General features: G+C 39.0%; 1 protein-coding gene across 1 annotated transcript; it reads left to right on the top strand.

The window, feature by feature from the left end:
• The first annotated feature begins 13,245 nt into the window (after positions 1 to 13,245).
• GLIPR1L2 (GLIPR1 like 2) lies at positions 13,246 to 56,993 on the top strand. Its single transcript, XM_075553226.1, has 6 exons — positions 13,246 to 13,602; positions 21,275 to 21,520; positions 24,706 to 24,809; positions 34,459 to 34,544; positions 56,332 to 56,358; positions 56,441 to 56,993. Exons 1-6 carry the CDS (start codon positions 13,246 to 13,248, stop codon positions 56,824 to 56,826), a joined length of 1,206 nt encoding a protein of 401 aa, XP_075409341.1. The 3' UTR covers positions 56,827 to 56,993.
• The last annotated feature ends 5,217 nt before the right edge of the window (positions 56,994 to 62,210 follow it).

Genomic DNA, 62,210 nt, shown 5'->3' with positions numbered 1-62,210 from the left:
TGGATCCACAAGACTTTGCACTCACTGGCCTGTGATCTCCCTGCATTGGGCATCATTGCATGTGCTGCATGAGTCTGAAGAGGAATTTATAGATTGCTATTTGTCCTATGGACTTGATCTGGACTGGGCTGGGATGTTTTCTCAATACTCAGTTGCTCTTGCATATAAAGTTCTTTCTTATACATATATGCATGTCTATGAATTTGTTTCTCTAGCCTACCCAGACTAGCACCCGGATCTTCCTGCATTTGGCATCACTGCCTGTGCTGCGAGAGTCTGAATAGGAGTGTATAGAGTAGCATTGGACATATGGGCTAATATCGGGCGTATGGACTGAGCTGGGATGTTTTCTTTATGATATAAAGCTCTCGCACAGATATAAGTGTCAATGAATGTTTGATATAAAGCTCTCACACATATATGCGTGTCAAAGAATTTGTTTCTCTAGTCAACCCAGTCTAAAACAGGTACACTGAATGAAGGCCCCAAAGATACTCCCGCATTCAAGTATTGAAATCCACTGCCTTCCAGTTAACTTCAACTCATAGTGCCCTACAGCTTATGAGGTTGTAAATGTTTAGGGGAGCAAATCGCCTCATTTTACACTCACAAAATGGCTGTTGAGTTTGAACTGCAAACCACGGGGTTAGCAGTTCAACACTTACTGGACATCCTGTGAATATGTTGTTACATGGTAAGAGGGGCTTTGGGGGGTGATTAAAGTAAGGCTCCAGAGATGGTGTGATAAGAAGACCTAAGGTTGGAAGCAGAGATCAAAGAGTGGATTCCCAGGCAGCTGGATTTGAAGATAAGGCATCTAGAAAGCTGGAAGAAGCACACACACACACAAAAAAAAAACGAACAAAATCTCCCCTGGACCTTGCAGAGAAGCCAGCCGTAGTCTGAGCTCTGACAGACTCATTTTTGGATTTATGATTCCCAAATAAGTTCTGCTTATTTGCAGTAGGCTCTGGATGGAGTAAATGGCTGCGTGGCCGGTGAAGTACGCCCCCGCTAATGGAAACGTCTGCCGTTCCAGTCTACGGCAACAAGGGAATGCATCTATGTCATTTTAACACGTTAAATTGGTAATAATGTGTTATATCGGCACTATAAAACGAACACAATGAAATAAATATACGTGGGGCTGGCAGAGGAAATTCCCAACAAAGGTTCCAGCTCCACCAGGCCCGCGTCAGTAGGTTGCCTAGCAACGAGCGCCTCCGGGCTAGAAACTGCTTTTGCCCTCTTAAGCTTCCAGGAAGGTAAAAACCAGGTCGTCCTCCCGAGTCCTTCAGTCTTCCCCAGAAGCTATGTCCCTCCGTCTACAGGCGAGCCCGGGGTGCTGCTCCAGACGCGGTACTCACGGGCAAACGGAAAGTGATGAACGCACTCAGGGCGCACCTGGGCGGTAGCTTACCGACACAACGCCGTGGTGCCTGGAAAACCTGGAAGGGATTTGAAGCGGAGTCACTCAGCCGAGCTTCTCCGGCGCGGGGACAAGCACAAAGCCCGGCCTGGAGTACAGGAGGGTGAGGGGATCCTTTGTGTCAGTGAATATATGTTTCAGTTTCATATATTTTTGAAGCGTGTCCACTGTGTGCTCAACACCAAGACTGATTGTCTTGATATGACATCGGAGAATGTGCTGTTTCCTCTGTGCACGAGCAGCTTGCAGTTACTTAAAAAGAAGACTTGTATACTCTGTGCATGGAGTCAATTCTGACTCAGGGGGACACTCTTATGGCAGGGCAGAACTGCCCCCTGTGGCTTTCTGAGATAGTACCTCTGCCGGAGTAGAAAGTCTCATCTTTCTCCCGAGGAGAGGCTGGCGGTTTCAAACTACCAACCTTGTGGCTAGCAGCCCAGTGCACAACCACTGTGTAAAATATACTATACAATGTTCACATAAACAATTGCATCTATAAATTACATATGCAACTTATTCAGAAAGATATGTGTGTGTATACAGACGTACACTTGCAGAGGCAAGGAATTGATTCTGACGAATAGCAACCCACCATGCTCAGTAAACCTGTCCGATACGGTTTTCTAGGTCTTTCTCTGGGGGTTCAAACCACCAGCATGGGCTACCTGCTAAGCCTCGGGACATCGCTACCAGGACTCCTTACATAGCGGGAATCAGTAAAGCTCGATTTTATTCTTTGTTGACCACAAATTTATTTATTTTTCTCTGTATATGTTGTCTTGAGCTTCAGCTCCTCGTCTATAAAAGGAAAAATCCAGCTTGAATTATTTCGAAGAATCGTTTCATCCACTCAAATATGTCATGGGCGGGGGGGGGGGGGGGGGGGCGTTGCTGGGAGCTAGTCTGGGTCTCATTTCAACTCCCAGTAATCCGGTGTCAATGGGATAGAACTATCCCAGAGTTTCCTTGGCTACTGTCCTTAGGGAAGCACATAACCAGGTCGTTCTCCTTCACAGGTAAGGGTCAGAAACCAAACTTATAACTGGAAGTTTCTGAAGCCCAATCCATTTCTCTTCCACAGGATTGTGCTGTTTTTCTCATCTGCGCTATTTTCACAGTTATCTTCTCAGAAAACTGTGTGTATATCTAAGTTTGCAGGTTGGATACAGGTTTGAACTAAATATAAAAAGACATTTTATAGCATAAAAATAGAGAAATCAGCTACAATGTAATTACTCCCTCTACTTCATCCCTATGTTCCACAATATCATTCCCATTACCCCCAAACAATAGGAGAGATATATATATTTATATATATAAATAAACTGTAACTAAATATATATAAATAAACTGGAAAATGGAAAAGCAAGAACTTAATTTCAGCATTGAGAAAGTTGCCAATGACCTTCAAAAACTCTAGCACATAATTAACCTTGACCTTTCCACAGAAAGACAGTCAAGAAAGGAACGCTAGCAAATGTCCTTGTCTATCCCGGGCACTTAGACACAGCACACCTAAAGTGTACAATAACTCTGATTATAGCTCTCTATAAATTCAAGAACATTTTGTGAAAACATCTGTTATATGAGCTACAGTCTGGGATTATGGGTTGGCTAAATAAAATGTACCTTTTTGCCATTTTCAAAACAATTCATTATTCTATGAATGTTCTGTTTTTTTTACAATTAGTTTTTCTATGAACAAAAATTAAACTAAATTGGCCATATGTTAACCTTTATTCTTTCCCAGAATGGTAATTGTTTGTATTTGAAGCTCAAATTTTATTTTAAATTTTCATTTAGCTGTTCTTTTAGTCATTTGCATATTCAGCACATGCCCCTGGACTCCTACTCTGTGCTAATAGACTCAGTATTAGTAAAGTGTATAAGTCTTTTTGGCTTTCCCTTTTAATTATTGATTTAAAATATGCTCCCTGTGAGTTGGCAATGACTCGATGGCTGTGAATTTGGAGTTTGGTTTAAGTAAAAAACAATTATTGAGCCCCTGCTGTATAAATCAAATATGGTTTCTGCACCAAGAATCTTATAACTGTGTACCATATTGCCAAAAGTGGGAAGCGTGCTGATTTCTTCAGTCTTTGTTTCAGCCTATCATCTCAGCAGCTGTTCAAGGTCCCAGAGGTACAAGACTGAGACAAACAATGATGCTGTCTTAGGGACAATGACAATGGAAAAGCAGCAGATGCTAAGGAAATGAATACTATCAGGTTGTAAAAAGCACAAGGACAAGCTAAAGGCACCGACATGAAAGGTGTGGGATATAGAGTCACCAGGAAAGGCTGACTGTGGGCGACAGTGAAAAGAATTGTAGCCTAAGAAGGGCTAAGTGCAAAGGACTGGAGGAGAGAGGTTCCTTGGTTGTTGGTTCTGCCTGGGGCAGAGAAGAATGATAGGGAGAGGTCATGCAGCTGACCACAAAGAAGGCTGTAGTGCCTGTTGGCAGTATCTTATTGTTTTAATAGTCATTGAATTGGTTCTGACTTCGATTAATTTATGTCCAACAGAACAAAAAGGTTCTTGATCTTCAACGATCCTTAGGATCACTGATACACTTGAGCCTAGGGCTTCAAACTTGATATTGAATGAATGGAAATCATGGGAGGGCTTGGAGAGGAGGAGAAGTTAATAATTAAAAAGGAATAATCTGGATGCTCCATGGAAAACAGATTATAATGAGGAAAAATAGATCCAGAGAAACTGCGGAGGAAGGGCGACCTTAATTCCGGTTAGAATTGTTGTTGGCTCTGATCGGGTGTTTACTCTGCAAAGTGCACCAGCAAGTGCATGCAATCCTCACAGCGGGCAAGGTGTGTCACCTGCATATCACAGACTGTTAATAAGTCTTCCTCCAATGCTGCTGTCGCATTCTTCTCCATCTAATCCAGCTTTTCTAATTATTTACTCAGCAAACAGATTGGATAAATATGGTGAGAAGATACAACCCTGACGTACACCTTTCCTGATTTTAACCAGGCAGTATTCCCTTGTTCTGTTCACAGAAATACATCTTGATCAATGTACAAATTCTGCATGAGCATAATATAGTGTTTTGAAATTCCCATTAGTCTCAAGGCTCTCCGTATTTTGTTATGATCCACAGAGTCAAAAATGTCTTGGTCTAATCAATAAGCACGAGTAAACATCTTTCTGGTATTTGCTGCTTTCAGCCAAGATCCATCTGACATCAGTAATGATATCCCTTGTTCCACATTCTCTGCTGAATCCAGTCTGAATCCAGTCTGAACCTCTGGCAGCTCTCTGTCAGTATACTGCTTCCACCATTATTGAATCATCTTCAGCAAAATTATACTTGCATATAATATTAATGATAATGCTCCGTAATTTGTGCATTCTAATGGGTCATCTTTTTATTGGTATTAATATGGATATCTTCCTTTCAGCTGCTTTACAAATTTCGTGGCATACACAAGTAAATGCTTCTGTGCTTCATCAGCTTGTTGAAACATTTCGATTGGTATTCCAACAATTCCTGATGCCTTGTTTCCAGCTAATGCTTCCAATGCAGCTTGAATTTTTTCCCTTTAACTTCATTGCTTCCCACTTAGATGCTACCTCCTGAAAGTGTGGGATATTGACTAATTATTTTTGGTACAGTGACTGTGTATTGTTACCATGTCCTGTTGCTACCTAAACTGTGCAATATTTTGCCCAATACAATCTTTCATTATTACAACCTAAAACGTTTTTTCTTTAGTTCCTCCATTTAAAAATATGCCGAGGGTGTTCTTTTCTGGTTTTCTAATTTGAAGTCTTTGCACAATTAATTATAAATAGCATTTTGTCTCCTTGAGATATCTTTTGAAATTTTCTGTTCAGCTCTTTGATTTCATCATTTCTTCCTATTGCATTAAATACTCTATGATTAAGAGCAAATTTCAAAGTATCTTCTGACTTGATTTTTTTCTTTCTTCTTGTCTTTTTAATCACTGTTTATTTTCTTCATGTAAAATGTTCTTGATGTCATCCCACAGCTCATCAGATCTTCTGTCATTAATTTTTGATGCATCAAATCTGTTCTTGGCATGTTAAAATCCAGGTAGGATATATTCCATTCACGAAATTATGATTGGCTCTATTCAATTCTTCCTCAGTCTTATATTGCATGCCTTTTAAACTAAGGGGCTCATTGTCTGTCACTATTTCTAACGTGTTCAGCTTCTACTTATTAGGTCCTCCATATATGACAATGCGGTGATGCTATCTATAAGGGTTTCGGTGGCATTAATTCCTCTGAAGGACACCCTGCTTCTTCTTTGGAGTCTGTTCTTAGTGTGGAAGCTCTGCTGAAACCTGTTTGCTTTAGGTGACCTTACTGGTATTTGAAACACCAGTAAGAAGGCTACTTATAAGCATTGGGGACAATTTATAAGCCACATCAGTATGGCAAATTGACAGACAAGGTGTAGTTCAGTATAGGTTGTATAATATAAAATAATACAGTCAAGAGTCCCTGGGTGGTATAAATGGCTAACATCTTCAGCTGATAAATGAAAAATTGAAGAATCAAGTTCCCTGGATATACATTGGAATAAAGAACTGGTTATCTACTTCCAAATGATCAGCCATTGAAAACCCACATAGTACAATTATACTATCACACATATGTGGTCATCATGCACCAGAATCAGCTCAAGGGCAGCTTGTTCTTTCTGGATTTTGGCATCTCAATATTCCAACTTCCTCTCTGGAGCTTTTTTTAAAGGCCAAAAGCTCTACTGGTTTCTCAATTTCCCAACAATCAGTCTCAGCTTAGACAAAATCTGGATTTTCATCCATTTAATTGAGCTCAGAATTGGCAAGCAGGCACAGGAAAAAAAATGTGTTTCCTAACTTGTTCCTTCTCTCGAAATTACTTGAGAATTATTGAGTTGTTTTTGACCCTTTATCTCTTGCAAATTATTGAAAATATACACTTATTATTTCCACATATGACTTTGTAGGAATTTTGTTGTAATTACATTGAATTTATAAATTTCAGATAAGTGACATGTACTATAAATTATTTAAATTATATTTTACTTGGTTTTGCTGATTTATAGAAATATAATTCTTTTTTGAATAACAGTCTTTGAGTAAGAATCTTTCCTAACTCTTTTATTGTTTCTATAAGTTAGCTGATACTCTTGGATTTTCTTATGGTATTAATCATATTTTCTGTAGAGGGAAAGTTACATTAGTTCATCCTTCTAATCTTTATATCTACTACTTACTTTCAATATTAATAATTATTCATCATTTGGCACACTGCTGATCATAAGTTATGAGAGGATGGTCTTTAAACAATATTTCAAACAATATTTACTTTAAGTTTTTAATGGGCCATCTTTGCTAGATTATGGAAATTTTTGCTTTCCCTTATTTTTTAAGAGTTCTTATTTTAAATGAATGTTTAATTTTACAAGCTTCTTTTTCTGCATCTCTGAAAATTTTCCTAATTTTCCCTATGATTTCATACTGTTGTGAATTACACCAAGATCTTTTAAACGAAGCACAGCCACAACGTAAAATTTCAAGACATGTCTAGAGCTCAGTCATGGCTCAGGACTATAATTAATAATAAGAAAATATAATTAAGAGGAAGCAGAACATTTTGTTCTGTTGCATGTACAGCCACTATGAGTCAACTCAACTGGATAACTCCTAATACAACAAGAAGGATGCAGCGCTAAGGAGAAGTCCCATGCCGAGCTACAGGAAAATTGATTAAGAACAGAAGCTCAGGAGACATAGGACCTTCCTCCACATAGCAAACCTTCCCCTAATGCCAGCACCCAGAACTCACACTGTCAACTTCCTAAAGAGAGCTCAGGTGTTATGGCTACCAGATACAAGCACGGTAAGATCTCCTGAGCTAATACTGGAGAAATCCCAGTAGAAGGGATTCCTCAGCTCCCTGGAGCCTAGAGAAACAGCATAAATACTAAGTATACCAAACTTCCTTTTTCTCCATTAATAGGAGTTCACTAACAAGAGCTGGCTGTTTCTGTTCCTGTCTTATATTCACCATTGAACAGCAGTCCAAGTTACTTCAGAGCACACCCCTGCCCCTACTCAGGCCGGTTCCATCCCAGGTCTCATTTCAAGTCACCCAGGCAAACCCTCACCTGACTGGACCCTGGAAGCCCTACACGTGTAGAAAACAGCACGGATAGCTGGCACAGACATTGTCACTACCCAGCCAACACCATCTGTCATTTACAGTCTTGGCCCCTTTACTTGCTCGAGCCTTGGTGACCTCAGTGTAGTGTATGCTGGCACATACAAATCTCACTAAAGAAATAGGTATCCATATCCAAACTGTGGATTGTTTCTTTAATCTTTGGTTTTTATATCCTTCTTTTATTTTATTTTAATCTATATTCCTGACTGCATTCCTCTTTATGACCACTCACCCACCCACTCCAGAGTGGCAACATATCCTAGGTGCACACAGGCAAACTACACTCACCAAACACAGTTTTGTTTGGTTTTTTTTGTGTGTGTGGTAGTTACATAATCTTGTGTAAACTGGAGAGTATTGAGAGTGAAGGGGTGGAGTTAGCCTGTCAATCAAGTTGCAGCTTGATGACCTCATTTGGAGGTGTGATCAAGATGAATGGCTCTATGAGCCAGGCCTCTTCCGCCTTCTCCTTGGAAGAGGGCCACACACTCTCTCTGCCTTCACCTTCTAGCTGTTGAATCACTAGGAAAGTTGCTGGAGCTACGTGGGGACCTGCGCCAGCCCTGTGACTCAGTCACCACCATTGGATCTACACAACTTTGCACCCACCTGCATCCTGCAACACTCCATGTGGCTGCATGAATCTGAGGAGGGACTTATGGACTAGTATCAGACTAATTAACTCATATTGGGCTTATGAACTTGATCTGGACTTGGGGGGGATGCTTTCTTGATATACAATTACTTCCTGACAGTGCTTTACAACTGATTTTAGTAGCAATTGCACAACACTACTTGATGTCATGGTACTACAGAATGGTATGATGTCTGGATTAGCTTCTAATAAGATGGGTGGAAGGAAAAAAGGCAACTATATACATGGGCTTCTCCTGATAAAGTGCACAGACATCCAATTGACTACATCTGTGCAAAGAGACAATGGACAAACCCAATATTAGGAGGCAAAACCAGTCCAGGGACTGTCTGTAGGACAGACTACCAATTGCTCCTATGCAAGTTCAGGGGGAAGCTAAAGAAAATTAAACCAAGTCCAGGAGAGCCAAAATATGACCTTGAGTCATTGCTACCTGAATTTCAAGAACAGATTTGTTGCATTGAACACCAATGACAGAAGACCTTATAAGCTATGGGAAGACATCAAGAAGAAAGTAACAGGAAAGAAAAAAAAAAGATTAGTGTGGATGTAAGGAGAATGAAATTTGCTTTTAATCATAGAGTACTTAAGGCACTTGGAAGAAATGATGAAGTCAAAGAGCTGAATAGAAAAATTAAAAGGGCATCTTAAAAAGGCAAAGTAAAATATTATAATAAAATGTACAAAGTCCTAGAGTTAGGAAACCAAAATGAAGAAACTAAAAGTGGAAGAAATCAAGAAATAAATTCAAGCTCAATTGCTAAACTGAATTGCAATTGGCAAAATATTCAGCGATTCAGAAAGTATTAAAAGATGAAAATAGTACACAGTGTCACTGTATCTAAAAGAACTTGTTGATATTTCATCATTTCAGAAGGCAACATGTGAGGAAGAATCGATGATACTGAAGGAAGAGTATCAATCTCACTGAAACCATTAGCCAAAACAATTCTCCAGGAACTGATGAAATACCAACTGAAATGTTTCAGCAAGCTGATTAAGTGCTACAAGTACTTAACTCATCTCTGCCAGGAAATTTGCCAGAGAGCTCCTTGGCCAGCTTACTGGAAGAGATCCATATTTCTACACATTCCACAGAAATGCTTAAATTATAGAACATCATTACGTCATTACATAATTGCACGTCAACTTCAAGTGTAGGGGTGGAGCCTAGCCTGTCAATCAGGTCTCAGCACAATGGTGTCTCCTTGTGGCCGTGACCTCCTCATAAGGAGGGTCCTGAAAACCTTCCCCTACCCCTACCTTTACCTTCTGTTGATGCTACATGCACATCTGCACGAGACCTGGAGATGTGTCAACCACCATTGGATCCACAAGACTTTGCACCCACCAGTGATGTTCCTGCATTCTGCATCATGGCATGTGGTTGTATGAATCTGAAAAGAGACTTATAGATTAGTAGCAGACTTATGGTCTACTATAGGACTTATGGACTTGATCAGGACAGAGCTGAGATGTTTTCTTGATAATTACTTCTTTATATAAAGCTCTCCTTTACACATATACGAGTGTCTCTAGATTTGTTTCTCTAATCAACCAGGCCTAACACAATTATCATTGCTATCACATGCAAGGAGACTTTTGCTGATGATAATCCAAAAGCAGTTGCAACAGTACATTGACAGGGAGCTGTCAGGAGTTCAGACTAGATTCAGACAAGGACATGGAACAAAGAATATCATTGCTGATGTCAGATGGATGCTGGCTGAAAGCAGAGAATACCAGTAAGGTGTTTACTTGTGTTTCATTGACTATGCTAAAATCACAACAGGCTATGTGAATCACAACAGGCTATGGATAGCATTGAGAAGAATGGGAATTCCGGGACATTTCATTGTGCTCATGTGGAACTTATATGAGGATCAAGAAGCAGTTATGCTAACAGAGCAAGGGAAGACTGCACAACTTAAAAGCAGAACTGTGTGTGCCAGAGTTGTATCCAGTTGTGGGATTCAGCTGGTTTGCGCTGATTTGGCAGAACCGATAACTGATTTTTGTTGAGTTCTACAAACCAGATGTTAAAATGGCACTAGTGATCAGGGTTCTCTCTAAGGCGCGTGGCTGCCGAGTGGAAATTGTCCAATGTTGAAATAAAAATTTTATATTCCCTCCTCTTCTTCATCTTCTAAGCAAGGACAGTGGGAATTTGTCATATATATTTTGGACCTATCAAGAGAGACCAGTCTCTGCAGAAGGACATCATGGAGTGGCAGCAAAAGAGAGGAAGAAGCTCAGTGAGATGGCTTGGCACAGTTGCTGCAATAATGGACCAAGCATGGGAACAATGTGACAATGGAGCAGGACTGGGGCAGTGTTCATTCTGTCATACGTGGGGTTGCTATGGGTCAGAACCGATTTGATGGCACCTGACAGCAATTGACAGGGGGCTAGCATAAAGATTTTAAGTACTGTGAGATTAAGTTGTGAGGAGGAGCATTTATGAAGCTAATTGCTTAATTTTTAAATTTAGAGGAAGCAGTGAATTCTTCCAATTTTATAATATTTTGCTCTAATTTAACTGGCTAAAGGCATGATATACCTGAAAGCTTGTATCAAAATATGTCAGTGTTAATTCAATTTCCTCTCCTTGAAAGTAAATTGAACTCTTAATTGTTCTGTTTTGATAGATTTTCAGAAAGTAATCCAAAGGGAGAGACGCTACTGCAGATAGCATGGAATCCATTATTACAGGCTTTCATTCTTCTAAGAATACTTTATGGGATTAATCATTTAATTTACATTTTAATAACAAAGAAATTCTCAGACATAATTATGAAGGATTAATTTTTGGCCAAATATAACCCATCAGCTTAATTCTCTACCAAATCTGCTTTCTGTTCTAATGCCTAAATTCAATATATTTTTTAAATTCCAAAGGTATTTTGTAGTGTGGAAGGTTAAGCAGTAGTTTTAAGGCTATTTTAAGACTTTCAGTTAGAGAGTTTTATGTAACATAAAAGGAGCTCTGGTCGTTATGTGGGTCACTCCTTGGGCTTCTAACCACAAGGTCAGTCATTCAAACCCACGAGCTGCTGGGGGCCTGGGGGAAGGGCCAGGAAATGGAATTGTCTGTTCCTGTAGCGATTTTAATTTGCTGAAAGTCTATATGAGGTCACTATGGGTCAGAGTCAACTAGATGGCTGTGGTTTGGCCTTTTAGCCTTTGAAAAATAAATATAAGCCAAGAAATTTAAAATCATATTCTTCTGGGTATTTTTAAAATGTGCTCTGAATAAAAGTACATGATGCAGATCATATATTTTAAAATATAAGCAAAACTATCTGTAGTAATTATAACAGCTTGTCTACACACCAAAGAATTTCGGCATTGCTATTGCCTCTAAAGGAAAAAGTACATTACAGCAGATTCTCAATTCCATTTTATAAATAACTTATGAATTTTTTAGTTCTGTGGATTAAATTATGTAGATTTCTTTCAACTAAACTAAGTCAACCTCTATATACAAAATGCAAAAATGATCCCAAGTTGAGTAAAGACCTAAATATGAGAAGCAAAATTATAAAAATTTTAGAATACAGTTTCACAATCTTGAATTTAGCCCTCATTTTGTAATCGTGACACCACAAACACATATAAAAAAACAAAACAGAAAAATAAATAAATTGGTTTTCATTAAAACTTTTTACCATAAATCTAAACAGCAAGAAAATGAAAAAACACCAGACTGGAGGAAAGTATTTGGAAATTATAAGCTGAAATCCATTCGGGGGCAGTGTTTGGCTTAGTTTTTTAAGGGTTTAATAATTCCTAATATATAAAGAATTACAAGTCTAGAGCAAACAGACAACCCAAAGAAAAAGTGAGCAAAGATCTTCAATGAACTTTCCGCCAAAGAAGAGCTACAAATGGAGTTAAGCACCTGGAGAGCAGGTCCACATAGTCAATCGGTGATAGGTGACTTCCAGACAAGTCTAACTCACAGCTCGTCTGTGCAACAGAAGGAAATCATGGCCAGCCCGTCACCGTACTAACAAACGTTCCTCTGTTTGAGCTCAGTGTTGTAGTCACGTGTTAAAATAGCTGCTTGAGGTTTTCCTCTTTTCTGTGGACCCTCTACTTGACCAATCATGCTGTCCTTCTTCAGGAACTGCTTCCTCCTAAAAACATATTCAAAGTTCCTGAGATAAAGTTTCGCCATCCTCGCTTTTAATCTAAGGAGCATTCTGAGTATATTTCTTCCACGACAGGTTTGGCCATTCTTCTGGCAATGCATGCTATAATCGATATCCTCGGTCAACACGACAATCCAAATGGATCCATTCTTCTGCAGGTTTCTTTAATCCTAGACTAGTTTTCCCATGTCTGTGATGGGATGAAAACACCGCGGCTTGGGCTTGGTGCCCTTCGTTTTCAGTGGCATCTTCGCTGTCTTCTTTAAAGAAGTCTTACTGCACAGTTGCCCGGTGCAACACACCATTTGATTTCTTGCTTCCTGTTTTCATGTGTGTTGAGCAGTAAAACGAAATCCGAGGCAAGTTCAAAACTTTCTATCACAACGAGAATATTCTTCTGCCTGCTTAAAAATAAAGGGCACGCCCTTTACCAGCCTCCCAGTTTACCAGACTGGGATGGGTGGAATTAATTGAACGCTCATGAGCATTGAAGACTGCTCATCTTCCTTTACATATTTAGCCCTATAACGCCTGAATTTTTAATTTCAGGAAAACTTTTTTTGTTTTTATTCTTTCCTTTCATAGTTATCAATATATATATTAATATATACATTTAATTAAATGTTACGAAAACGTCGCACTCGGCGTTATAGGGCTAGTTAGAAGGTTCCTAAACAAGTTAGCACTTACTGATAGGTTATCAAAGTATGTCATATCACTTGGTATCAGAAATTAAAGTTGAATAATAGTTATCTATAGTAGCTCAGTAAAAGCCCTAAGCCCATTTAACTCAATTTTGCAGACGATGGCTAGTGACTTTGAACGGAGTCCTGCAGTTAGGCTTCTGCCAACTACTTCCGGGAGAGGTGCGGGCGCGGCGCGTTGGCGGTCACCTGGGCGTTCCGGCGCAGGCGCACTGGGCAGGCTGCGGCCGGTGGACCATGGCGTCCTGCACCTGCTGGAGCACTCGCCTGCTCGCCGTGCCACCATGAATGCTTTGAATTTGTGGCTCTATGAATTCTGGCTGCTGATACTGAGTTCTGGTTTGAATGCGAGTTTTTTGCCAGAGGAAGAAGACGTGGATTTTATTAACGAGTACGTGAACCTTCATAATGAACTCCGAGGCAGCGCCGTCCCGCAAGGGTCTAACTTGCGTTTCATGGTGAGCCCCAAACGAACGACCACCTCTGTTTCTCTGCTCCCTCATCCTCAGACTGCTTAGGACGCTGCTCTGAGGCTTAATGGTCATGGAAAATCACTGTTTTCGTTGGTTAAACAGAAGAATATACATAGTTTCTAAACTAAAAATACAAATCATTCTGATACATAATGAATTACAATGAGTTTGCCCCCAACAGGCATTGAGAAACTCACCTCTGATGAAAACTAAGGGTGTCCCAGGAAACTGAGTAGTCAAGAAAATAATGTCTTAATGCAATATTTAGAAAATGAAAGTGATCTATAAAAATATCAGTGATAAACAAAGTACCATTTTTTAAAAAATAGGATCCTTAAACCTAGATTAGGGTAAACCAAGTGAAGAATTAACTTGCAAAAACAAGTATTAAATCTGGATCTATTTTTAATACTTTTCATCATGGATTTTAAAAATATTTGACTTCATAATATATTTCATTAAATATTATTTCTCCATTATCACTGGAATTTTTTGTACTCGCCCAATAAAAATTTGCTGCTCAGCATGGGGGATTACAAAAACATCTTCTCCTAAGGGTGGAGAGGAATCTACCTAGCCCTAGTCCTAATTTTGCATCGATTTAGAGTAGCATAATTGCCTCCTTTCTCATTTTCTCTACTTAGTTCCATTTCACATTTTAGCAACTGTTCTCCAGTCTCATAGTTTTCATTAAAAATGAGTGTTAAATATATACACTAAACAACTATTTTCTTACCAAGGTATATGGTCCTGCAAGAAGTGTCTCTGTAGACATATGGATGTCCTTCTTCAAGGATTGTTCTAACAATATGTCCAAAGTATATAAGACAAATTCTTACCATCCTTGCCTCTAAGAAGCACTCAATCCTTACTTCTTCCAAGACAGATTTGTTTGTCCTTTCTTGACAGTCCTGTACTGTCAATATTCTTCTCCCACACCACTCCGTCTTGAATCTTCCTTATTCAGTGTCCAACTTTAACATGCATATGAGACAATAGAAAATACCATGGATTGGGTCAGACACACCTTAGACCTCAAGGTAACATCCTTTTCTTCAATACTCTAAAGAGCTCTTATATTATGTAATACAACTCTTCTTTTGATATCTTGACTGCTGCTTCCATAAGCATTGATTGTGGATCCAAGCAAGACAAAATCCTTGGCAATGTCAGCCTTTCCCCATTGATCATGATGTTACCTATTGATCCAGTTGTGAAGATTTGGGTCTTCTTTAGGTTGAGGAAGGATGCAATCCTTGATCTTCATCAGCAAGTGCTTCAATTCCTCCTTGCTTTCAAGCAAGCAAGTTTATTTCACCTTCATATTGAGTGTTGTTGATAAGCCTTATTCCAATCCCGATGCCACATTCTTTTCATATAAGCCAGCTGAGTATACAGATTGAATAAGTATGCTAAGAAGATATAGCCCTATCAGACCTTTTTGCTGATTTTAAACCATGCAGGATTCCCCTGCTTTATTAACACAAACGCCTCTTGATCCATGTACAAGTTCCTCATAAGCACAATCAGATGTTCTGGAAGTCCTGTTCTCCAGGTTATCCATAATGTGTTATGGTCCACATAGTCAAATACTCAGGCATAGTAAAGAAAGCACAAGTAAACATCTTTCTGGAATTCTATGCTTTGATCCAAGATCCACCTGACGTCAGCAGTGGCATTCCTGTGTCCTAGCCTCTTCTGAATCTGGCCTGAACTTCTGGCAATTCCGTCATTGTACTCTGAGACATTGCCAGATATTGAAGGCCTAATCAACGGGAGCACAGCTTTGTTGGAAATAGTGCCAGAGGATGGGCCTCTTGGGTTGGTTGGCACTCACAATGTGACTGAGGAGAAGTTGATTTCTCAGAGTAGAGTCAATCACGGTGACATGAGTGGCGTAAGGTGTGTGGGAGAAGGACCTTCAGGGTCTTCATTTGCTGGTGGGAAATGAATCAAGGTAAGGAGACACAGCTGCAAAAATCTACGAATGATCAGAACTTGGAATGTGGGAAGTATGAATCTAGGAAAATCGGAAGTCATCCAAAAAGAATGAGAAGTGTAAATCCTAGGTATTAGTGAGCTGAAATGGACTGGTATTGGCCCTTTAAAATCAGAAGATCATATGATTTACTATCCAGGGAATCGTATAATCAAGAGGAGTGGTGTGACATTCATTGTCAAAGAAGACATTGCAAAGTCAATCACGAAGTACACTGCTCTCTCTGATAGGATTATATATATTTGCCTTCAAGGAAATTCAGTCCATACAACTATTATTCAAATTTACGTACCAATCACAAAAACTAGTGATGAAGAAATTGAAGAAGTTTACTAAAATCTTCAGTCAGAAATTGATTAAACATGCAATCAAAATGTGTGGATAAATATCGGTGATTGGAATGTAATGGTGGGAAACAAAGTAGAAGGAACAGACCTTGTAAAATATGGTATTGGTGATAAAACAAAGCTAGAGATCCCATGGTAGGATTTTTCAAGAACTACAAGTGTTTCTTTTTTCAACAACACTAAGAGTGACCAAACGCACGGACTTCTCCATGGAAGTCAAATTGACTATCTCTGAGGCACGAGAAGATGGAGAAGCTCAATATCAAGCCTAAAGCCAGGGGCTGACTGTGGAGCAAACCACCAACTGCTCATGTATAACTTCAGGTTAAAGCAGGAGAAGATAAAAACAAGTCCATGAAAGCCAAAATATGACCTTGAGATTCCACCTGAAGATTGAGGACATCTCAAAAGAGCAGATTTGGTGCTCACGAGGAACTCGTCCGTGGATCAACAAGCAGTTGTGTGAACAGAACAAAGGGAAGCTGCACAGTTTGAAGTCAAGAAAGGTGAGTCTGAGGTTCGCCTTCTCACCATACTTATTCAGTCTGTGTGCTGAGAAAGCATCAGAGAAGCTGGATTACATGAAGAAGAATGTGGCATCAGGATTGGAGGAAGGCTTATTAACAAACTACGATATGCAGATGCCACAGCCTTGCTGAAAGTGAGGAAGCATTGTAGCCTTTGCTGATGAACATAAAGGTTTGCAGCCCCCAGTATGTAATGTTTATACTGACCAAAATCCTTCTGTTGCATAAGGCTTGGTCTTTTCAGTTAAATAAGTTTTGTAAGACACAAAGAAATGCTTTTCATTGACAGTAACAAAATTCGCAAAACATTGTTTTTCTTTATTTGAAGAATTTAAAATTCATTTAAAATATTCCTTTGGTGTATTACAATGCGCTTTATGTTTGATATTAAAATGTTGTTTTATGTTGGCAGGTTTCATGTCCCCCACAGCCAAATATTCATTCAAAATTAAGCAAAGGGGATTTTCCACTCCATTTTCTTGAATAGAAGTAAATCCATATTGCAGGAATGGTGTGACATATTTTCTTTTTTTGTCAATTTAAGTGTACTACAACCTTGTAGTGAAGACTGCCACGTTGTATTCAGTATTTTGATCTCTTCATGTGTAAATATAGCCAGTTATCCATTACCAAAAAGAATTTGTCCTAACATAACTACTAATAATAATGACTTAAATGAATACTACCATTAGTTTATGAAATTATATTAGTTTGTTTTTCTTTTTAAAAAATTGATGTTTACACGTACATATAGCAGTGATGGTGGAGAAATACTAGTAAAGAAGGTTTGTCTCCAAAAAAAAGAAGGTTTGTCTTTATTTTCTATAATTAAATACTATATTTCTGTAAAAGGAGATAACAAAATTTTAAATCAGGTACTTTAACACAATACAAACCAAAGTCAGAAAACTTTCATACTTACATGCTGACCAAAAATGGTAGGAAAATATTATTCTCTGCTGTTATTAAATGCTGTCAAGTGGGTTGCAGCTCAGAGTGAACACTGCCCAGTCCTGCACCATTCTCACAGTTTTTCTTTCTTTCTGTTTTTTTTAAAATCGATTGCCACAATTTTTCTTACATTGGAACCCATTGCTGCAGCCACCCTCTCAATCCATCTTATGTGGAATCTTCCTCTTTTTCCCTGTCTCTACTAATCCCGATGTCCATTTCTGGGGACTTGTCTCTCCAGAGAACATATCCAATGTCCATAGACGAAGTCTCGCCATCCTTCCTTCTAAGGAGCATTCTGGCTGTTCTTCTGAGACAGATTTGTCTGTTATTTTGCAGCGTGTCTCCTTTCAGTGTTCGTCACCTGCACCATCATCACATGCAGCAATTCTTCCTCGGGCCTTCTTAGTCGATGTCCAATTCCCACACGCATATGAGATGACTAACTATTAGGGATTTGCTTAGACACACCTCAGTCCTCTAAGTAACATCCTTGTTTTCTGAATATTTTAAAGAGATATTTACCCAGTGTAATGTACCATTTGCTCTCTTGATGGTTGCTTCCCTGAACGTTCTGTTGTGTATTCTATCATGATGACATCCTCAACAAATTCAATCCTGTTCTTCGTTTTGCATGATGTTACCGATTGATCCAGTTGTGGGGATTTGGGTTTTCTTTACATTGAATTGTAGTCCACACTAAAGGTTTTCATCCTCGATCTTCATCAGCAAGTGCTTCAAGTCCTTCTCACTTTCAGCAAGCCAGGTGGGGTCATCTGCATACGGCAGCTTGTTAATGAGCCTTCCTCCAATCCGGATGCCACATTGTTCTTCCTAGAATCCTGCTTCTCTGCTCATCTGTTCAGCATACAGATTGAATAAGTATGGTGAGAGGAGACAACCCTGATACACACCTTGCCTGAGTTTAAATTATGCAGTATTCCCTTGTTGTATTAGGACAACTGCCTCTTGATCCTTGTACAGGTTCTACATGAACACAGGGAAGTGATCTGGAATTCCCTTTCTCTCAAGGCTATCATAGTCTGTGATGGTCCACACGGTAGAATGTTTCTGCATAAACAATAAAACAAGTGAACATCTTTCTGATATTCTCTGTTTTCAGCCAGCATCCACCTGCCATCAGCAATGATATCCGTTGCCCCACCGCTTCCTCTGAAACTGCTCTGAATCTGTGGCAGTTCCTGTCAGTGTACTGCTGCAACCATTGTTGGATGATCTTCAGCAAAATTTTACTCGCATGACATTGGTCCCAAATTTGCACATTCTGTTGGGTCACCTTCCTTTGGAGTGGACACAAATATCTCTTCCAGTTGGTTGGCCAAGAATTTCTTGACATATATCAGTGTTTCCTAAAGTGGGCAATTCAGCCCCTGTGGGATACTGAAATGATTCAGAGCTGCTTCAGAAATAGAAGCCTACATTTTATCCTGGATTATGGGCTACAGTACAAAAAATTTTAATTGCCAGACAGTTAAATAATTTAAACAATTTAATTTATCAAACAAGTAAATTCAATTGTGGCAGTCATTTTTCCATTTTTTCTGAAAAGTGGGCCATAAACCAAGTACATTGAAGAACCCATGACAGATGAATGAGTGCTTCATTTTTCTTGAACCCCAAAATACTTTAATTGGTATTTCACCAATTTTCTCTTGCTGTCAAACTTTCTCCTTTAGTACCATCAGTTCCTAAAGTGGTTAACTCCCAACCAATTATTTTGTTACCATGACTTTATGTATTCTTTACATTTTAATGCTTTCTAGCTCATTCAATATTTTGCATATAGAATCCTTCAAGATTTCAACTTGAGGCCTGGAAATTTTTTATTTCAATTTGATAAATGCAAAGCACTGTCTTCCCCTTTGGTTCTCTAATGTGTACATTTTATTATAATCCTACATCTTCTTGTGCTGCTCTCTGAAAATTTCCATTCAGTTCTTCTAAGACACCATTTCATATATATATGTCCTTTAAGTTCAAAAGCAAGGTTCAGAGTCTTTTCTGAGATTTACTTTGGTCTTTTCTTCCTCCCTTCCTCAAATTTCTCATTATTTAATTTACTGCTACTTGAAATTCTAGCCTTTGTCTTCTAATATGATTCCATCCAAGGTTGAAAAAAGAAATTTGGAACTATCATACTTTCTTTTCATATCGTCCTGGGGATACAATAAGGTAAAATGCATATAAACTTGAAGTTGAGAGTTAGATTTTCTTTGTTTAAATCCAGATTCCACAGCTTACTGACTGTGACACCTTAAGTGAAGCTGTAATATGCTCTCTGTAAGTCAGAAACAGCAACAAGAATACAGACACACACCACATGGCTATTGCCAGTGTCAAATGAGATACTATTGTAAAATGCTTAGACTACTGGCTAGTACATGGAAAATACTTGGTATATAAATCATATGCAAAGTAAGTAAATAGAAGGATGATCATCAGAGACTTGTTGGCAAAATGTGAAATGAGCTAAAGGCCACGACAATGTAATAACTAGGTTTGTTACTGGCTGTCAATATTTTGGAGTACTTGCAAAGTTTATTTAAAAAAACAACAACTTAGGTCAATCTAGTAATGATATGGAAGCGACAGGTCAATAATATGGGGTAAGCACATGACTGCAATAAGTAAAAACACCACAGGAAGTCAACAGAACAATCACACGCACATTTGATTGTGTGTGTGTGTGTAAAGAAATAGAGAAATTTATCCATAGGTAATCTTTAAAAATATTAACTACTTTTCTGAAAGGAAAAGTATTATAAATAATATCTGATTTCTTTAAATAATTTTAATATTTATGTATGATTGTTTAAAAGACTAAGGAATCTTAGTAATACTTTTCAAATTAATTCAATATTTATTGTAACATCTACTTAGTAAAGAGCCCTGGTGTAGTGGATTAGAAGGTGGCTGGGGAGCACAAAGTCAGCAGTTTGAAACCACAGCCCCTCCCAGGGAGAAAGGTGAGACTTTCTGCTCCCAGAAAGACAGTGGCCTCAGAAACCCTCGGGTTTGTACCCTATCCTGTAGCCTCTGGTCAGAATCAAGTTGAAGGCAGTGAAGGAGTGAGTGAATGACGTACTTAATAAGAGTCTCTGCAGGCTTAGTAAGTGTGCATATTGGTCTGACAACTGTTTTGCAGATTTGTCTATGTGTATTTTATTTTTCCCATGACAATGAACTCAATGAGCTGCCACATGATGACGAAAGTATAGTGTTGTGAATATGTCTAGAAAACTAACCAGGGAACAGCATCTCTGATATTTTCTCACATTTCTAGGAATTTTTATATGTGTCCATTTTATAGCATTTATCAAAATCTATCATGTGTTTATAATGTGTATAATTTCACAAGTTTATCTCTTTACCATAAGCTCCTTAAGCATAAAATATATGCCTGATTTCTCATTATAGTCCTCAGAATATAATATTTTACATATAATTGGTGTTAAATGATTCTTGCATTAATAATATTTTAAATTATTGTATGATGACATAAAAATTCACTGGATTGAAACAGGTATTATGAATTCTGGGTAGATTAATTATGAGTTATGCATTTTATAATTAGTCATATCATCTAACTTTTATATATTTAATTATATTTTCATGGTTCTGTCTCAGAAAAATGATTTTTTATGATCATTTCCAAAATTTTCCCCAGAATAATTCTACAAATAAAATCCGTAAGTACAAAATTAAAATTTAATTTTTCTGAAATCTATGAAACCTCAAAGAAAATAACTTAGAGCATGAAAATCATTATTATTATTATTTTGTTCTCTTTGCTTTTTGAATTTTTTTTTCAGACATGGGATGTTGCACTGTCACGGACTGCTAGAGCATGGGGGAAAAAATGCTTATTTAAGACTAACAGTTATTTAGACGAACTAAATATGGTGCATCCTAAATATAATGGTATCGGTGAAAATATCTGGGTTGGCCCTGAAAATGAATTTACTGCAAGCATTGCTATCAGAAATTGGCATGCAGAAAAAGACAATTATGATTATGAAAATGGGAATTGTACTTCTGAATGCTCTCATTATTTGCAGGTATCTATTTTTTATATTTTTGTTAATTCAATAGATTCTCTAATTGCTTACATTTTGAATATAATAAATTAATTGGTAAAACATTTAATTCTAATAGAATCAAATATAATCACTCTTAGACTTCAAAATGCCTAGAATTCCATTTATCATATGAACCATGTTAGTAAAACATTATTTTAAGGATTGTAAGCAAAATCTTCATACTTGAAACGCTGGTGGTTCCCTGAGTAAAACACTGACCTCTTAACCAAAGGGCTACAATTTAAACCCACAGCCATTGCTGGGTTGCGACATGGAAGCAAGGCTGCTTTCATAAAGCTGGATGAGCCCTAGAAGCCCAGTGAGGCCTCTCCCCGGGTCCCTATCAGAGCCACTGGGAGGCTGAATTGACTCAGGCAGGGGGATATTTTAAAATTCCCTTTCCCAAAGATGAAAGTCACTTTTCTAGAAAATAATTCACTCTGGAAAATAGAGCAAAAGCCTACCAAATAAAATTATTTTTAAAATTTTTGACTTTAAAAATAAAATTAGTTTTTTTCTTAGATTAATATGTGTACTCTTATTTAGCTGATCTACTGATTAAGTATATGTCTGCTTCATGCTCTACCAATTCACCCTCCAGAAATATTGGGCCACTTGTCCCTTCCTACACAGTCCTTTATTATTTCATATATCACATTATTTACTAATCATCTGTTTGTATATGTGATGCTACATTAGGAAGGAATCTTGTCATCTTAACCATATGTTCTGAACTCAGCATGACACTTTCAGGTCTTCAATAAATATTTGTAGCTAAAATGAAGAAATTATTGTATGAACTTACAAGTTTATTTATAAGGTTTCCATGTTTTCAAGCATAACGTGCATATTATGATTTATCCAGAACTTAAAATCTTGGAATTTGTATACGTTGAATTCATTTCTTTTCTCTTTAAATGACTCATACTTCAATTTGAACAAGGAATCTTGTTCCGGTCTTTCCTCTTCTGAAAAGTTGTCACGTCACGGTCTTCCACAGCTGTATCCATATCTGAGCTCCTCAGAATGACCTCAAAGCTCTCAGTAAAATGAAAAGCATCTACTCTTACCAGCCTCCATTGCATGTTTTACTCCTTACTTCTGCTCAGTTTCAGCAACCTAGATGTTCCTATTTCAGAACAAATTTCCATTTTATAAAAATGTACTTCAAATAAAAGATTCGAACAGATCTCTGTCATCAGTGGACAGCCACAGACAATTTCCCTCGGTAGCACCCTTGTCTTAGTCTCATTGGAATGCCATCCCTGCCCCTCCAGAAAAATTCAGCCAAAGGAGTGGCTTCCAAGGACATCTGTTGAGCTAGTGAAACTCAGGGAATCAAGGCCAGCTCAAAAGGATCGATCAACTGTTTTCTGGGATCCCAAAGGGATATAATCTTGATAGATTTTCCTGAAGGAAGTACAAATAATTTTTTAAAAATTGAAAACTTCACAGTGAGAAAAAGGCCAAGAGAGGTGCATAGAGGATTATTTTTTCAACACAACCATGTACCTTCTCATTTTTTGAAGGTTACAACAGTCGTCCTAAACAATTTCCTTGAGAAACCTTAGACCATTCACCCTACAGACCTGATCACGCCCCTTCAGAATTCTTATGCTTCCCAAATTGCAAAGGACATTGAAAAAGAACATTAGAGTCCTCCAAGGATGCCACATTGTCATTTTGATATGCTGTAAGTTGAAAAAGCACAGAATTACTCAGGGGAGGGTTAGAGAGATGGAAATAGAAACTTCAGAAGTATATAGGCCTACATAGAGAAGATATCAAGAAAGAATAACATTTAAATATTTAATGAAAGTTTCTATGATTTTATAACCATACTTTTTGACTTACCCTTGTATTTGACCATTTGACTCCACGTCGACTCTGGCAGGCAGTCTATTCTTTTATCTAGTACTCGATTTCTTTCAAACCCACTGTAAAAACCCCGAGGACTAAGTATTGAAGAAGAAAATAGAAAAGGCTTCTTTCTCTTTCCAGGGATTAATTTAAAAAAAAAGATTTTGGAAAGTATTAGAATGATCAAAAGCATCCAGAGAGTTTCTGGAATGTCATTAATTATTCCCATATTTCATTCCATTCAAGACCTGTATTTTTTCTTTTCTAACTCTGTTCTACCATTAAAAAAAATAACAAAGCCAGACTCTCTTTATATTTTACAATGAAATATTTCAACAAAATTAGTGAGAAATGCTAGTAACATTCACTTGCTTGCTATGCTTGTATCTGTAAGGCTTAATAGAGTCTGCTGGGAACCAAGGTTGCTCCATGTTTGCCCTTGAGCCCACCCTGTAAAGTCCTTCCCCAAGGCAGACCCTGTAAAAAGTTCTGCATAAACAGGAAAGAATGTGCCTTTGGCAGAAACCAGTGAACCAAGGACAGTGACGACCAAGAAGGAATCAATGAGCCATGACAACCAAAAATGTCTATCTGGATCTTTTGTGACCCCCATGGATCAAGAAGACTTCAACCTGCATTTTCCACCCCAGGGGGGCGAGCCCAGTCCGCATTCAGTAGAGCATATAAAGGCACTCGGCCCAGAGCTCGGGATGGGTGCATGTTACAGTCTCAACCAGGCGGATGCACTGTTCTGCGTCAGTCCATCTGTACCCAGGCGAGAAATAAACTTTGATCAACTTTGCTGCTTGCAACCCACCTGGCCTTGTGACTGAATTGAGTCTCTTCTCTTGACCTTCCAGTATCTTCTTTTCCTTCTGTTTTCACTCTTACTTTTTCTCACTTCGCTGCTGAGCTTCTATTTTTCCAACGCTTTGTCTGCCCTCCCTTTTCCCTTTGCCTCCTAGAACTTTCAGATTCCCCCAGAGGCTGCAAGGGACTCCGCAGCTCTATCTTCTCTGGGCTTGAAGCATTCTTCCAGACCAGCGTTTCTCAGCCTGTCTCCTAGGAACAGCGCTGTTAGACTCTATTAGTGATACTGCGAATGGAGCTTTAGGAATGCTGATCTAAGTCCATTGCCATTCGCTACCTTTGTCTAAATGAAGAACAGTCCATATTCCTTGAATTCTTTGCTTAACGTTTATGTGCGAATGGAATCTAGTATTTGTACCATTTGTAGTAAGGCTGTTTGGTTAATACTGTATTGTTTAGAATGATATATTATGGGTTTTTTATTTTAATTTTAGCTTGTTTGGAATAACTCTTACAAAGTTGGTTGTGCTGTCACTCCTTGTTCCAGAATTGGACATATTAAACACGCAGCGATTTTCATATGCAACTATGCTCCAGGGTAAGTTCATTTTAATTAACAAAATAATATTTAAAAATTGAAAAGTTCCAAGGCTTTTCTAACATCCACCATGTTTTTCTTGTATTTATGAACAATAATAGAATTAAATATTAATCAAATACATTATTAATCAAATATTAAAGAATTCCTAATAACTTTAAAAAATTCTATAGTATAATAAGCTGCAGCTTAGACATATTGATATTAGTTATGGAGCAGCCCAGTAATATTTTCTCTAGATAAATCTTAAACAGTGCTATTTAACAACAGCTAGCCAAATTAGCATAAGTGTTATGTAATTGGCCAAATTAGTCTATTTTCATATTTATAAGTTTTTTGTAACGAAGAAGTCATTGATCTTGTAAACTATATTTTACAATCTCCAACTTTGCTTTTATCACCAAGGCCGTATGTTCCAATTCCTGATCCTTTCCATTTCCAGCTTTAGCATTCTAATCATCAGCAAGCATCAATGCATAGACTTTTGCATATACGATCAATTTCAGATTGGAGACATTTGTAGAATGCTCCAGTTTCTACTCTGCTAGCTCTAGTCTAATTTACATTTGAATAATAGTTGCATTAACCAGACTTCCTGATATGGGAATCCATATTATGCTATCACAGACTGCATTGTTCTTTTTCTTTTTCAATCATTTTATTAGGGGCTCATCAACTCTTATCACAATCCATACGTACATCAATTGTGTAAAGCACTTTTGTACATTCATTGCCCTCATCATTTTCAAAACATTTGCTCTCCACCTAAGGCCCTGGCATCAGCTCCTCATTTAGCATTGTTCTTTAAGATGTTGCTGTCGGGTACTGTTGAAACGCTCTGACTCAGGTCCTGCACCACAATCATCCTCGTTGTCATGTTCAAGTGTACCCTTGCAGCCAATTCATCTCATCAATGGCCTTCCTCTTTTTCCCTTCTCCTCTACCAAATATATGTTCTTGAAGATAGGTCTTGATATTTTCTTTCTAATGATGAATGTGACATCCTTCCTTTTGAATTTCTCATTCCCAGAATAGTAAACCATATAATTTTCTGACTCAAAATGGCCAATATCAATTTCAGCTCACTAAGCCCTAAGATATGGATCTTTATGCTTTCTTTTAAATTTTGAATAACTTCCAATTTTCCTAAATTTATATATTGTGTATTCCATGTTCTAATTATTAATGGGTATTTCTTCTAATTTTCAATCATCCCCCATCAGCAAATGAAAGTCTCTATAGTTGTACTCATTTGCCACATAAAGTTTGATTTCACTTCGAAGAGGAAGCTTTTGCTCAGTCGTATTTTGAGAGCCTCCTAACCTAAGGGACTCATCTTCCCACACTATATCTGGCAGGGTTCCAGTGCTAGCTTATAGTTTTCAGGGGCTAATCCCATACACATACCATTCCTTCTTCCCAAATTTTTCTTAGTCTACAAACTTTCCTGAAGCCTATTCACCATGGGTAGCTCTGCTGGTGTTTGAAATATTGGTGGCCTCTACTATGGACCTAAACAGGTGGGATACACAAGAATCCAATGGACACATCTGTAGGGAAGAGACAGTCGAGAAGCTCAATGTCATCAGGCAACACAAGGTGAAGGGTAACTGTGGAACATATCAGCTGTGATATGTGTGTTAGATCAGAATTCTTGCTGGTTTGGCAGTTAAGCCCTAGTAGTCCTCCATGAGGTGACCTAACATATTGTGATCAACTCTATAATGGGATCTACTGTAAGCAGCCCATAAGTTGTTAGAAGATTGGGGTAGAATGCAACCCCCTTACTGAGGTCACAACCCTGATGCAATTGAAAGGACTCTGGGAGACATCAGACCTGCTACCTGACCTGCCAACCTGCAGGTTATTTGCCTCTCCAGTCATAAGCCTTCCCTGCTGTCCTTGGATTCATCTCTACTTGCGGTCATCAGCTGGTGGGCTACCTGCTCATCTTTAGGTAATCAGCTCACAAAACCATGTAAGTCAGAGCCTCCAGTTTAACATCTGATACATGGACTTGGAAATTCCCAAGGTTGGCCCAATTCTACAACTTTGTGATCCATTTTCTTTTCTTTTTAAAATTTTATTTATTTATATTTAATGATTTTATTGGGGGCTTGTACAACTCTAATCACAATCCATACATACATCCATTGTGTCAAGCACATTTGTACATTTGTTGCCATCATCATTTTCAAAACATCTGCTTTTGGCTTGAGCCCTTGGTATCAGCTCTTTATTTTAACCCACCCTCCTCACTCCCCACTCCCTCATGAACCCTTGATAATTTATAAATTATTATTATTTTGGAATATCTTACACTATCTGACATCTCCATTCCCCCACTTATCTGTTGTCCATTCCCCAGGGAAGAGGTTATATGTAGATTCTTGTAATCGGTTCCCCCTTTCTACCCCACCCTCCTTCCACCCTCCCAGTATCACAACTCTCAACACTGGTCCTGAAGAGATCATCTGTCCTGGATTCCCTGTGTTTCCAGTTCCTTTGTATAAATTTTTCTCTAGCTAATAGATAGATAGTTAGATAGATAGATAGATAGATAGATAGATAGATAGATAGATAGGGCTAGAGAGGAGAGAGATCACTGTTTTTCTTTTCCAGAGAACCCAACTTAACACACTGTCAATAGCTCATATGTAAGTTTATTTCAGTGAATGGTGACAAAAAAGCTATTTTAGTAATAATTTTTTCTTAGACATGTTATGCATTCAAACAAAAGAATCCAATAAAATCAGGGTCCTATTGCAGAAGTAATTTCTTTTAGAAAAAGTAATACAAGACTAGTCTCAAGATGACAGATGTTAGAGTTTTCCAAATGCCCCTGTTTTCAAAGATTCGCTACTGTTCCCTTAATCCTGATACTAACCACCACCTCCCCTTATATTCCCTCACATCCCAGGGATCTGTAACTCCCTGCAGTGGCCACACAGAACTGAGAACATGAAGTAAGATGGCTCATGCAGTTGTGGTGCTAGTAAAGGCAAAAGATCCAAAGTCCCGACACACTCATCCATAATCCTGTAGTTGCTGGTGACATCTGGTGATAGGGTGCACACAGTATCAAGAACCAGAGGTCAAGGAGAGAGAAAGGCAAACCAGATCCAAGGAAGGGCCAACGAAGGACTCAAATCATCTTACTTTCTCCAATGTTCTTTGAGTCTAAAAAACAAAAAGGAATCTGAAGATACAAGATCATGGTTGCGTGGTGAATGGACTAAGGTTTCCACACAAGTTCTTATGGGACAGCCCGTACTGTCTTCCAAAAATGGGTGCATGTATTATCGTACTGGAGACCATTCCTCAGTACAACTTTGTGACTTTTCACCAATGCATTTTTCAATTTTCTTAAAATTCATGAATCCCAGGATCATCTTCCAGGAAATCTACCCAAATTACTTCTAATTCTAGGATAAAGTCACCTAGATTTCTGATCTGATCTCACTGTCTAGAATTTAACTGACCCGGAAGATCTTTGATGCCATGGTTTTGATTGGACCTTTGCAGGCACCCTAACGAAACTAAGAAGCGTGTTTCTTAGAGAATTTGTCTACAGCTGTTCACAGCCCACAGAGATGTTGGGGGAAGAGGTGTATACACAGATATGTAAATATCAGTGTGTGCATCTATGTACATATGTGTTTGTGTATGAATTGTTTAATAAAAAACCAATTTGCTCTGTAAACTATCACCCAATTCACCATAAGAAGGATGAAAAAGGTGATCGGGTTCGGGACACTGTACACTGTACACTGGCCTCAGTAGCATAATAAAGACAATTCTACTCCCACCAGGAGCTCTAGATCCGTTGTAAATTGCTGGAGTCCGTTCCAGCTCATAGAGACTCCATGTGTGTCCAGCAGAATTGTTCCACAGGGTTTTCAAGGTTGTGACCTTCTGAAAATATATTGCCACGTCTGTCTTTTGAGGGGTGAAAACATTTAGTTGGGAATAAATCCGTGCATCTATGAACTGGAACTCTATTAAAAATACTTTTCAATTTAATTTTGCATATTAGCTTTGTTCAGTTTGCTATATTTTTTTCATACAGCTGTATCAGAAATTCCACCGATAGGTAGCTCTCAAGAATGGAAATTTATTTTCTCAAAGTTTAGGCGGTTCCACAGCTATCAGGGTCTGAGTCCTGCCAGCTCCTTCCTGACTGGAGTCCTGTACAGTCTTTGGTTGCTTGGTTATCTTCATGTCGCATGAATCTTACCTAGTTGGTGCATGCTGGTCTCTCTCTATTCTACTCTCTTTTTAACTCAAAGTGTATTAGATCTAGGACACACTCAACACTGATCATTACCTCATTAACATAATCAAGAAAATCTGGTTCCTAACCAGGGACTGCACCCACATAGCTGGTGGTGGTGGTATGTATCATAGAATCATTCTGAATCATAACCACCCTGCATGACAATGTAGAGATGCCTCAGGATTTCCCACACTGTGATTTTCACAGGAGCAAATACATCTTTTCCCTATGGAGCTGCCGGTGGGTTCAAACCATGGACCTTACTTTGGCAGCTGAGCTCTTCACTCCTGTACCACCAGGCTTCTTTCCTCAAAGATGTAAGGGGTTGGAATTAAAAACACTTGGGGGGGATAGGACACAATCAATAATGAACATGAAGGCCACTTTTATTGACTATACCTTGTAGTTTGCATTTTAATTGAATCTAGTCATATATATGTATAGAAACATATATGGTTGTATAAAATTTCGGAAATGGAAGAACACTTAGAAGTTTTCTAATCAAGTTGTCGATATGAAATTTAATGTTGCTCCTTTCTGCTGGATCTTTAAAATCTATTTTGTGAAAATTAGGCAAGTGGGTAGGAAATTGGACTCTGAGTAAATGTGGACATTTAAAATAGTTTTTCTAAAATATTTTATCCAGATTTTACCAGCGGAGGACTGGTAATGTACTCATATTACTTTGCTAGTATGGGAAGGGAAATTTCCCTAAAGGCATTTGTTTTCTGGAAAGTTTTCTTGAACTATAGCTTTAAATATTTTTGCTGTTCTGATTTGGAAAATAAATTTACTATAAATACTATTTTGGACAATTGTTTAATTTTATCTCTAAGCTTTGTTAATTTATCTTAATGATTGTAATCCTTCTCAATCCTGTCTTCTATGACACTTACCATTTTTCCCTTAATATGATTCTCATTGTTCTGATGGCTTTACTCTCAGTTCTTTTAAAATCTCAGCGGTTTACATTTGATCTCTTTTGTGACTGAGGTGTTTGCTCCTTGAAGATGGAGTTCTCATGAAATTGTTTCTTTACTTTATCCCAATTTGGGGGTAATAATTCTTCATCTGTCATTTTATATGCTTACTTCTTTCCTTATTTCTTCTTGCAGTATTTTAAAATTTATTTTTCTGTGAGATTTCTTCATTTTGCTTTTGTTTTAATCTTTAAATAACATTAATCTTCCTAGATCAGCTAGTTGTATGATGTTCAAATCCAAGAAGAGCAAAGACAATAAATCTATGGTGACAGATTACTTTCTCTTATGTTACAGTATTATGTGTATGAAGTATTTCTGATGCCCTAAAGCTCATCTGGCAACAAAGATCATAAGTTTTGTGTCTTTGATGGACTGTTTCCCTGCTCCTCGGACTTCCCTGAGTGATTCCTTATTCAGCCTCCTCCTTCTGGTCCATTCAGGACCAAATTAATTCTTTAATGCCTTCACAGTTATCTTGAATCCTCAAGCATAATTATTGTTTAAATATATACATACATTGGTTTAAGTCAGTAAGGTATGTCATCTATTTTGGAGACGTCATCTGATAACCTTTTCTAGAATCTGCAGCATGGACTGTATTTTAGTCACTCTGTTTCATATTCCTGTTGGGTCTTTCCTGCAAGTGGCAACACTCCCTTGTTTGTTGTGGTCAGGAGTTCTGCATGTCCACAGAATCATCCAAGCTGGGGTTTGTGCTTGTTTTCCTTTTTTTAATGTAAAATATCGTATGATTATCTTTTTAAAAAACATTTTATTGGGGGCTCGTACAGCTCTTATCACAATCTGTACATACATCCATTGTGTCAAACACATTAGTACATTTGTTGCCATCGTCATTTTCAAAACATTTTCTTACTACTTGAGCCCTTGATATCACCTCCTCATTTTTCCCCTCCCTCCCTTTCCTCCCTCACTCGCTCATGAACCCTTGATCATTTATAAATTATTACTGTTTTCCCATGTCTTTCACTATCCCCCTGTACCCCCTTATCTGTTGTCCATCCCTCTGGGTGGGGGTTATAGATAGGCTTCTGTTTTTCTTTGCATTGGGGGGATTTCTAAAAGGAAAAGGGAGAAAGTGCTGATTTTAGTTTGTTGGATTACCAAAACCTAAAATTTAATTAAATCCCACTTTGGTTTGCGGACTTTTCAGATGTGTCCTTAATTGTTATGTATTTGGTATTTTACTATATTTAAAAATAATAATAATTGGGTAAATTAAAATGATCAATTTTAGGGAATAATATAATAATGTCTTGAATTTTAAAGGTTTTTAATAAAATTTTATATAATTGATTTCATAAAATGTTTCATGGATATTCAAATTTTATCATTTGAATTCAATTTGTGTATTTTATGTTGTAACTATTTTTCACTTACATTACTTTTTAATCATTTACACAGTCACACTAGAATCGTCCACTGTACTTTGATTTTGAAGACTTTTACTTAATACATTTTGAAGACTTTTACTTGCTCACTTCCTTTCTGGCTAATGCCTAGTTATGCTTAAGTTAACAGGTTAATAAGTCCTTTATGTGCTTCCTCTACTATTTTGTGAATCTTTAATCTTTACTCTGTGGTTCAGCAGTAGGATGGCCTGGCAACCTACTTCAATAAATATTCAGCCCAGAAAACCTATAGAGTTCATTTCTAGTCTAAAATACATGGAGTTGCCATGAGTCTGAAACACCTCAAAGGCAGCAGGTTGTTTCTTCCTTTCTTCCTCTTCCTCTTTTTTAATTAGTGAATAATAAGAATATTAGTAATATATAATTGAAAGTCAAGGAATGGCTCCAAACACATACATAAAATGGACTCAAGACAGTTATGATAAAGTTGGCCTTTAAATTATGGCTATTAAGTGATGGATTCTGGAGAGCAGATTCACTGTATAGAAATAAGACTATATTCGTTACTCACTAATTTTAGCAAAATAAATTTCAAATAGAATTCCCAGGCTAATGGTAGAGAAAAGTAGACAAATTTGAGATATTTCCAGGATATATAAATTAGATCTCTGGATCATTCAGTTAAGTAATGGGAGCAAAGACATGAACTAGGACAGAGAATGAATAAAGAAACTCTGGAACCTACCCACAGCGGAATACTGTGCATCTCTAACAACAAAACACCCCATGACATGGATGGACCTAGAAACCAGTATGCTAAGTGAAGTTTGCCAGTCACAACAGGACAGATACTGTAGAGTCCACAACAATAAGGATAAACACCCAGAAAAAGACACGCAATCTTCTAATCCAGTCCCTCAAAAAATGTAGTGTTCCTACCTAGTTCCCATAAGCCTTCCATCGCCCCCTTATTTGAAAAATCTTCAAAAGTACTTCAGGGGAGGTGGTCTCATTCTAGATGGGATCCGTTTCTCATGTGTGGGGACCGGGAGAACGCCCAGCAGCTCCTCCCACAGAGCACTCATCCCAAGTCAGCAGACCTCCTACGAGAGCAATTAGTGAGCTTTACTGTGAACTCAGATTAAGAGGAGGGGCACACATCTGTATCAGAGAAGGTGATTATGCACTTATGCTTGCGGATAAACTAGGTAGGACAACCTACCACTGGGGAAAATACTTAACATTATTTATATAAACCCCAAGGGGAGTATACACCTGATATGATGTTCCTAATGGGATGATTTTGACCTAGTTTATATCTAGCCATTGGTGACCCAGCCATCGTGCTATAGAAAACTGGGCCATTAGACTCTCCTTTTGAAATACACACACCCTTCATAACTCATACCAGAAGGACCCGAATTGGCAACCCCACTAAGTGAACTGGATTTTACCTGAAACTCACTTGCAGATTTAAGTAACTGAAATAGTCCATTGAACTTAAAGCTGAAATGCCCAAGTGGGTGAAGAAGCAGATGACCACGATTTCAAGGTTAGGGAATTGGTGGGCTTCGGATTTTGATTTAGTTCTGATCTCTTGCTTTGAGAGTGCCTGACAAATTGTGAGCTGGATCAGCATATATTTGTTGTTTTCATACTGTGCTTATTTGGGACATGCGCTAGTCTAGTAGGCATGCTGAGCATTACTGAATGTTTGGCCATATCTCCCCCCACTCAAGATTTGTGTAATTAGTCACCTGTCACTTAAGTTTTGGATCTGTATACATGAATAATTCATGAATGTGGTCCAAAAAGATGTCCTGTAGATGGATAATTTCCTTTTAACAGTGTTTTATATGCTTTACCACTGAAAAAATTAATGATACTACTAATGGAGATTATCTTATGCTCCATGAGAATGGTTTATAATGTACTCCAACAAAATTATATTGATATCTCTAAATTAAACCAGGGTCGTTCTGGCTTCCTCCACTTGGTTTTGACGCTGTCTTCTGTCCCTTCCATCGATAAAAAAATGTGTCTTACCTGCAGTTTACTTTCTTTGAGGCTGGAGTCATGTATGTGGAAGTTTGTCTCTACCTCTCCCTTGTGTTACAGTTTCTGTAAAATTCCTACTTCACCACCTCTTCTCCCTTTGTAATCCTGTCTGCCTAACACATCAATTTTGTAAAATCGTGTTTTCGTTCGTTTACTTGTTTATACTTTGTCTCCTATCGATACCTCACAATAATCGATGCAACTTGGTATTTTCAACCATAGACATTTCAGGGTTTTGTAAACTCTTCAGATAATCAAGATCTCATTTCATTTTTAATTGTTTTATTAGGGGCTCATACAACTCTTACCACAATCTATATATACATCCATTGTGTGAAGCACATTTTTGCATTCATTTCCCTCATCATTCTCAAAACATTTACTCTCCACCCAGGCTCCTGGCATCAGCTTCTCATTTCCCCCTCTCTCCCCACTCCTCCCTCCTTCATGAACCCTTGATAATTTATAAAGTATTATTTTGTCATATCTTGCCCTGTCTGACATCTCCCTTCACCCACTTTTCTGTTATATGTCCCCCAGGGAGGAGGTCACAAGCAGATCCTTGAAATAGGTTGCCCCTTTCCAACCCACCCTCCCTCCACCCTCCCAGTATCGCCATCAAGATTCCATTTCTACAGAGCTTTTTAGTATATTTATACCTACTAGAAATTATTTATAAAACATTTATGACATTACTCTATTAAAGAGTACATTTTGCACACACGCAAAAAGAGTAAATTTTGCTATAAACGGAGATGAAAGATGTTAAATCCACTCTTGTTGAAGCGGTGCAGCCTGTTTTCTGAAAGGAGAGGCATGCATCTCCAACTTAAGTACTTCTCTGGGTTCATGGTCTTCATTAAATCACTTTATGGATCTAGGTAAAAATAACTGTGTTGTTTATATCATATGTAAAGTTGATCATTTTTCCTCCTTAAATGTGTTTTGCTGTTTTGCAGAGGAACTCTGAGGAGAAGGCCTTATAAAAAGGGATTATTTTGCTCTGAATGTGGCAGCGCTGACACCTGCACAGATTACTTATGCAGTAAGATCATGAAAAACTTAAATGTGGAAAAGGAAAAAAAATAACATCGTACATAGGACAAAAAAGTGAAGTTGTTAAACATTAGACTTTTATTGCCGTGATAATACTGCTCCTTTGGTCAACATGATTATTATATCATATTATCAATCCAGGTTTGAAACAGAATCGTCTTTAGGGTTTTTTGAAACTCCACATTCTCTTCTACCTTTGCTTCCCCTATTCTTTTTTTTAACTAAAAATTATTTTTATTAATCGGGATTAATACCTTGCACAGTTCAGTCACATCCAGCAGAATTGTACATTTGCTCCCACAGTCAGTTTGCAAATGTTCTATCGGTGTCAGAAAGAGTGAGAACAGTTCTACTCTGCAAAAGGTAGCACAGTCAACACTCGAAGATGAGGGCTGTCTGGGAAGGACTCATCCAAAGACGGGGATTACCAAAAATACCTTCAAAAAAGAGAAGCAGCAAACTAGCAAATGTTAAAAAGTCTTCCCTTTTAGTTTTCTACCCCAGAAAAACTTCAAATCACCAAAATACTCGGCAAGAGGAAAATGTTTGATTTAATTTTCTTTTTGTTTTGTCCAGTGGAAGTACAAGCAATCCCAAAGTATGTCTACAAGAGACAGTGCTTAGGAGAGTGTGCTAAAGGGTACAGTCAAGCAGTAAAGGGGCCTTATTGTGCCTTTGCTCGTCCGGCATGTTAGAGTCTCTGCTGCGTTTCTCTCCGTGTGTCACAAACTGTGGTGCAAAGTCCTGGTCTCGAAACCACTGCTCTGGTTCTTCCTCGTCCACAAAAATGTAGTCCTAAAATCATTACCTGGCTCAGAACTGCCACACAGGGGAACGCAGGTATTGTATGTTGAAAAGAGAGGGATCAGAAGGCATCCACACAGGATGCAGAGGAAGATACCATAAACAGGGCGAGCACAATGTCCACGTGTGTTGCAGCGTCAGAACCCTTGTGGAGTGGGGTTTGTGTCTAACATGAAGTCAGGCTTCAGGTATCAGCCCTGGAACAGGAGCTATATGCAGGTGGGCGGGGGCGGGGGCATGGCATCTGACTTCAAGCAAGTTGAGGAAATCATCAGCATGGAGTGGGAGGAGAAATTCCAATTTAACTAGCCATCCTACAATCTTTATTCACCAAATCAAGAAACTCTAATAGCCTGCCATAGAGTGCCAGGACCTCTGCCAGGTGTGGAGGATGCCCATGATGGGGAAGGGTTGAGGCAGTGAATGATAGGAGAGTGGTAGCAAAATGGGGGATTGATCAAATAAGTAAAAAGATTAAGGATAATGGAAGCCAGTTTTCCCACAGATGAACAGCAAATAGAGTTATAATTAGGTTAAGATGGAAAATTATCATGCACTTATTGACACTGGATTGGAAGTAGGAGTATTCATGTGAATGTATAGATTTCAGTCAATATACACAGGTATAGAAATGAACAGCTGTGCACATGTGTGTTCTGCAAGGGCCTTGGAGCCGCCCCATCTCCCAAAAGGAGTGAGCACAACTAAGACCCAGATCTTGGTTCCTAACTTTTGTTCTCCACTAAGAGGAATCAGGACTCACTGGACAAAAGCCTGATTCCAGAGCAAGGAAACGATAAACTGAATCTGGGATCTCTTTTTTTGTATGTAGAAACAAAGAAATGTTCAGACAGTCATGTGATACTGTGCACAGAAAAAGACACAGGAGCTCTCTTAGAAGACCTTCACTGGCTAAATTTGGACACTCTGAGCATCAAAATAATACCAATAGTATTAGATTAAAATAGGAAACTTAATTTATGCTCATAAAAATTACTAAAGGAATGAATTGGAAAGAGTCTGAGGACCAGTGTAGTCACCTACATGCAAAATAACTCTCCATGAGCATACTAATGAATGACTCAGGGAAAAGGAGTACTTTCATGTTGGAGTAGTCTGCCAGATGATATTTTAAGCAAGTAAGCAAAGTGAACATCATCAGAAATGGAACAGATCAAAACCATGAGCTACCTGAGAGTATGCAATGAGAAGACAGTCTTACTTCTGTGGCATCTCTACCAAAGATATGTAAGGTAATCCAAACAGAGCATAACACCAATCCAAGGTGAAGACTTGTTTTAAAGAATGAGAATTTGTCTATAAATTAATTGTCCTACTATCTTAAAAAAATCATAATCATGAAAGTCAAAAAGAGAATGAGCTATCGTAGGTTGAAGGAAATTAAGAGACATGAAAACAATGAATTATATGATTCAGAACTGACTCCATTTACAATATAAGTTGTTATTATGAGTACAATTGGCATAAATGGAATAGAGTCTGAGGATAAATGAGAGAGATAAATTAATGTTAATTTCCTGATTTTGTGGTTGTATTGTGGGCATTGAGGAGCCCTCATAGATCAGGGGTTTGAGTGTCTGGTTGGCAGTTAGAAATTTGTATGATATATTTGGGAAATGCCAATAAAACTGTTAAGAAATAAAAATAAATAAATAAATAAATAAATAATAAAGTATTTGACTCAGCTGCCACCTGTTGTAGTTTTGGAAGGAGATTATATAAGTAATGATGTAGAGTAATTTATGATTTAGATAAATGTGGGAAACAATGTTTATAACATTTGTTGAATGAATCTAACGTATCTGTAAGAAAACAACTGGTCAATTTGAAGGTAACTAAATTTCCGTAAATGGACAAATGGATTAAAAATCTCTGGTACATACAAAAAAAAAAGAAATATACTAGTCACTCCATGGGGGCGGGGATAATTTAACAGTCTATTTCTGTAAATATTTACAACCTTGGGATAACTATGGGCCAGTTCTGCTCTGTCTTGGGGACTCACTGTAGGGTTTCTATGAGTTGGAATCCATTGGTTTTGTTATCACGGCTATTGTAGGAGAATGCCCTTGTTTGACAGGCACACAACCTAAATACTCCGTGATGAAGAGACAACTGGTTGGCAACTGTCAAAGAGTTCAAACTCAGTCTTTTCTATGTGCAATAGTTTTGTATGCTGTTGATTATTTCTAACATATTAAATTTATTAGGAACATATGTCAGAGAAATATGTGTAAAACAATTTGATTAATATTAAATACAATATTAGAAAGTCTTGAAGACTAATTTGATAGAATGGCAAGATAAAAAGAGAGACTAAGATAACTCCAGGTTTGGGGATAGATTGACCAATGGTACAATTTCATAAGGTGAATTCAGTTTTGAACATTAATACTTTTATTTTATTTTTTCATTTCAATTATGTATTGGGTAAAGGTTTAGTAAGCAAACCAGTGTCTCATTCAACAATTCATATACATTTTGTTTTGTGCTCACTAATTGCACTCCCTAATATTATAATAAAATGTGCAAAGATTTACAAATGGAAAACCAAAGGGAAGAACACACTCAGCATATCTCAAATGGAAAGAACTCAAGAATAAATTCATGCCTCAAGTTTCAATCTTAAAAGATCCTATGAGCAAAATATCAAATGATGCAGCAAATATCAAAAGACGATGGAAAGAACACACAGTTACTGTACCAAAAAGATCTGGTTGGTATTCTACCATTTCAGGAGGTAACATATGAGCAAGAACCACTGGCACTGAAGGAAAAAGCTGCACTGAAAACATTAGTGAAAAACAAGGCTTCAGGAATTGATGGAATGCCAATTGAAACGTTTCACAAGGTGGTAATGCACTGGAAGGACTCACTTTTTTATGCACAGAAATTTGGAGGACAAATACTTGGTCAACTGATTAGAAGAGATCCATATTGGTACCCATTTCAAAGAAAGGTGACCCAACGGAATGCTCCAGTTATAGAACAATATCATTGATATCACATATAAGTAAAATTTTGCTGAATATCATCCAAGAAATTTTGCAGCAGTACATTGAAAGGGAGCTGCCAGAAATTCAGGCCGGATTCAGAAGAGGCAGGGAACAAAGAATTCATAGCTGATGTGAGATGAATCTTGGCTGAAAGCAGGGACTATGTTTACTTTTGTTTTATTGACTATACCAAGGCATTCTGCTGTGTGGATAACAAACTATGGATAGTTCTAGAACACCTAATTTTGCTTGTGTGAAATTTATACATGGATCAAGAGGCAGTTGTTTAGTGAAATGAGAATACTGCATGGTTGAAAATCAAGAAAGGTGTGTGACAGAGGTGTAGCTTCTCACCATAATTATTCAATCTGCATACTGAGTGAATCATCAGAGAAGCTGCCTTATATGAAGAATTCAGTCTGTGGCATCAGGGTTGTAGGAAGGCTTATTAACAATCTGTGATATGCAGATGACAACCTCTCTTGCTGAAAGTGAGGAGGACTTGAAGTCCTTGCTGACGAAGATCAAGGATTGCAGCCTTCAGTATGGATGACAACTCAATGTAAATTAGATCAAGGTCCTCAAAATTGAACCAATAGATGTTGTTTTTAGGTTCCATTGAGTTGGCTCTGTCCCACGGTGACCCCATGCACGACAGAACAAAACACTGCACAGTCCTGTGTCGTCCTCACAATTGTTCCTGTGCTTGAGCCCATTGATGCAGCCACTGTCCGTCTATCTCATTGAGGGCCTTCCTCTTGTACGCTGCCCTTCCACTTTACCAAACATGCTGTCCTTCTTCAGGGACTGGTGTCTCCTGACAGCATGTCCAAAGTATGTAACATGAAGTCTCGTCATCCTTGTCTCTCAGGAGTACTCTGGCCTTTCTTCATCCAATACAGATCGGTTTGTCCTTTTAGAAATCCATTGCGCTTTAAGTATTCTTCTTTAGCACAACAATTCAAATGCATCTATTCTTCTACAATCTTCCTTATTCAGTGTCCAACTTTCACATGCACATGATGCAATGGCGAATACCATGACTTGAATCAGGCACACCTTCGTCCCCAAAGAAGCACCCTGGCTCTTCAACAGTCTAAACGAGGTCTTGCACAACAGATTTACCCAGTGCAATATGTCTTTTGATCGCTTGACTACTGACTGTGGCCTTAAGAATTGATTGTGGACCCAAATAAGGCAAAACTCTTGACAACTTCAATCTTTTCTCCTTTTATCACGATGGTTTCTATTGGTCCAGTTGTGAACTCTTTGATCTTTCTTACATTGAACTGTAATCTATGCTGAAGGCTATAATTCTTGATAAATATATAAGTAATATCATTATAATTGGAAAAAATGTTGAAATTGTCAAGGGTTTTATCTTGCTTGGATCCACAATCAGTGCTGATGTAAGCAGCAGCCAAGAGAGCAAAAAACAAGTTACATTAGTGAAATCTGCTGCACAAGACCTCTTTTGAGGATTGACGAGCAAGGATGTTACTTTGGGGACTAAGGTGCACCTGATCCCAAACCTGGTATTTTCAGTTTCCTCGTATGCCTGTGAAAGTTGGGCAGTGAATAAGAAGACTGAAAGAGGACTGATGTACTTGAATTGTGGTGCTGGAGAAGAACACTGAAAGTACCATCGACTACAAACAGGACAAACTAGCCTGTCTTAGAAAAAGTGTGGCCAGACGGCTCTTTAAGGTGAGAATAGTCTCTAGGATAATGGGACTTCCTCTGATGTACTTTGGACACGTTGTCAGGCAAGACCAGTCCCTGGATAAGGACATCATGTTTGGTAAAGTAGAGAGGCAGGCAAAGGAAAAAGAGACAGATCTTCAAGGAGATGGACTGACACAGTGGCTGGAACCAAGGGCTCAAGCATAGGAACAATGGTGTGGATGGTGCAGGACTGGGTGGCATTTTGTTCTGTTGTGCACAAGGTTGTTATGGGTCAGAGCTGACTGGATGACACCTAACCAGAACCACAGAATTTCCTGTTTCCATTTCTCCTCTTTTCCTAACCCTTTGTGCCTTCTGAAGTTTATCCTTGAGAAAATGCTGCCCTTTTGATCACAAATAATTCATTATTCTAAGGTGCATGTGGTACTCTCAGGGATGCTTTTCCTTGGATCTTGCTTCTCCATAGAGGTAGACTCACATGACAGAAGTGGAAGTAAGCTTTTATGAATGAAAGCAAAGTCTTTGATAGTACATGCTCACAGATAAGAACAGACCTTCTCTGGAGAGCATGGAGAGACACACGGAGACGCAAGAAATTGGGCGGAGCGCGGAGGGTGGAACCGAAAACGACCGTGTAAGGATGTGCCTACACTTTAGATACCCTCCCTTCTTGGCTGCTCTCCTCCCACATCGACTTTGAGGGCCTGATTGTGTGTGTTGGTGAACCTAGTGGATGTAAAGAGTGCATAGGACAAGTAATTTAACTGTCATGCATGCCCAAGCTTTGAGAAGGCACACATTAAGATTGCGTGTGGCTTAGTGGTCCTTACTATGCACGTCTAAGTTTTAAGTGGGTATAACTGGCCCTTGCTCTGCATGTATTTTCTCATAGACGTTCAGCATGTGCCTGATCTCAGGAAGGACCTTTTTATTTATGCGTTCAGCTTGCTATTCCTTGCTGATTGGTGGAATCAATCCTTTCCCCTTAGCTTCTTGCCTATTACATGTACTTCCCTAATGTTATTGTTCACCTAATAGGTCTGTTTATTGCTAAACATTGAGCTCTGGGGCTGAGTTCTGTGACTGTGGGTTTTGGGGGGTGGTGGGAGTGGGAGAGTCCACTCTGTATCTCACCAGTCAGCCCGGTATGTTTTTATAATTGTAGTTTTAATCACTTTTTTTCTCCCATTATATCCAGAATCTTCTGATATGGTCTCTTACCTAGTTGTTGGTAGTGGTCAAGGCTGAGATTTCTGTGGTCCATTACTGCATTGAATTAATTGTGTCCATTTTCTTCGCTCTATTTTGCTCCTGGAAGGGAGAAACCAATTGTCGCACCTTCAATCACCATTCACAAGCTTGTAAGACTCCATTCACTACTCATCAAAGTAGGATGCAGAGCACTGTCTTTGTGGACTAAGTTATTTAGATGCAAAGGGGGAAAGTATTTAGCAAAAGAGTAATCAAGTGAGCAATAGAGAGCAGAAAGGTTTCATTGAGAACTAATCTGAGGAAGTGGAAATCACTGAGTTATGGACGTTTCAGAATAATGGCAGCGTTAGCAACCAGATTTCCAAAGACTGAAAGTTAATGGACAATGAGAAAATTTAGGAATATATTAATCCACAAAAAAGAGCTTCTAACTCCTCACTAAATACCAATATAAAGAAATTATTACTTAACACAAATGTATTAAGTAGTCCCAAGGATCCCTGGTAATATAGTGGATTACTTGTTGGACTACTAACTAATAAGATAGCAGTTCAAAACCACCAGCTGCTCCTTGGAAGAAAGATGAAGCTTTCTATGATTTACAGTCTCTACTTGCCCTCATGAGGAGAGCACTGAAGAAAGGAGCGCTATAGCAACATGTGAAGAAGAAATCAAATGATGTCTGGCTATCAGAAAGAATGGTGTCTGGGGTCTTAAAGTCTAAACAGCAAGCAGCCATCTGAGTGAGATGTCAGTTAAGACCACCCGGATTGATCAGAGGAGGGAATGGTACTAGAGCTTAGATTATGAACACACAGTTTTCAGAAGGCTATGAATGACAAAGAAAGTAAAAAATATATTTGCAGGGTGAATCCATTAAGCCTTGGGCTGTGAATAGCCCGCTATCAGAATGCATTAGAGAGTGGGTTATTCCAGATGGAGTTATGTTAAAATTTAACACCTTATCATTGATTTCCATTTTAATTCATTTTAATTTGTTCTCGTTTTTAATATTTTCTGATTTCTTTTCTATTTGGTTTTTCAAATTATTTTATTGGAGGTTCATAAAACTCTTATCACAATCCATACATCCATCCATTGTGTCAAGCACATTTGTACATATGTTGCCATCATCATTCTCAAAACATTTGCTTTCTACTTGAGCCCTTGGTATCAGCTCCTCACTTTTCTCCTCCCTCCCCATCCCCCCCCCATGAACCCTTGATAAATTTATGAATTATTATTATTTTGTCATATCTTATACCACCCGACGTCTCCCTTCACCCACTTCGCTGTCCATCCCCCAGGGAGGAAGTTATATGTAGACCTTGTAATCAGCTCCCCCTTTCTCCCTCACCTTCCCTCCCACCTCCTGGTATTGCCACTCTCACCACTGGTCCTGAGGGGTTCATCTGTCCTGGATTCCATGTGTCCAGTTCCTATCTGTACCAGTGTACATCCTCTGGTCCAGCTAGATTTGTAAGATAGAATTGGGATCATGATAGTGGCGGTGGGGGGGGGGCATTCAAGAACTAGAGGAAAATTGCATGTTTCATCATTGCTCCACTGCAAAGGGATGTCCAATTTCCCACAGATGGGAACTGGGCCCCCACTCTGTGCTCCTCATTCACAATGCTATGATTTATTTGTTTGTTTGTTTGTTTGCCTGTCTTTGATGCCTGATACCTGATCCCTTCCATGCCTTGTGATCTCACAGGCTGGTGTGCCTCTTCCATGTGGGCTTTGTTGTTTCTCAATTAGATGGCCCATTGTTTATCTTTCAGCCTATAAGACCCCAGATTCTATATCTTTTGATAGCTGGGCACCATCAACTTTTTTCACTGCATTTGCTTATGTACCCGTTTTGTCTTCAGTGATCACATCAGGGTAGGCTGGTGTCCTTGGTCCATGTGGGCTTTGTTGCATCTCAGATAAATGGCTACCTGTTTACCTGCAAGCCTTTAAGACCCCAGATGTGCTATCTTTTGATAGCCGGGCACCATCAGCTTTCTTCACCACATTTGCTTATGCACCCTCTTTGTCCTCAGCGATCGAGTTGGGACAGGCTGGTGTGCTTCTTCCATGTGAGTTTTGTTGTCTCTCAGCTAGATGGCTGCTTGTTTATCTGCAGGCCTTTAAAACCTTGGATGCTATATCTTTTGAAAGCCAGTCACCATCAGCTTTCTTCACCACATTTGCTTGTGCACCCATTGTCTTCGGTGATTGTGCCAGGAAGGTGAGCATCTCAGACTGCTAAATTGCTAGAACAAAGTGTTCTTGTGTTGAGGGAGTACTTGAGTAGGGGCCCACGGTCCATCTGTTTCCTTAATACTAAACCTATAAATATATGTACATAGATCTATTCTGCTTTCTTTTCAATCAAGGTTTTTCTCAGTTTAGTTTTGTTGTTGACTTTATTTTCTTTTTGTTATGTATGGTTTTTCTATATATGGAATCAGGATAGGTAAACCTTTAAAGACAGTAACTGGATTAATAGTTTCTTAGGGAGGTTGGGGAAAATGATGAGCTAGTAACAATGAGTATATAATAGATTAAAATGCTCTATCAGTGATTGTGGTGACAATTGTGCTTTTTAATGTGGTTGAACTATTGAATTATGATATATGAATTCTATGTCAGTAAAACCATGTAAAAACACACACAAATAAACAAACAAAATTTACAGTCTCAGAATCCCACAGGAGCAGTTCTAGGCTGTCCTATAGTGTCACTATGAGTTGGAATCAACTCTATGGCAGTAGGTTTATTACCAACGTAGCACCATGAAATGGGAATAAAATGAAACATACTTCCTGCCCTCTTTTAATATTTTCCTAGGCATTTAAAATAAGCTACCAGAGATGTAAAATAAGCAAAGCATATGACTATTAAATGTTTAAGTTTATTTAAATACTTCAAAATATTTAAAGTTCATATATATTAGTGTTGTTTGGTAATATTGAGAAGGTTCTGACTTATAGCAACTCTACATAAAATAAAACACCATTCTGTCCGTGATATATGAGCCCATTGCTTTAATTGAGCCTATTGTTGCAGCTGTTGGGCTGGTCTATCTCATTCAGGGTCTTCCCTTTTGCTCTGAACATCTACTTTAACAAGCATGATGTCCTTCTCAGGAAACTGGTTCCTCTGACAATACGCCCAGTAAGATAGATGAAGTCTCCTCATCTTCACGTTTCATGTAGCACTCTGGCTGTTATTTCTCCAAAAAAGAATCTTGTTGTTCTGACAGCCTATGGCATGGTATAGCCAATATTCTTGACACTATAATCCATATGCATCAATTATTTTCCAGTCTTTTATATTCATTGTCCAGCTTTCACATGCATATGAACCAACTCAAAAATACTATGGCTTGGGCTCCACACCCTTCAGTTGGCAAGGTGAGATTTGTACTTGTGAAACACCTTGAAGAGGTGTTTTGCAACGGTTTTGCACAATATAGTACAGCAATTGATTTCTACACTGCTGCTTCCATGGAAATTAATTGTTGATCCAAGTGAAATGAAATCCTTGACAATTTCTATATATTCTGTTTATCATAATGCTGCTTACTTTTCCAGTGGAGAGGACTTTTGTTTTCTTGATATTAAAGTGTAATACCAAAGACTTTCATCTTTATCAGTCAGTTCTTTGCCTTCACTTTTACTAAGCACGGTGTATCGTTTGCATATTGCAGGTTGTTAATGAGTCTTCCCCAAATCCTTATATTACATTGTTCTTCATATAGTTTAGTTTCTAAGATTATTTCCTCAGCATACAGATTGAACAAGTATAGAAAATAGATACAGCCCTGACACATATCTTTCTTCTATTTTAAGCCATGAAATATTCCTTGTTTTTTTCTAATGGCTCTTGGGCTTTGTACAGGTTCTACACAAACATTTTGAAATGTTCTGGATGTTATCCATGACTTTTATGGTCTATATAGTCAAATTCCTTTTCCTAATAAAGCACAGATAAACATCTTTCTGGTGTTCTCTACTTTCAGCCAAGGTCCATTTATATTAGCAAAGATATTCCTTTTGCCATGTCGTCTTCTGAGACAGATTGACTTCCTTGTTGCTCCCTCTCAGGGCACTTCTACAACCATTTAAAAAAATATTTCCAGCAAAATTTTACTTGCTTTTTCTATCAATGATATTACTTGATGTGGTCTTTACATAATTTCATATCAACTCAATATTTAGAGTGAAAGGGTGGTGTGTAGCCTGTCAATCAGGTCACAGCCTGATGCCTCCTTGTGGGTGTGGCTTTCTTAGAAGACTCTGGAACTTCGTCTCCTCCTCCCTGGAGGTAGGACACACTCTCTCTCTGCTTCACATTCCTGTTGATAAGCCACATGGAGCCACGTTCTTAGCAGCCAGAGTCCTGGAAACACATCCACTGCCACTGGATCCACAAGACGTTTCACCTCCCAGCCTGTGATCTTTCTGCATTCAGCATAATTGCAACTGCTGCATGACTGTGTAGAGGAATTTGTAGACTAGTAAAGGACATATGGGCTAATAGCTGACATATGGACTTGATCTTGAGCTTGGATGTTTTCTTAATATACTATTACTCTTTGATATAAACTGCTCACACATATATGAATGTCAATCAATTTGTTTCTCTAGTGAACCCAGTCCAACCACTTGCTAATAACCACATTCCATTCAATCATTTTTCTTTAAAATAGGCAACATATGGATCCTTTCCTATCAGTTATTTAGATAGCTGTCTTCCAAATTTCTTGGCATAGACTACTGAATAATTCCAGAATTGAATCTGTTTCCTGAAACATCTTCATTAGTACTCTTTCCACTCCTGGAGCATCATTTTTCCCCAGTGCCTTCAGTACCACTTAGATTTCTCTCAGTGACATCAGTTCTGGATCATAGGCAACCTCCTGAAATTGAGTGAATGTTGATCAATTATTTTTGGTAAAGTGACTCTTTGTATTACTGCCAACTTCTTTTGATGCATTCTGTAATTTCTCAATATTTTACCCATAACACTCAAACCCACCACCATGGAGTTGATTTAACTCATTGAACTCCATGGACAGGGTAGAACTGCCCATGTCAGTGTCTGAGGCAAAGTCTTTATAGGAGTAGAATGTCTCCTCGCTCTCCTGAGTATTGACTGGTCACTTCAAATTCCTGGTCTTGTCATTAGCAGCTGCTGCATCACCCACTGTACCCACAGAATCCTTCGATATTGAAGCTTGAGGCATGAATATTTTCTGAGTCCAGGTCTTTGCGCATTTCATTCTTTTATTTGTCTTTTCCCGTGACCCCCTGAAATCTTCTGTCCGGCTCTTTTACTTCGTAGTTCTTTCTCTTTACTCTAAAAACAAGCTTCAACATCTTTCTCTTCTGACATCCGCTTTGGTCTCTTTTTACTCTGGCATTTTAATGATTTTTAATTTTTTTCTTTCCATTGTTGCCATCCCACAACTCTTTTGGTTTTCAATCGTTAGCATTAACCGTGCCAAATCTATTCATGAGATGGTTTGTAAACTCCACGTGACATATTTAAGGCCATACTTTGGCACTTGCATGCTCGTTTTAACTTTCTACAGTTTGAACTTGAAACTGAATATTGAACTTGAGCAACTGATGGACTCTTTTCCAGGTGACATTTTCTTGTTGATGATCCTGAGTTACTCTGTTGGCTCTTTCAACAAATGTAGTCAATTTGATTCCCAGCAACTGTTGAAAAACGCATACATGTATATATACTCCATTTCCCCGCTCACATTTGTTCAACCTCCATGTTTATCCAATCAGCTGCTCATAGAGTACATTTATCACCAGACTATGTATATAACAGTATTTGCCTATGTTGCCTTTAGCTCTTACCAGGCTCCCCTTCCTTCTTCATTTTTTTTGCCAATCTCCCTCTTCTTGGACATTGCCTTTCCCTTCACCCAAGTGAACACTCGTTTCCCTTTATTAACTTTCCCTACACTGCTTTCCATCCCCATCAATGGTCACCACCAAAATTGTGTGTGTGTGTTTGTGTGAAAATCTTTTCTTGACTATTTCAAATAGTGATCTTGCACATTTATCCTTTTGTGACCGACTAATTTTACTCAGTATAATGTCCTCCAGGTTTATCCATGCTCTTAGATGTTAAGTACCCGACCTTCCATAGATGGGCATTTAGATAATATCCAACATTTTACAAATAGTAGTGCCTCTGGATTGTTTCCAACTAACAAGATACTGACTAGAATAACACTTGAACATGTATGCCATGCACACACTCCTGAAATTACATGCGGTTGTTAAGTGTTGTTGACACTGTTCTGTCTCATAGCAATTGTATGTGCAGCAGAACAAAACCTTGCCCGGCCCTTCACCATCCTCACAGTCATTGCTGTAGTTGTGCAGTTAGGAAGCCACTGTGTCAATCCATTTTTTCATAAGTATTCCCCTCTTTTGCAGATCTTGTAGGTTACTACGCATAGTGTCTCTCACTAGGAACCTGCCCATTCTGGTGACGTGCTCGAAGTACATAAAATGAAGTCTTCCATGCTCGTCTCTAAGGTTGATTTGTTCATTCTTCTGAAAGCAATGCTGTTGTTAGGGGCTGCTGAGTCAGTTCCAACAATAGAGCAAAACTCTTCCGGGGCCTGGGCCATCCTCACGATTACTCTTGTGTTTAAGGCCATTGTCACAGCCACTGTGTCCATCCGTCTTGCCATGGGCCTTCCTCTTTTTTGCTGCCACTCTAGTTTGCCAAGTATGATGTCCTTTCCAGAGTCTGGTGTCTCCTGACAACATGTCCAAAATACATGAGAAGAAGTCTAGCCATCCTTGCCTCTCAGGAGCATTCTGACTATGCTTCTGCCGAGACAAATTTGTTTCTTCTTCTGGCAGCCCAAGTAATTGATTTTGCAAAATTCTGTCGTGTGATGTCCGGCTTCATTTCTATCACAAAGACCATGTTTTGCAGCCCTGCTCCTTCCTCTTTGTTAATAACTTTTGAATTCCAATAGCCGATAATTGTCAGTGCATCTTGATTGCACGTGTGATCAATTACAGACTGAAGACATTGGTAGAACTCTTTGATTTATCATTAACTTTCATGATTGGTGCATACATTTGAATAAGAGGTGTACTGATCATCTGATGTGCTGAACCCCACACTAAGTATATGCCATACTTGGTTGACAGTCTTGCTTTGAGGTCTGACCTATGTGGAGTATACACTGATTTCCTGGCAAAGTTCTCTAGTTTTGTCTTCACTCTAGATCCTGCCCCCAGTTCTCATTATCTGGCCTCCAGTTCTTAGGACCTGAGCTGCTGGCCTGCTATATTGCCTCTTTGCCTTGGGGTTCATTGTCATCTGAAGCCTCTGCGCTTGCAGCCTCACATTTTACCAGGTGGTCTTAGATTCATTGGCTGATTCAGCTCATGCGCCAGCAGTCTGCCGTGTGATTGTCTGCTCCTGCAGTTACCGAAGGCAGAAGTCCCCAGCCTGCTGGGGTGCTGCCTCAGGAGCTGTCTGGGCTGTCACCTGAGGCAAGTACCTTCACAGTAGTGCTGAATGAACCTCGGACACACTCTACCATCCATTGTACTTCTTCTAGACTTATAATTATAGGGTGCCCCTAAAGGTGAAGCATCATGTAAAGATATATTACACTCTAAAAGAACTGCTTGATTTTCCTAACACGTTCCAACAGACACCTGGCGGATATGTGAGGAATGGCTATTAAGGGGGTGAGATAATGGTACAAGAAACAGCGTCGTCTGAGTTCATTGATACAGGGTTACTAAGAAATTATAGTCAGCCTATAAATCAATTTGGGACGCCGGTGCTAAAGTGGTTATGAATTAGGCTGGGATCCAAAGGTTGGTGGTTGAAACGACCAGCCACGCTGCAGGAGAACGACCTGGCTTTCTCCTATGTAAACAGTTCACGGTCTCAGAAACACCAAAGGCGTCTCTCTGAGTCCGCATCTATGTGATGGCAGTGAGTTTTACATCCTGCTCCTCCACAAACTGCTCCTCCATCCTACTTAAGTTTTTGATTCTGATTTTAACTCTATCACCTTTTGTGGGTTGGGTTTTTTTGTGGGGGGGGGAGCGGATAGTTGCCCTACATATTACAAAATTCATACTAAAAATTTCAAGTCTACTTGGAATCATTATTTTAACCCCTTTAACTGGAATGGAAAACCCTTACAACTACGTAAACAATACCAATAGCTATTGAGTCAATGCTGTCTCATAGTGACCCCGTGTTGGGTTTCTGAAGTTGTAAATCTCTCCAGGTGTAAACCACCTCATTTTGGGGGCCTGCATCCCAACGTGTAACCACTGCACCACCAGAGCCCCGACTATACAGGGTACGCTTGCTGGTGGTGTAGTGTTCACACGTTGGGCTGTGATCCATGGGTCAGCAATTGAAACCACGAGCAGCTCCATGGGAGCAGGACTGGACTTTCTAGTCCCATCAGCAGTTACAGCCTCTGAAACCCACAGGGTCACTATGAGTCAGCACCACCTCAACGGCAGTCAGTTTGTTTTTAAAACAAAACAAAACACGGTTGGTATCCATTGAATTCATTCTGACTCAGAGCGATCCCAGAGCTAGATGGCCACTTGTTTACCTTCAAGCCTTTAAGACTCCAGACACTGTATCTTTTGATAGCCGGGCACCATCAGCTTTCTTCACCAATTTGTTTATTCATCCGCTTTGTCTTCAGCAGTTGTGTCGGGAAGGTGAACATCACAGAATGCCAATTTAATAGAAGAAAGTATTCTTGCATTGAGAGAGTACTTGAATGGAGGCCCAATGTCCTTCTGCTACCTTAATACTAAACCTGTAAATATTCTGTATATGTAATTTGTTTTTGTATCTTTCATTTTTGAGAATTACCTTGAATTTCAGTGTGGGTCTCATTGGATTTATCCTACCTGAAGTTCACTGAGACTTTCTTTTTTTAGATGTATATCCTATATCAAATTTGAAATTTTTCTTTCCAGTAATGAATTCTCCAAATATCCCTTCTGCCTTTTTATCTCTCGCCCTTCTGGAATGTTCATGATATGATCATAGACTTTTCTCACATTCCTCCATTCTTTTTGCCATTCACACCCAACACTGCAGACTGAAAATCCTCTAGTTCTCGGATTCTTTTTTCTGACTGCTCAAATCTGTTGTTACTTCTTTTCTTTTTTAAAAAATATCAGGTACTGTACTGTTATAAAGGAACTCTGGTTGCACAAAATGTTGTTCAGTGATTCGAAACTACCAGTCCCTCCTGGGGAAAGATGAGGCTTTCCGTGCTCCTATAAGAAATTACAGTCTCTGAAGCCCACAGGGGCAGGTCTGCCTTACTGTATAGGGTCTCCATGAGTGAGAATTGAGTTGATGGCAGTGAGTTTGACTGTGTTGTTCAGCTCCAACAGTACTTTTCTGTGTTTTTTTAAATAGTGTATCCCATTATTAATGCTTATTTTGTTTACATACTTTTTCCTGATCTCCTGTAGGGCTTTATCCAAAGTTCTCTGAGTATTTTCAATATTATTGTTTTAAAATCTTCTTGTCTGTCTATTATTATCTGGGCTTCCAAAAGGTGACTTCTCTTCTTTGTCTTGTTCTTTTAAATAAAGTAACTTTTCTAGTTTCTTTGTATGCTTTGTAACATTTTTATTGAATCAAGGCCTTAGAATATTACCATGCATTAGTCCTGAGTATGTACATGGCTTTTTCAAGCCACCTTCAGTCATCACTCATCACTCCTATCCCCATGCCATGTAGTCTCCAAATCGGGCTAACAAAGGTGTCGCTCTTTCAGGTAGCTCCTGTAGAAATCAGAACAGATAACAGTGGGTAGTCTACCAGAAAAGGCTGCTCTGCTTATTCCAGAGCCAGAGGTTAGGTCCTTTCTGTGTGACCTCAGACGGTGGCCCATCTATTGCTGCCACAGACTCAACTGCTACTGCTGCTTAACCAGGAGTGTGATAGGTGAACATAATAGCCAAGAAATAAACAAAAGTAAGTAAACAAAACCTATTATTTGAAAGAGGCATTGGCATTTCAGTGGTAGAACTGGTAAAATTCTCACCTCCCATGGGGGTGACCAGGTTTAATGTCTGGCCACTATATCTTATGTACCACCACCCATTTTCAGTAGAGGCTTGTGTGTCATTGTCATCTGAATACATTCCAGGAGAGATTCCAAATGTAGAAAAACAGGGAAGAAAGGCCTGGTTATCTACATCTAAAAAGTATCCAGCAACAGCATTATGGCTCGCAATGCTCTGATCTGGCGTAGAATGTGGGAATAGTGCAGGACTGGGTCGTCTTTCATCCCATGTGCGTGGGTTACTACAAGTTAACGTCAACTCAATGGATCCTGACAACTATTTTGAAGTCTTTTTCTTGTTTCTCTATGTTTTTGGTTGCTCCAACCCTCTACCAGCTTCTCAGAGTTTTCACTGAGTTCAGTTTACAGATTTCCAGTTGCTCTCCTTGGGGACCTTGAATTGACATGGGGATCATGGACCTGCTCATGCTACAATCTCCCACCTTTATGGAAGATCAATAGTGAAATAAGTGACCTCTACTTTGTCCTTCTTATACGTCTATCAGAAACCAGAAGCAGGACAAGAAATAAAGAAAAGCTCTATGTCACTAAAATTAGGAGTCATTTACCACCCTGGACAAAATATATGTAAACCAGAAGGAACCAAATCAACTGCTACTGGATCGATTCCAACTGACCCTATACATAAAGGCAACCAACTTCAGAAAAGTTACAAATATCTAGCTGCATTTTTCAAAGCCTATAGAACTAAATTTCCCAATAGAAATAGCAAATCCTATGAGACAAACACAGTAATTCTTCTTTTGAGACAATAGGAACAGAATGCGCAAACTCGAAACAGGAACAAGCCAAATAGGAGATGTAGCCCACATGGAAAATAACCTTAAAAAGGACATATTTGTAGTAAGAAATCTGACCCGAGTCAAACATTTGGACAGTATCACAACTGCCTGTCATTCTCAGCTAGAGAGAAGTGAAATCTGAAAATAAACTCATACAAATAATCTTGTGATAAGAAAATGTACTATAATGACCTATGAAGAATTACAATTAATCTAGAGATTGACTTGACTCCTCTCCTTCACAGTGGTGTATAAATACCTGGTCAGGGAATAATGTTTTTTCTCAAAGATGAATAATGTGGCAAGAAAATTCTAAAGTGACCTTCAGTGACTTCTAACTTCTGGTATTCAAGCACTTGTGCAATCAATTTCCTCCCCAAGTGTGTAAGTCATATCTGTGCCTTGTTTCTAATACATAGAATGCAACAAAGGTAACATAAGACCACTGTTGTGATTAGATTACACTATTAGAAAAGGTAATGGAATGACACACCGGTGACTTTGTTATATGACTCAGTCTTGCTAGCAGACTCACTCTGGGTCTTTTAAGAAGCCAATACTCATACTGTGAACTGCCTATGAGGATGGTCACTAGCAAGAATTGCAAGTGATTTCTTGGAGCTAAGAATTGTTCCAGGTTAAAAGCCATCAGAAAACTGATGTGCTAATTCCTACAGCCGCAGAGAAATGAATTCTCCCAACAAGGTACAGACTTGGCAGAGACGCTTCCTTATTTGAGCATTCAGATGGCACTTTGGTTTCATCTGGGGAGACCTCAAAACAAAGAGCCCAGTTAAGCCATGCATCCTGGCCCATCAAAATCTGTGAGATAATATGTGTGGCTGGTTAAAGTTGTCAAGTTTGTGATAACTTAAAATAATTGAAAGCTCCCCCACCAAAACAGAACTGAAATAAACAGAAAACAAAATGAAAGCTATACAAATGTAGAGGCATCAGAAAACATAGCATAAGAAATGAATACTAACAATTTTTAGAATACCAGCGCATTGTCTGCACAAAGCACCTCAAGGAAAAGAGAAATGGGGACAGCAGACGTTAAATGGTCACCAGAAGAACGTGGCCCTGGAGCAGATAGAGAATGAGAGCAGATACAGACTATCCCGCTCTGAAAATCTTAATGAAGCACAGGAATGCTCGAGAGCAAAGCAAAGACACAAAGAAGACGAAGCCATGAGGGACATGCGGAAGAAGAGGAAAACACACGGCAGTGGAGCTTGCTTTGGAAGCAGCAAGAAAAACTATTATTGTTTGAAAACAATAAGGAGTATAGAATTCAGGTCCGAGAAATGCATCAAGGAATTCAAAAGGAGTAAACAGAAAATTGTAAATACTTCCCAATACATTGGATTTAACATGTATGTAATGGAAAGCTGCCAAACACCCAGAAGCATAATAAACTGAAAAAAAATAAAAATAAAAATGAAAGCTGTAGAAATTTAGACACACAAAAAACTGATCATAGATAAAAATAATTGAGTCTTAACATTTGAAGTGCACGGTCTATGCCAGGAAAAAGGTGAGTTACTGGACTTCAGGAAATAATCCTTTAAATATGTAAGAAAAAATGAATATAAAATCATATAGTTGAGCAATCTGAGTTTAGTTAGAAAAAAACAAGCATTTTATGTATTAAAGTATTTAATACCGGCAATAAAGTATTTAATACAGGAAAAAAAACTTTCCCAAACTTGAAATCAGAGAACTGCCCCCAAAAGGCAGAAAAATGGTACTCAGCGGGTCATGGAAGCAAACACTGGATGCCTGAAACACCACAATAAGTGATGCTCAAGAGCTTTCCAAGAAATGGTGACATCTTTAAGAATCTTGGAGAAAGCTTCCACCAACTGTCTCGGTGTACGGCTACAAAGAAGCTTTCCTGTTCTGCTAAGAAGGCCCTATTAAGAATAATGTCCTGCCTTCTTACATCTTCCAAATTCTTCTTGAATTCCTGGCATTGGAAAACTCAACATGAAACTGTATGGAGAAATTAATTCTAAGAAATGTAATTCCAACCATAACTCAACAATACAGAGGCAACTTCACATGGTGGGATAGCTAAAGTTTTATGTGAATTTGGCCGGCCAGGATTCTTGGTGATTTGCCGTTAAGACCTAGTAATCCCCCATGACCAGATCTAATATGAAGCAATCCCATGAATTCTATGAGAAGCCAATCAACTTGGAAAAAATTGTCCAAACAGGATTGTCACCTGTTTGCAGTGGACCCCTGGAAACCCGTTCTTGCTTTTTGCTGGGTCGGGGTCCTGCATCACGGTCAGCTTCTCATCCGAGCTCCAATGGAGGCAGAAGCCAGCTGCATTGACGTGAGCCAGCAACCTGCATCTTACCTGTCAGTCTTGGATTGATTCGCTTCTGTAACAAGCTTGCTGTTTGACCTGCCAGTTTTTGTCTCGTCAGTTCTTGTAGCTGTGCAAGTCAGGAAGAAACTTAAGCCTGACATCTGACCCACAAATTGGAAGTCGTCCAGCTCTGGAACTATGTGAGCCATTCCTAATATAAACCACTCTGTATCTGTGAGTATATATACTAGTTTTGTTTTTCTACAAACCCAGTCTAAGACTGTTGGATTTGATAATAATGCTGAGATGGTAACTGACAGCATTTCATAGAAGAGAAATATTCAGATTGGTCTCCAACTTTTCTACAACAACAGCGAAATTTAAAAGCCTATGCAGTGATACTTATGAAGAAAGTGCCAACCAATAATTTAGGTACAGCTAAAACTATTATTCAAAAATAAGTAAATAGACACATATGTATGAACATGATGTAACTTGTGGAGTGTACTTATGAGCACTTACTCAATAAACTAGAGGATGACATTCATTGGAATGAATAAATGGAAAAAGCTGGTACAAAATGACTAACAGGAAGCAAGGAGTCTTAGTGACTGGTGGACTAATATTAAAATAAATAATTTGATCACAACAGCTACAAAACAAAATATGAACGTAATAAATTGTGGCAAAATAAAAAGGATATAATGAATAAAATTTGAGAAGGGAGTGGAGAGATAGAAAAGCATATTTATTCATTCATTGTTTTATAGCCAGAGGTAAAAGATATTATTTAAAGCGGATAAATGTAACATGAAATATAAGTAAATTTAAATGTACTTAAATATTTTTAAATGCAAGTAAAAGAAGGTTGCAAACAATGAGCAATCTATGATGGGGAGTGAAGTCAAATACAAAGAAGAGATAGGTACTCGTTACATCATGCCTATCTTAAGGAATCAATAGAGACGCACACACAAGCTATGCTAGAGAACATACTACAGATCATATAGAGATATTTGTATAAAGGAGCCCTGAAGTAGAATTACATGAGTAAAATACAAAGTCAGACATAAGACCGAGCACGAAAGACTAAAATAACCTCAAATATGCAACAGGAGGTCGGTTTATTTCCAAGGTGCCTAGCGAAGGAGTGCTAAGATTATCCCTGTGGTGTCACTGCAAGACAACACCCCTGGCTGCCCTGGAGTCTCTGGGTGTGAGACTACGCTTACTTACCTTCCATCCTCTCTCTTTGTGGAAGATGGGAGTGATTACATCAATCCTCTCTATCCAGGTGGGAGGGAAAATAAGGATAATTTAATTCCCGAGAGGGGTATGGTTACTGTGAGCAAAATAGCTAAAAATAAAAACAACAGGCTATCGAGTTAGTGCAATTGCTTAGAAACGACAAGCACTTGAAGCTGCTGAAAGTAAAACGTTAATGAGGAAAAGGAGCAGATTCTGACCACGAATTTGAGTGATCTGGGAAGAAAAAAGAAAGAGAGGAACCGCCAGCGTTGGAGCCGGAACAGATGTGAGAAGGCAGCAGTAAGGTGGCTCATAAGGAGACACCCTGGCTTCCAGACATAGCTGGTAGTGGGACCCACACTTTCCCACTCCTGTGCGTCCAGCTTGCTTAGGCAGACCACGTGACTCTCCTAAAGGGTGATCTTGCCAGTTCCGTCTAGCTGCTTGTTGGCGGGGACCTAAAGGATGACCGCATGAAGCCTAGGAGCCAAGAGCAGGGTGATGCTATTGTCGGGGAAATTGTGTTCTACAAAATGAAGACATTTTATGTAATAGAACTTTCTTTTTCATTCTAGGTAACGCAGATCGTGATGAAGTCATATGTATGTATTGGTGTCCTTTATCTCTTGTCTGATTTAACTTCTCTATATGAACTCCAACTTTCAATTCCTTCTTTATTTACAGATTACCGATATTGGTATCCAACGTGGGAAAATCCCCGGCCACTCATATGTAACCCAGTGTGCATATTGACCTTTATATTGAGACTACTGTGTTTTATACTATGTACAACAGTAGTTTTGTTAGTACAGAAACGCTTCCCGAATATATTACTGGAACAAGAGATGTTTTTTACACCTGATGAATTAGAAGAAAGGAAAGACAGGAAGTTGAAGGAAGAGAAAATTCAAAAGGTAGAAGAAAAACAGGAAGAGAGAGAGGAAGGTGAGACAAGGAAAGAGGAGGTAGGAGAGCAAAGAGAAGAGAAAGAAGAAGACAATGCAGAAGGGGACAAAACAGAAGCAGAGGAAGAGGAAGAGGAGGAGCAGGAGGAGGAGGAGGATGACTGATTATTAACATAAGCCAAAAATATAATTGTAGGCCAAAAATAAAAATAATAAAACACTGAACTTTAACAAAATGAAAATATGCAAACCACTCCTGCAGTATCTTTTATTCCCTTCCCTTTGCCATATTTATTCAACAATAATTGGAAAAATAAGCAAACTATATACTATGTAGTATTGCAAGATATTGGGCTTGGAGAGCAATAAAGATGTGATGGTAGAAAAAGCAATCTTTAGTATTTCACCATGTTGAAAAAGGAAATATTCATTTTATAAGTATGTTTGTATCTCTATTTTTTAAGTGAACCAATAAATATTTCCAGCATTAAATAAGATTATTTATACATGTTAAGGTATTTAGGATTATTCTAGATTCCAAACAACCAATAAATACACATTGGTCTTGTTGTTTTTATGAACACTATCATGGTCATTATTAGTGGTAGGGGTGGTTTAATTTTCCAAGTGCTCTCAAGGCATCTGGTATCATTTTTGTGATGTGTGTGTGTGTGGAACGATTGAAGTGGGACCGGTACCTCCTATTAGGAGACAAACTTTCCATTTTTACATCCTGCTCAATATTTCATTAAACTCTTAATGTAATCCGTGACTAAGCTTATAATTTATTGCCAGCAAGTGCTAATAAATGCCAAAGTCTGTTTATTGACATGGTTGCCCTTTACTTCAATCAACATGGTATTAAAAGTCTGTGGGAAAGTGAGGCGTGTTGGGAATTCTCTGAAGACGTCCTGGAGCCTCCTCTGGGGTTGGAGAGGTTCAGAGGCGAGGGGTGTCACTTTCCTGTTTGTTTGTTAGCTTTTTCATATTGTTCATTGCTTTTCTTTTGTTTTCCCCATGAACTGCATTTTTTTGGAGATTAAACTTTACTTCTATGGCATCGACCTTTTTTCTACTCAGCCTCCTGAGTAGAGTGTAAGTAGAGGAATGGGCGGGTTCTTGACAGTGATTTACTGACTTATTTATCGACTTATGTATTGTGGTTTGGGTGGACACTTACATGGGAAACTGCTTTCACATTCAACAATGCACACACATGTTGTATGTGACGTTAACTGCAATCCCCACAGGATAATAGCACTATTTCTACTTCCTCCCTGTGCTTATCGTTTCATTTCGTCCTTATTTCCTGTCCCTGGCCGCCTTCTGGGTTCATGCTAATGCAACTGTCACCCTTTGACCTCACATGATTGGCTAGGGCGTGCATACCGCCCTGGTGCTCCCGCTCACATTGTAGATTGTTTAGCTAAAAGTTGAGCCCTGGAGATGAAAGGCTTGGGGTCCATCAAACCAGTAAGATTTATTTTTGTTTGTTTGTTTCTGTTGTTGTTAACATTGAGTTTTTGTTTTGCATTTTTCTCCCACTCTATCTCAGACCACCTGCGGTGATCCTTTTCAGAGGGATTGGAAGAAATAGCACAGCACCTTCCAGTTCTTCTGGTCACAGAGCAATGGAGGTCAATTAGTCCAGTGGACTAATTATTTTCATGTGTCTTTGATTGCCTTAACATTCTTGGAACCAAGTAGGGTCAGAGAAACAGGTGCACTTCACATGGCTCCTCACAAAGTTCTAAGCCCCTAGCTGGTCTTCACCAAAGTAGAATGTAGAACTTTGTAGGTTATATTATGATCAGTTACCTCCATGGCTCCGAAGAGCGTGGTCCGGAGCCCCCAGATCTTGTGAATCATTCCTGCAAGGTGCTTAGTTATGCTGCAAAGTTTTATTAGCTTTAACCCTTGTATGTGCTATTATATTCATGGATAGATGAGGGTAAGTAAATATATAGTTATAAAATCATACGATCCTTTATTAAACAATAATATCAAAATGTGAAGCCACTATTTCTCAGGATACCCTCCACCTAGGTCTGTACACTTCTGGGTGTAATGTTGCTCTCTCTCTAACCCATACCTAAAGATGTATGTGCTCTTTCCTGTCAAGGCAACAGCTGTAGCACCTTCTTGTTGTTTGTAAGACAGGCTATGGGGACAAAGTTGTTTGCTCCTTAGGCAAAAGGGACGGGACCTCCTGTTGTTAAGTGCCTTGAAGTCCACTCAAACTCCTAGAAACCTATGGACAACTCGGACTGCCTGCCCCGGCACCATCTCACCGATATCTATTTGTAGCCCAACGTTTTAGGTGATGTGTCAATCTCAAGAGTCTTCCTCAGTTTCACTGACCTTCTACTTTACCAAGCATATTGTCCTTTGCTAGAGACTGGTCTCTCCTGATAACATGCCCATGAAACAAAGTCTCACCCTCCTCACTTCTGAGCAGTATTCAGGATGTACTTCTTTGAAGACAGACAGATGGTTTGTTCATCTGGCAATCAATGGTACTTTCAATATTCTTTACCAGTTGTCCTTAAGGGCCAGCAAGGTGGTTCTGATCTATAGCGACCTTATGCACAAGAGAATGAAGCACTGCTGCTCCCACATCATCCTTACAATTGTTTCTATCCTTGACCCTTAGTTGCAACCACTGTGTCAATCCTTCTCCTTGAGGGCCGCCTTCATTTGTGCTTTCTCTCTACTTTACCAAACATGATGTTCTTCTCCAGATATTCTTCTCCAGCACCACAATTCAGATGCATCAATTCTTCTTCAGTCTTCCTTATTCAATGTCCAGCTTTCGCCTGTGTCTGAGGCAATTACAAGTACTATGGCTTGGGCCAGGTGCACCGTAGTCAACAGAATCACATCCTTGCTGTTCAGTACTGTAAGGAGGCCTGGTGCAGCTGATTGACCTTATGCAAAACATCTTTTGATCTCTTGACTGCGGCTTTTCACCAGCACTGTAATTCAAACGTATCGATTCTTCTTCAGTCTTCCTTATTCAATGTCCAACTTTCACAGGCACGTGAGGTCATTGAAACAGGCAATCCTAAGTCCTCAAAGTGACATCCTTGCTCTTCAACACTTTAAAGAGATCTAATGCAGCAGATTTGCTCGATGAAATACATCGTTTGGTGGTTTTTTTGGTTTGTTTTGTTTTTGACTGCTGCTTCCATGAGCACTGAGTGTGGATCCAAGTAAAATGAAATCGCGGACAACTTGTCGTTTTTTTCTGTTTAGCATGCTGCCGCCGGTTGGGCCAGCTGTGAACATTTTATTTTATTGACACTTAGTTGCAATCCTCATTCAGCAAGTGGTTCAAGTCCTCCGCACTTTCAGCAAGGAAGGGTATGTCATCTGCGTATCACAGGTGGTTAATAAGTCTCCCTTTATCCCTGAAGCCAAGTGCTTCTTCACATAGTCCAGTTTCTCGGGTTATTTGCTCCCCATAGTTTGATGGTATGGTGAAACCTCGACACACACCTTTCTAAATTTTTAAGCCATGCAGTGGTTCCTTTTCTATTTGAACTGCCCCTTAATCCATGCACAGGTTCTGCATGAGCACAGTTAGTGTTCTAGAAATCGAATGCCTCAGTGTTCTCCATAGCTTGTTACGATGCACAAAATTTAAATTCATAGCATAATAGTCCAGAAAACACAGGTCAACATCCTTCTAATATGTTCTGCTTGCAATCAAAATTCACCTGATGTTAACAATGACATCTGGTCCTCTTCTGAGCCCTGTCCTTGCCACGATGGCTGGAAGCAGTCCTGGGTAATCCATCTACCGCCAGAGTGCTGGTTGGTTTCCCTGAGGAATTTCCCCGTATTGTGACCCTGGATGGGCCTCGCGTGCTGGCAAGTTGGGCACTCAGAAGTGGCAATTGCAATGATGACCTTTATGAGTGAAAGTCCAAACATGACCATTGTGGCCGCAATGGCCACTCTCTTTCTGAGTCCAATGGACACTTACAGGAGTGGCTGAAGGAGGAGGGTGACTGGTTTCCACAGGATCTGTCATCCTATCTACTGGATTGTTAAAATTCTCCTTTACACAGATAACCCTTTGGTGCACATTCACACAGGACACAAATAGCTTCACTGTTTGTCCTATGCATATCCCTCCGCGTATCTCTTTCCCACAACTCCTTTTCACCAATTTTAAAATCATACTACTTTTAAGTTCCTGACCATTCCGTTAAACTATTGGTAACATCGCATAAATCATTGGGTCATTTCTTTTTCCAAGAAAAATAAACCAGCAGGTGTACTGGTCAAAATTCTGCCCATTGGGAGGATTTCCCTTCACTACTCCCCTTAGAGAAATCTCAGAAAGGGATTGTGCTGCTGATATCCATTGTAAAGCAAACATACCTTTCTCTTCCTCAGTCAACTGATCATACGTAATTCCCCATAGGTGCACACTGGCAGGAGGACAGTATGGGGACAGAAATGGAAACTATAGGCATTTGGACCAGTTCTTTATGCAGTCTACTTGTACCTACTTGACCTTGAACTTGTGTACACCACTTCCATTTAGTGATAGAGTTGTTAGACACTGTCTGCCTGTAAACTGACTCAAGTCTAGGAATTGTTTGAGGGATTATGACTATTCTGGCAATTCGAGTGAGATGGTTGCTCACCCGACCTGGAACTTTTTAAAAATGTTAATAAATGATTTTATTGGGGGCTCTTACAGCACTGATCACAATCCATATCAAGCACTTTGTACTTATATTGCCATCGTCCTTTTCAGAACATTTTCTTTCTACTTGAGCCCTTGGTATCTGCTCTTTTATCCCTCTCCCTTCCCCACCCTCCCACCCTCATGAATCCTTGATAAATTATAAATTAGTTCATATCTTACACCGTCCGCTGTCTCCGTTCACCCACGTTTCTGTTGTTGGGCAGACCTGGAATGCGTATGCTTATATAGATCCAGCAAATACTTAGTAAGTTCCCCATCTCCTTCACTCCTAGGGACACCATTTGAGTATCAAGTGCTACTGATGGCCACTTTGAATCTGCTGTTCATCGTGATAGGAGGCCTGGTGGTGTTGGGGATTATGAATTGGGCTCCTTTCGACAGAGTCAGCAGTTCAAACCTACTTGCTGTTCCTAGGATAAGGAAGCTTTCTACCCCCATCAAGATTTACAGTCTCTGAAACCCACAGTGCCAGTTCTACCTTGCCCTATTGAGACAGAATCTCCAGGAAAGCAGTGAGCTGAGTCCACAATGGTAACCATGCCGACCGTGTCTCTATGAATCAGTGCTGTGAGTTGGCCCCTACCACCACAGGGCCCAATCTGCCCCCTTATAGTTAGGTTTCTTAATCCAATTAGTTCCCATTGTCAAGCTAACTTCCATGAGAAGCAAGCATACCAGTGTTCAGATAGGCTGAGACTTCCTTCACAAATCTGTTCCTCGTTGTTGCTGTAAAAGATGTGTTCTTGGGATATGCCCTTTGTAGGTATATGAGTTTATCCTGATGAATCCCTCTTAGCATGCCAATTTCCCTAATCTTTGGATACTT

Source organism: Tenrec ecaudatus, chromosome 6, assembly GCF_050624435.1.
Source record: "Tenrec ecaudatus isolate mTenEca1 chromosome 6, mTenEca1.hap1, whole genome shotgun sequence".
Taxonomy (NCBI): Eukaryota; Metazoa; Chordata; class Mammalia; order Afrosoricida; family Tenrecidae; genus Tenrec; species Tenrec ecaudatus.
Note: the sequence above shows the minus strand (reverse complement) of the source record. Positions and strands in the feature narration are given on the sequence as shown.

Coding starts and splice junctions, on each gene's coding strand:
- GLIPR1L2 (XM_075553226.1), top strand. CDS start 13,246: ATGGCTAGTGACTTTGAACGGAGTCCTGCAGTTAGGCTTCTGCCAACT. Junction 21,521..24,705: donor AATGCTCTCATTATTTGCAG/GTATCTATTTTT, acceptor TTTTAATTTTAG/CTTGTTTGGAATAACTCTTA. Junction 24,810..34,458: donor ATATGCAACTATGCTCCAGG/GTAAGTTCATTT, acceptor GCTGTTTTGCAG/AGGAACTCTGAGGAGAAGGC.